Source organism: Peromyscus eremicus, chromosome 1 (assembly GCF_949786415.1).
Source record: "Peromyscus eremicus chromosome 1, PerEre_H2_v1, whole genome shotgun sequence".
In the NCBI taxonomy this organism is placed as follows: Eukaryota; Metazoa; Chordata; class Mammalia; order Rodentia; family Cricetidae; genus Peromyscus; species Peromyscus eremicus.
The window spans coordinates 160463670-160535758 of record NC_081416.1 but is presented as its reverse complement, the minus strand read 5'-3'; the positions used below and the strand labels follow the sequence as shown (position 1 = coordinate 160535758).

Genomic DNA, 72089 nt, shown 5'->3' with positions numbered 1-72089 from the left:
GTTATAGTTATGTTTAATATTGCAGTGATGAAATGCTATGACCAAAGCAACTAGGAGAGGAAACACTTTATTTGGCTTAAGCTTCCACATCTCTGTTCATCACTGAAGGAAGTCAGGGCAGGAACTCAAACGGGGCAGGAACCTGGAGGCAGGAGCTGATACAGATCCAGGGAGAAACAGTGCTTACTAGCTAGCTCACACGGCTTGCTCAGCATGCTTTCTTAACCCAGGACCACCAGAACAAAGAAGGTACCACCCGCAATAGGCATCAATCACTGATTAGGAAAATGCTCTAAAGGCTTGTCTACAGCCTGATCTTATGAAGGAAGTTTTCCAGTCACGGTTCCCTCCTGTCAGATGACTGTAGCTTGTATCAAATTGACATAAAAACCACCCAGCACATATAAATAATATAGTTTTAAATTTTTAAGAAAAGTTCTAATGTCAAAAAGTTTGCAGATTGACGTGTTAGTGAAGCAAAGGACCAAATCCTTCAAGAGGACACAATACAAAGCAAGTCCATGTGCATAAGCATTGTCAGGACCAAAGAGCCAGACTAGTTACCACAGAGCTCAGAAAGGCTTTCTGTAGCCTGTAGGTTCCCTGGTCAGCTCTCTTATATGAACCTCTGGCCACCAACGATTTCTCTCATCACTCAGCAGTACAAACTTCTTGGTAGAGGAAAGAAATCCTTTTGCTTTCTTCACAAACTCATTGTGGAAGCTCTCATGACTCTCTGAACTCTAGGGAGAAGTTCCCACACCTTTCTAGCTGCATGTACCCCTTCGCTGTCATCTCATGAATCAGGTCATCAACACCCTGGGCAGTTGGCCTGCACCACAGCTCTCAATCCCTGTGTTAAAAAGAAAGTCCTAACAAGGTGCAGGAGAGTGTGTCCTGCAAGGAAGCCCTGGCTGCAGGAGAATCCTCAATAGGGACATTTTCTACTTCCTATGTGCCATTTCACTTAGATTATTAGTAAAATATAGAAGGAATGAGAAGAATCCAGAAAGAGGATGTGAATAAAACCTATGCAGAAAATAAAAGAATAAAAATTTAAAAATTATATAAAATAACAAGATACTGCAACAAGGAAAGCATAATAGTGAAAACAATAAAGGAATAAGACATGAAGTTGGTCTATTTGTGTTTTTCCGAACAACACAACATTTTCTAAAACTCTATACTTAAACAATGTCTGTGGAAGTGACTGGATTAGTGATAGATTTCATACAAAAAAAAGTGCAGCCTCAACTAAAGCATGTTGTTCCAAAGTGCTGAAATACATTTGAGACTTTAAACTAAAGAATTAATACACAAAACACCAAGGGAAGACAGGGCAAATGTCAAAGGCTGGAGTTATAGGCTATTGTGAGCAGCCAGACATGGGTTGTAGTGGGTAGCTGTTCCAGCTTTGACCTGGAAGTACTACACCCATCGAGGCTTTGGTAACTGTCACGCATACAAGGCAGAGCCGAGACAGGAGCCCTTAAGACCTGAGATCCGGTTGTGCCAGCTTTCTTGGTTCCTAGATCCTGGACGCTTGAGGTAGACTGAGCAGTTTTCCAGAGAACACAGCTGGACGGCACTACACCTTTTCCAGACCCTGTAACCTATCTCTTTACTTGTAAGTTACCCCACAAATAAACCTCCCTATTTACTATGTGGAGTTTCCTTAATACTACAACCAATAATGAGTGTTGGCTATCAAATATGCATCTTCTGCAAAAAAAAGAGTAAAGTCTTAATCCCTCCCCTGCAGTCATTCCCAGAGATCAATTTTAAAGAATTGAATGGGAATATTTTTATGAGGATTGCATTCATTGATTATATTCCACACTCTGAAATGGCAGAAATCTTTCTCTCATCCCACTGTCCAATACAAATTACATGGTATGTGATTATGTCATGTACACACATTTGCCTAAAACAATACATGACGTGTGTACAAGCGTTAGTAAAAAGGTACCAACCTATTCCCTAGGCATTAGGGGAATCCTAAATATTGTTAAATGTCATTAATTTTATAGTATTCTTTTATTTAAAGTAACATAGATGAGTAATATACATAATTTGAGTTCATAAATATTCAGGGATTTTTTTTCTAGCAGGTATCAATTCATTATCTCTTAGTCATAAACCAACCATTTTTTTACTTGGTTTTCTGGCACAGTTGCTATGTCTTGCACAACATATACTTATAACTTACAAAATATTAAAGTCTAGCAGGAATATTGAAAATTGGAAGGACATTAAAAGTGAATCCTCCTGGCAGACAGCAGCATCCATTTACCCCAAGATGGCACTGAACATGACACAACACAAAATTACAAACTTACAACATTATGATTTTGTATTTGTGATTCTGCTTTGTAACTCAATTGTATGGCTTGCAAGTATGAGTGATAACATGGTGTTGCAATGTCAAAAGACTAGACAGGACTGGGAGCCTTTCTTAGGCTTCTAGACTTGTGATTTTTCAAAATTTCCCAAGGTGTGCAAACCCAGGCAGATTTTTTCTGATGTTCATCCCTCCTGGTCAATGCTGCTTATAGTCAACAGGAGAATAGATGAGATCCTGAGTAAATTTCTGTTGTTGGCATGAGCATGGGATGTCTAGGACATCAGAGTCTCAGACTCATGGAAATGGGAAAGCCTTCCCCAGGTCAGGCTAAGTAAAATGGCATGATCTTCCAGTGATCCAAGTATAGAGGCTAATAGAATGTGCACAAAATACCAACTGTAGCTTCCTCTTCTTACTGACTGCATCCTGAGACTGTTCCCCTACAGAGATGAGATGACCAACCTCCTTGTTCAGCTGTATTTAATAAACCCACCTTCTTTTTTTTTTTTTTTTGGTTTTTTGAGACAGGGTTTCTCTGTGTAGCTTTGCAACTTTCCTGGAACTCACTCTGTAGCCCAGGCTGGCCTCAAACTCACAGAGATCCACCTGCCTCTGCTTCCCAAGTGCTAGGATTAAAGGATTGCACCAGCACCCAGCTCCCACCTTTTCTTTTAACTTTATCTAATACACATGCTGAGTTCCCGGGCTATAGTTGCAAGTTTTCCTGGTCTTGCCCAGCATCAAGGTCCCACAGCCACTTATAAAATTCCTGTGTCCTGCAAGGTCCTGCAACTGCTCAGACCCAAGTAAATATATAGAGGCTTATATCAATTACAAATTGCATGACCATGGCCTATGGCTCAAACTTCTTGCTTTTGCAAGGCCCATGGATAACAGACAACCTTGAGTCTTAGAGGAGAATGGAATTTTCATGATGAGTGATATTGCTCTGTATGCTGTGAATGTGTTGCTCTGATTGATTGATAAATAAAATGCTGATTGGCCAGTAGCCAGGAAGGAAGTATAGGCAGGATAAGCACACAAGGAGAATTCTGGGAAGAGGAAGGCTGATGGGGAGATGCCAGCCTGCTGTCCAGGGTGCAGCATGTAATGACACACAGGTAAAGCCATGGAACACATGGCAACATATAGATTAACAAAAATGGTCTGAGTTAAGTGTAAGAGCTAGTCAATGGTAAGCCTGAGCTAATGGCCACGCAGTTTTAATTAATATAAGCCTCTGTGTTTACTTGCACCTGAGCGGCTGTGGACCAGGAGGACATAGGAAAACGTTCAGCTACATTTTCAAGTGTTGTTATGTGTAGGACTCCTTAGTTCCATTTGGATGCATTTTGTATTTTGCCATGGTCGTGATCATATAAAGGCCAGTAGTTAAATCATATGGATAAAAGAAATGAGTTTGGTTGCCAAACTGGCAGGGTATCAATGTTGACAGTCTACTAGAGTAGGCTTGCTCTTCAGCAGTAGAACCAACTCTCAAATGGTTGGTGATATGTTAATGACTCTGTTCTACTCTAATTAACATGTGGAGATATCTGTCACAGAGTCCATAGAGAGGAAGTATCTCTAGCTTAGCTTTTTAGCCTCTAGACAAGTACAGTATTAACTTGAATTAGAAATGAGTCACTCTTGAGTGCTCAACATGAAACTCAAAGGATCCTTAAATAATAAGATTAGTTTTTCCTTTGTAATGGAGAAAGGCCTTTTCCTTATCCAAAGCTAGCATAGTGAAACAAAGATCAATTATTGGTAAACACCTCAGGGTAAAATCAAAGTTAAAGTGGACTATTTTCCAGGGCCTTCAATTCCAATGGAGATTAGATATTACTTTGTAGAAAGCATAGCAAATAGAAGAGACTAAATCAGTTAAATTCAGTGCTAAAATCTCTGGGATGCTGTGATAATCATTACATGTTCACAATCCATGACCCAGAACAACTTCCCTCTACTATTCATTATTCTTTATCATTGTTTCATCATTAGATTTTTCATTAGTTTTCTCTATAAACACCCTTTCCCACATGCTTTTCCAATATAGCCTCAGCCCTCTGCAAAACACCTGGATGTGCTGTGTTCCTGACATATATAGAGACCAGGTCCTGGCATTGGGCATCACTAGGCTCCTTTAAATCTCACCTTTGTAATGTATCAGTTATGAGACATGGCAGACACTGTAATCTCTGATGTCACTTATTATTTATTATTCAATAAACCAAGGCAAAAATTGGAGAGAAATATTTTATTTGGCAAAGTATAGTGATTTGATCTTTAAAGAAATAGTCTTTAAAAAGAAAAATTATTGAAAAAATTTTATTTTTATATGAAAGTGTCATTAAACAAAGCCTATGAAATGTTGCTTAGTCTTATTTTTTGCAATATCCACTAAATCCTACCAAATACCATCTTTGACTTAAATGTTAAAAATAATACATAAAGAGAAATGGTCCCCAAAAGGACAAATAACTCATGGAGCTCAGCTAAATATATAATGGAGCATATATATACATATAGTTTTACTATAGCAAACAAGGAGAGTGGTATATTTCATCTGATATTTTCTTCAGAATCTTTTTAGCAAATATAAGGTCCGTTTCTATATCCTTACCTCAGCAATGCTGTGGGTCATGAACTCTTTATTCACATGCACACCTTGACCATTTTCATTCACAGAAGATCTTTGCTGTAATAATGGATCTGATATGAAGATAAATGACTATAATTAGCTTTCTCTTTAGGTTTAACTAAGATTATTTCTTTTGTCATGACTGATTTATCTGTTTGAGTCTTTGGTGGTCCATGTAATTTCCAGCCAGGCACCAAAGGGAGGAAAATGAAGGTAAGTTCAACATCTATAGCAACTTGTTTTCTGTTCTCCAGAATGATCTTTCTAGGCAAATCTACAAGCCTTTGCACAGGCCTGTGTGGGAATGCCCTGTGTTTTGAAAGAGAGCCTTTATAAAACACAGAAATCAGTCTTGAATTCCTATAATAAAGAAAAAAGATTTTATAGGAGTGTATCTAGAAAACTCTTTTAAACCCCATATGAAATTTTCTTTCCCTCCCCCTTCTCTCTCTTTCATTTTGAAAGAGAATGGGGACAGACAGTATATGGATAGGTGCAATTGTTGAACAACTTAAAAGTTTATTGAAGATATGAAGTTCCTCTTAGGTGGCCATGGGAGTGAAATGAGAATAAATATGAAAAAGCACATTTCAGGACTGAGGAAACCTGTGGTCTACACCTACATCAGCAGAGGGGAGACATTCCTTTCTTTTCTTCTTCTTTCCTTTCTTGTCATCATCCTCCTATTCCCTCTCTTTCTTCTCTCCTCTCTCCAAACCGCCACTGCCTTACTCACCCAATCTTGTCCTCTCCTTTCCTTGTTATATGAGCAAGCAGCTCTCTGTTTCCTAGGATGGCCTTGAACTTCTGGGCTCAAGAAGTTTGTCCTGAAAACTGGGACTACAGTGCATGTGTATTTCGCCAACAATGTGTGAATTTGCTTTCTTCAGACCTCAAATCCTCTGTTCAACCTCCAATATTTTTCAAATCCCTGCAAGCATTTTGTTTGTTTGTTTGTTTCCTGATAAACTCTGTGATTCCATACCCAAGTGTGGTCTCTGGAGAAATGCCCCAGTCTTCTACCTCACACATGCTTAGGTAACAGTCCTGTGAGATTGCTGTAGTGCAATACTCTCCACTCTATGCTGTGAACTAGGAAACTGAATCAGAGAAGTTCCCTTTGGTAGCTGAGTAACACAGTATCTGATAAAGTAAAAATTCAACACCTTTAGCAGTTCTTAATAGAGGAAACATGAAAATATGGGTGTGGAAAGCATAAAAGTCGTTAATGAGGAAAATTCTCTTCTTAAGAGTTAGCAATGGACAGCAGAAGTGAACATACAGACCTGGGATCCTTTGACATAGAATGGCTGGAAGAAGTAGACCTAAAATTGGCCCCTTCTCCATGTTATTCTTTGCTTTAGGAGACACTAAGAAAGAATGCTGCTGAATTGAAGTATTGATGCCTACTGGAATGATGTCAATTCTGAGCCATTTCAATAGAAAGAACACCTGAAAGTACATATTTAAATTGCTGAATTCAAGTGAACATTCTAATTCAATTTTAATACTAATAGATTTTAGCTTCAATTTCTTTGGTTGGTTGGCTTGTTTGTTTGTTTGTTTGTTTGTTTGATTTTGAGACAGGGTTTCTTTGTGTAACAGTTGTGGCTGTCCCGGAACTCCTTTTGTAGACTAGCCTGATCAGAACTCACAGAGATCCACCTGTCCCTGTCTCCCAAGTGCTGGGACGAAAGGTGCATGCGACCACCACCTGGTCGAGCTTTAATTTCTTTAACAAGGAGGATACCCTCTCTAGCAAAGGGAATGACTGAAAGTGAAAATCACTGATATCACTTTCTACTTGCTTTTATCTTCTATATAAAAATGACTCCAAAATAATGATGCTTATTACATACTTGATATAGTTGTGTAAATGCTACTTTTACCTTCCATTGTAGCAGACTTTTTTTCAAAAGAATTTCAAGTGCTCTCAGTAATAGTGTGTCAAAAAGAAATGAGAAATGAGAGAAAAAAACAGAAGGTAGACATGTGAGGAGTCTTTGAAAAACTTCAGCTCCTGATCTCTGTCTACAGAGGACCTCCTGGTGCAGGGTGGGTGACCTCAAGGATTAAGGCAGATGTATCCAAACTCAGCACTGCACAGGTGGGCAACTTATGTGTGTGGTAGAGGTGGAGACTCGGAACAGCAGAGTACTGAAGAAAAGCAGGTATTTGTGAACGATATCAGGGTGTTTTCCCTGGATATCGTCTTAGCCCTGAAGAGTGAGAAGAATCCACAAAATAAAATAATTGTGAAGACATTCTCAGATGGAAAGATGAATTTTAGAATCACACTACACTAAAGTAAGCAATCAGAAAGATGCATGAGATGGAACTGTATCCCTTTATCCTGGTGTTGGGAATGAATTAGATCAAATTGGCCTCATCTTCTCTGAACTGCGCATCCAGGTGGTGACTTTACCTAATGCCCCAAACCTGACATAAGAACAGGTATTTTGTTCAGAGAATACTTGGAAAAACAGTGTTTGACACTGGTGTGTGATTTTCTATTCATGTCACCATCTTTTATTAAACACTATCTCATGAATTATAAAATTCACACACGGACTTCTTAGAGCCTGTATCTTAAGATAGAAATCAAGATGTGCCTGGAAACCATTGAATTATAGACAGGGATGGGTACATACAGGGTATAAAGTTAAATTGCAAAATTATGAAGCAAGTCAATTGCTGAATAATGAAAAATAAAGTAAATCACTGATTGCTAACTCTCAGGAAATAATGCTTCACAGTAAGAATTATAATTTCATAAGACTCAAAGGCATATAGAAAACAGGGAACTCAGTGTGTGTAATTTGCTCCTTCAAGAAACACAAGATACATAAATGTGGGTCACCATGAGATTATAAATTACAATAGAAAGTATATCTTCAATGCATACCATGATTTTGGAAACTCTAGTTTTTATTCTTTGATACATATGCAGCTACCACAAAAGGAAATGGGTGACTCTTTATGGGAAATGACAGTGTTTCTGTTTTCTTACTCAAGCAGCAACATCTCCAATTTATCCTAAATTGCCTATGAGAAGCAGGTGTTCATAGTTGCCGTATTGAATTGTAGTGTGAAGCTAGGCAGTGCTGTAGTTTCTTTTCTGTGTATGAGTGATGATGATGCCAAGTACCTAGAAGATCACATCCACCATGAATTCCTTGTGCAACCACAGCTCTGTGCACAGAGGACCTGAGAGTGGAGTTACAGGCAGCTTCACCTGGTAAATCCTTGGGTCACTTTAGCTGGGCTGAGACAGAGATTCAGTCATTATTTTAGTCTGTTATATTCATTCCTTTTATCTCTATCATTATCAGTATCATGGATTATTCTTCTAAGTCATGTATTCTCTCTGACTGCTAAGCCTCCCATATTCCCAACCAAAGAAAAGGTGTTATATACACAGCAAATTGGAAGAAATATAATGAATATCACTGCCCTTTAAGGGAATCAGAATGGTCAGAATCTTCTAGAAGCTATAACTAGGCACCTACTATATGTGAATCTGAATGTTGATCACTCAAGTTGGATTAGGAATGAAAACCTCAACAGTACCTCCACTGGATATTCTTATTCACCTTGTTTATGCTTCCTTTTGCAGAAGTAAAACTTTTTTCTCTGCCAAAATACTTCAGAATGTATGGTCATTTTTCTGAACCCAGAGATCCATCTCTCACATCTGCTTCTACCATGAATGTTGTTAGGATACAACTCTGGTTATCAGGCTTTGGGGTAATCATCTTTGCCTATAGAGATAAATTTCTAGCCTTAAGATGGAGTTTTTCTTTTCTTTCTTTTGTGTATTTGCTTTGGAGTGTCAAGGATAACTCTCAGGGCCTAGACACACACTTTACCACTAAGCTATATTCCTAGTTTATATTTTTCATGTGTTTTGTTCTCAATAATAGAAACAACATATTCACAAATACGTATGATGAATGAACTTCTAACATATGATAAAGTGAGATCCTAAAAATTTAAAAGTTCTGGAATTTCATATCCATATTAAGAACAAAACCTAATCACAGACAAAGGGGAAATGTTCCGAGGCATAGATCTGTTAATGACTACACCTGTAATATAAGAGAAATCCAATTGCTTTTCTCATTTTCATGTTTTCAGACATTGTAGTGGATAACTTTTGCAATTCTTCTTTAGAAACAAGCAGTGGGTTTAGAGCAACACAGAGAACTTGGGCAACTGAGAAACCCAAGTTAATTTAGTCACTTAACAAACTTCACAGAACCATTCTTCAAGATCTGACTCAATTAATTCACTGGGCCTGCTACTCCTCCCGCTCCATCAGCTCCACAGGGAAGGAACTCCCATGAGCAAAAAACTAGCCACTTTAGTTGTGGATGTACAGTTTAGCTACACACAGGCTTCCTTTACATCAGACTTAAAATTCTAGGTATTGGGTTTATATTTTGTGAGTCTTTGGCCTCACTAAGAACCTTTCTCTGTATGCTTTGTACAGTACACTTGTCACCATATTGGATACAGCACTTTATGAAACATGGCTACCATGTTAGTCATATACACACTACAACAACACTAGCCTGTGGGCTTTTACATACACAATTTCTAAGGCTGTCTGACTTTCTAACCCTATGTAAGACTCAATTTGAAAGTCAAGCTAGAAATCCCTTCCAGTGAAGAATAGAATTCAGTTTCAAATAGGTTTCATGGTTCTATCCATTGTTTTTCTTTCCTATAAAGTACTGCCTTGTGCTTTATTTTCTTATAGGTAGAAGAAATGACTGTGTTGATCACTATGAAATACACCTGGCATATTCCTTCCTATTGACCTGTCGTATTGAACACTTAATAAAACCTATCCATGAGACAAGAGGTTTCAATGTAAATAGCAACAGTGACTCTGATTATATTCTACAGGTCAGATCTCTAGATGCTGCACATATGATGAAGAATTATGTGGTTGTTGACCAAAAATACAACCATACACATTTTTGGTGACTGAAAATATCAGAGAGAGTTTGGCTCAAAGAATTGGGTAAGAACAGAAATACAGTATTTGAATAACTAAAAGAAGATAAAACTAATGGGGTAGATAGAGTATGAAAAACATAGTTATCCTTGGTTTGTTTTCCAAACATAGAGAGCAGTCACCTAAAATTAAGAAAGGTTTCTTCTTGTATTCTGGTTCTACTTCACTGGTAATGGATGGGTTGTCTAGACATCCAAAATTTCATCTGTTACTCACAGATGCAAATTACAGGCAATCTTGTTAGAAAAAATCTAACACTCTCTATTCTATGCTCTTCTTTAAGTTTGCACTGTTATCCTCCTGCACTTTGTCTTTTCTAGCCTCTGTTTCTCTTCATCCTCTTTTCCTTTTTGTATGCTCTTTCATACACTTTTTTCTCTTCTGTACAACAGTGTGTTTGTCTATCTGTCATCTATTATCTGGCAATTATCTACTCATCATCAATCAACTTGTTTGTCTATTATTATATGCCATTGATCATCAATCTATATGTGAATCTGTGTATCAGTTCATCTGTTGGTCATCTTTCTTTCTATTACCTACAAATCTAAATGGAAAACTGCACTTGCAAATGCAAACACACTGTTCACTTTGAGATATTTTGATCTAAGTAAATGGAAAGTTAGCTTAGAACCAATCCCTTAGGTGTAAATGAAACATGTCAGAAAGTAATTGTTTCTATTTAATTTATTTTCTGCTTTAATATTGAAATTATTTTATAACAGTTAAGTAAAGAGAAGAGCTAGTGGTTTGTTCAAAACAGAAGCTAGAACTAGTTTTCATACTTTGCCTATTGACAGGATAGAAGCACCCAGTGAAATACACACCAAGCTGAATTATATTTGCACTTGAGTTTACTAAATGGGCTCTTTGAAATTTTGATGTTGAAAAATAAGTGATTAAAATTACTTTATTCTACTTTAAATATTAAATTTCCTTAAGTACAATACTGATAATGAACTGACATAGTCTCTTTGAGGAAGAAAAGCATGGAGGATAGCTCAGCAATCTTGGACTCCACTTGACTTGGGCTATGTACATATCCATCTTCTAATGATGTGCTCGCCAATCTAGGATCCTTTACCTTCATGTACTTTGCACAAATACCGCTCTTCTACCAGATCTCCTAGCAATCTGTTGGCAGTCGAGGATGCCATCTTCATGGAACTGCATGTACACACCACCACTCTGAACAATGGAACAAAATTCTCCAACCACTGACAGTCATCAAACAGTTTCAATTGAACACTAGTCTAGCTATGTCTGAGTAAAAGAGTAGAGAGGGAAATCTATCCTAAATTTGTTTTGGGTACATTTATATAAAGCAAACGGTGTGTTGTATGTAAATGAACTTTTAAAGAGAATCAATTATTTACCACTGTAAGTCTATGCATAATTGGGTGTGCAAAAGATTAAAACGGAAACCCATAACCACATTGAAAATATAAAAAGATTACACAATTTATATATGTCAGCCAAAATAGAGATCCACACAAGCTATGTCCTTATGAACCAAGCTCTTCTTTCTCTTGAGAGCTGTTAACAATATTCTGGGTGCTTGGGTGTCTTCACTAATGGGACATTGTCATTCTTGATAGTATTCCATTCTGATCCCTACTACTGCTTTGCTTTTGAATAAAGTTTCTTGCTTCTTTTCACATCTGTGTGAGCCTTTAGTTCCTTGAATAAAAAGCCAACCACCTGGAACCAGCCACCTGAGATGAGAACCACCAGTTGCATATTTACCATGGCCCTCTTGGGTGTCCTGAGGAGATTTGGGATAAGATCTCCAGCAGTAATACTGCATAAATGCTGTGCTTTCGCACACAATCATTGGCTTTATTTTATCGCACTGGATGTGTGTGTGTGTGTGTGTGTGTGTGTGTGTGTGTGTGTGTGTGCCTTCACTTGCCTAATACCAGGGACATACCCTGGCTAAATTATTATCTTCCAACTCTTGACATATCTGATTTCATGCTGTCAATAGAACTAATAATTTCTGAAAGAACAAATATTTTGATGGAGGAGGGAGAGAGAGAAACAAAGAGAGACAATATGAAGAAGAGACAGACAGGGATGTCTCCATCAGCTCCCTCCCCTCATTGCTCAGGGAACTCTGAAGAAGAGAAGGCAGAGTTTAAGTGCCAGAGGGGATGGAGGACACCAGAAGAATGAGGCCCTCTCAATCAACTGAGGAAAGCTGATAGGAACTCACAGAGACTGAAGGAGCAAGCAAAGAGCACAGACAAGTCTGCAGCAGGTCCTCTGTGAACTTATTCTAGCTTTTAGTTTAGCATTTTTTATGGGACGCCTGAGTCTGTGAACAAGTGTGTCTCTGATTCTTGTGATTTCTCTTGGCCTCTTTTCCTTCTATGGTTTGCTTCTCCAACTCACCTTCAATGTGATGACTTTTGTTTGGCAGCCTGTGTTTGATCTCAAATCCAATATAAAGATTGAAGGAGAGAACCTACTCCATGAAGTTGTCCTATGACCACCACATTTCACAGGTGTACTCCCCCATAACAAAAAACAATCACAAAACCTTTAAGTAACTTCCATGAGGGATGGAAAGATGGTTCAGTGATTAAGAGCATGTGTTGCTCTTGCATATGACAGTTCAGTTTCCAGCACCAGTATCAGTAGGCTCTCAACTGTTTGTAACTCCAGCTCCAAGGCCCTCTCTGAGCTCTACATTTGGGTGCACACATCCACATGACACACACACATACACATAATTTAAAGTACTTTGCTTGCAGAAGACATGAGTTCAATTCCCAACACCCACATGACAGCTCACAACTGGCTATAGTTCCAGTTCCAGGGAGTCTGACCCCCTCCCCGTTTCTGACTCCTTGGGGACAAGGTACACACATGATGCACATACTTGTATGCAGGCAAAATGATCATTTACAATATAAGCAGATAAATTTTTTAAAAATTTTAATTAATAAGTAACTATAGCTTCCACAAGAGCCCCCACCCCTACCCTTTATTTGAGATCAGGGTGCACCATTCAGGGAAAAGGCCTCAGAGAACCTCTTTAGCATCCAAGTTGTACCTACAGATGTGAGGCCAAGGAGCAGCTCTGGTGCACTGTTTGTAATGCACCTGTCCTGTTGCTGAAGTCGGCAGAGCTCCCTCCCCTCTAACCCTGCTGAACCGACACCTTCTAGGAAGGTGAGCACGTGAGGCAACCACTCCCATGGCCCTTAACTTGCAGGTGGAGTGTAATTGGGCCAAATCTTGCTAAGACAAAGTCACCTAGGAAGGAACCCAAGGAATGCACAAGTGTTGGGTGTTGAGTAATCCCTATCATGGCACTGGAAACAAGGTGGCCCTGGACCCTCACCTACTCCTGCTCTTTGGCTTTGCCCATGCTCATGTGGTCCAGCATCAGATGCTAATAGTCCCTTGTAGAGTAGCTCCCTGAGCTCAGAGCTTGATCCTACAGATTGTTGCCAGCCAGGGCAGGGACCCAGCTGTTCCTGCAGCAGATCATTCAGCACCACAGCTTTCTGGGAGGCCAGAAAGGGCTCTGAGGATGCAAGTGATATGGCCGTGGTGACATGTAAAGGCCTCGGGCAAACCAAATTCTTGCATCTGCTGTGTCCCAGGTTCCCCAAGCCTTGGAGGGCAGGACATGAAGAGGGTGTGAGGTGATGGTGGGGCTGGCACACAGAGACCCATGGCAAGGGCTTCTCCCAGTACACTTCACACCTGGGTGTGTACAGTGTGTCTCGGTTGAAGCAGAGCCTTTGATGGGTGGGGCTTGTAGACGGCCTGGGCCCTAGGAAGAGCACAAGGTAGAGAGAGGAGTGGCAAGCTCAGGTTACGGTCAAGAGGTTTTACACCTGTAACATCTCCTTAAGCTACAGAAAAATGGCCAGGGTGGACCTTCAGGGACAAAGCAGATGAAGAAGAGATCCTTGAAAGGCCGTGGTGAAGAGGTGTTGCACCCTGGTCCACAAGGCTCGATTGAAGGCAGGAAAGGGTGGATCTGGCATGTGGAAGTCTGCAATCAAACAAAGGACCTTATACACCTGAGTCTGGGAAGATGACTCCAAACTCCCTCCTTGGAGCCTACTTGGTAGTAGGAGAGAATTGACTCCAAAGCATTCTCTGCCCTCCACTCATGTGCTGTGGCACATGCACCCACACCCATAGGCAAAATAAACAAATGAAAGCAAAAGGCCTTGTACTCGCCATCCCTTGAGCTCTGGGTAAGTGTGTGGAAGAGCAAGGGTGACAGAGCACACGGAGGGCCATGGTCTATGGGCTCATGCCTGGTTCACTCAGGAGCAGGAGGCAGGGCTCAGGGAAAAGAGGGTTCATGAGGGGACATCTGGAGGTCTGGGCCTGTAAAGGGTGCCCTGGGTGGATCCTGCAGAGATTTCTGGTCTCTAGGCCTTACACCTGTGTGGAGGCAGGATGGGGCATCTGGAACCAGGTGAAGGGGTGTCATCATTCCTGCAGAGAGTGGTGAAGGACCATAACGTTCCCCACTTGGGTTGAACAAGGGCCAGGCAAGGACATGATAGGTGGAGCACTCACACAGAACTCTACCATCTGAGATTCTTACCACTTTAATACCTGGGGCACTGGACTCCAGGACAGGGAGAGCAGAAGGGTGGGACCATGTTGGTCCTTCAAAGGGTTTTGATTGACAGGTCCTACATTTTCTTCCCCTCCTCCACAGGCAGGATGAAAGGGAAGGATTAGAGGGCTACAGGGAGGAACACAGTAGAAGATCCTTTTGCCTAGCTCACCTCACAACTCCTGCAAGACAGGAGATGGTAGAAATGAGTGGAAACCATGGTCAAGAGACATTAACATGGACCCATTTCCTGAAGGAGTAGGAGGAGAAATAACACCTCATCACCTACTGTGGACCTCACCAGAGGACAGCCTCTAATACTGGCCAAGTGCTGATTGTGAACACTCGATCACAGCACCAGATCTCAGATTGGAATCACTGGAGAGTCTGGTTTTCTTTAACACATGCGTACTGAGGTGCTCTGATTTCATGGGCCTGAGTTCCTGGATGTGTGCAAATATATAGACACACATTTGTACAAATACAAGTTTACATTCTATGTACACATTTAAAAGGAAGCTGAAAAAAGGTAGCTCAGACATAGAATGCTTGGCCAGCACTGGTGAAGTCCTGGGTTTCATCCCGAGCCCAAACTACCAGACTGCAGATAAAGTTGCCTGAACATTAGCAAAGAGCCCTGAGCCCCAAGGAGAAATTCACCCTTTTCAGGCCACACACTTGATACTTTCTGAAACTTCTTTCTCTTCCTAACTTACCATCTTCACTATTTTCCCAAACTATTTTAACTATATGTCAAATTTTGTTTTCTTGCATTTATGACTTCTACCTGCACTGCCCAAAATAGGTCTGAATTTCTGGGCACAAGTCATCCTCCTGCCTGAGATTCCAGAATACTAGAGTCTCAGGCAGGTCAAGCCACACCTTACAGGTAAAGAAATATAACGTAAGATAAAATTAAGGAAGGTATTTGTTCACTCAGAGGGAGTTAGAAGGAATGCAGTAAAGAATCAACCTCTTCCTCTTCCTACATTTCCCCAGATGCAAGCTGGGGTAACTGTCTTGGCCACCAGCAGGCTTCACAGTGGTCAAAAGTGCTTGTCCAATCAAAACAGAGTAGTGGAGCAGAATGCAGAATCTAGGCTCACTTTCTCCCTAGGGAAAATCCAAAGATCATTCCTCACAAGGACCCTCAGGACAAACCCTTCTTGTTCTCCACTTGGGCCTTCAGAGCCACTGTTCACAAGGCAATGCCAGTGCAGAGCCCTGAGTGTGCTTTGGACACAGAGAAGTTGGGCATGACTGGAAGCCAGAGCAGACAGGGCCAGAGGAGTCTTGACGAAATTTTGTGTACGTTCTGAAGTTCTGAAGCATTGTCTCTCTATCTGCTGAGGGCCAGGTTAGAGAGAAGACTCCATGGAGCAAGAAGGGAGTCAGAAATCCTGTCTTCACCTCAGTGGGCACTGCACATGAAGGATCTATGTGGAAAACACAGTGAGCACTGCACAGGTGGATGACAGGATTTATGAGTCAAACTTGATTCTAAATTCACCCTCTATAGTTACTTGACTACACAGGATCTCAGAAAGTCCAGACTGGTCTTTAACTTGCTACCGTGGATGATGATTTTGAACTCCTGATCCTTGTGCCTCTACCTCCCAAGTGGGGAATCCCATGCATGTACCTCCAGGCCGAGTCTATGCAGTGGCTCCAATCCCCACATCAGCCCCAAGAGGGTCTTTTCTAGCTACTGCCATTTCACAGACACGGGAAGCTGGCCCCTCCAGCAGCAGAGCCTAAGGTGTGGCTGCACCCATCCACCTTGTCTGGCACAGCCCATGAGGTAAACTGGGGCTCTGATAGCATGGACAGTTCCTATACTAGAGAATATAGGAGCTCTGCTATTGTCTAGACAGATGGAGAGGGGCCAAAGTAAAGGTGGCCAGTGGAGGAGGCTTTCGGAACATGTGGAGGAATTGCTGGGAGTCATGACTCCATTCTGGTGACTTTTTCAGAGGTGTGATAAAAGGTGTATAAGGGCCAACCTGAGGAGATCCTAGACTCCCAGTCCTAGAATCTGTAAGGGATCTAAGGGAGAAGACTGTGAGAAAGGCAGGACTTTGGGGAGGCTCAGAAGGCTCTAGGGGTTTGGAGAGAAAGCTCAGTCAGTAAAGTGCTCAGCCTCAGGAGCTGGAAAACATGAATTTGAAACTCAGGTGGCCATTGAGAGAACTTGTCAAAGAATGTGGAAGGTACCTGAAAAGCAGAATCCAAGTTTGTCTCTTGACCTCTACACCTAATGCTACACACACACACACACACACACACACACACACACACACACACATGCTGACAACAATGCACACCTCCAAAATAGTAATGGGGTCCAGCGCCTTTAGGCATGCAGATGCAGTTGGAAGGTTTCGCAAGTCCCACCAAGCCCCTGCAGTCCAGCGGCCCACTTACAAAATAATCACTCGGAAGCTTATATTAATTATAACTGCTGAGCCATTAGCTCAGGCTTGTTACTGATTGGCTCTTACACTAAAATTAACCCATAATTCTTATCTATGTTTAGCCATGTGGCTTGGTACGTTTTCTCAGTTCTGCCTTGTCATCTTGCCTCCTCTGTGTCTGGCTGGCTACTTCTGACTCTGTCCTTCCTCCTCTCAGAATTCTTTTCATCTGCTCACCCCACCTATACTTCCTACCTGGCTACTGGCCAATTAGTGTTTTATTAAACCAGTGTACAAAAGCATTATCCCGTAGCATGCAGAGGAGTGAGGTAAGAAGCAGTTGGGAAATAGACCCTGCAGCTCACAGCCTCGTCCTGCAGAAGGAATCCACAGAAGCATCCCTCTTCTAAAGCTCATGGGCCTTCCCACCTCCCGAGTGCACCCTGCACTCTTCTCTCCTCTCTCTGACATTCGTGCCTTTTGAGCTGTGGTTAGTTTCCCAGGGCAGCAGTAGAGCTATTGATAACTGGCTCTTGGGCAGACTCCATAGGAGTGTCCATCTATTGGGTGTGGTGAGGGTACAGGGGCGCAGACTAACGGTCCTGGAAATGAATACAAGAATTGGTAAAGAAATGTAGCACTGAATTAGAGTATCGAGGATTGATGAGAAGACTGGTCAGAGGACGGAATATTTTACACTTTCCTCTAATCAGCCAATCCTCCCCATCTCTACATTGGTGTTCAGGTCCAGGAAATTTGTTAAGTATAGAGGCACTTGCTTTCCCAGCCTGAGGACATGAGATCAACTCCTGAGCCCATGTAAAGATGAATGAAGAGAACCAACTCCAATCATGTCCTCTGACCTGAAAAGAGGCACCTATAAGGCAAACACACACACACACACACACACACATACACACTCCCAAGCCCATAGACATCCATACACAAAAGCACACATGAATGTGAACACGCAGACACACATGCCCAAGCACACATGAATAATGCTCACAACTTCAAGTACATCCTCACACTCATGAAGATACACATTTACATGTCACACACAAATGTAAAAACCACCCATGGGGTTGAAGATGCACGTAGATATACACACATTTAAACACCCTTTTTTGTAATGGATATGAGCTATTCCTCCACTGTGTTCTCTTTTGCCTGAGAAACTGCCCCTTGTCCCCAGGGGGGGGAAAAAAAAAAAACAGGCCCGGTTGTCACTTCATGAAAACTGTGGGATCTATGGCTTCTTCCTTGTTTCAGGCTCCCATCACAATGTGTGGGACCCCAACACTTTTTCAGTCATGTTCTCCCTCTCAGAAATTTCTTGATGAGACGGCTTAGGGGCCCTGGAATGCCAACAGCACAACCCCTGTGGTGGCCCGTGTTACAGCCTGCTACTGCTTCTTAGCTATCCATATCACAGATTGAGGCAGATGCATGAAGTTACCTCAGGGTAGATAGGGACCAGTCATTAAAGAATTAATGATAGGCATGTTACTTCTCCCAGCTACCTGAGGACCTCTGTCTCCTCAGGTGGGTCCAGTCAGTCTGTGGAGAACTTCATACCATTGTTCCCTCTAAGGCTCTGTCAACCATTAAAGGAGAAGTGGCCAGAGAGACAAGAGCACTGACCCTGGGTTGCAAGCTGCAATGAGTTGTTCACAGTCACCTGAACCTTCCCCCACTTACCCAGTGTCTTTGGCTTTTGGTAGCCACAGTGATGTTTGTGGCTCCTTGCTACTCCAGAATGTCAGCAACCTAAATCTCTAGCTCTGACCTAAACAGATCATCAATATCACTGCTATTCAAAGCTAAGGGAAGCTGAGGCAGGAGAATCATCAAGTATCTGTGGCTAGACTGCCTAATATAGAGATTCTACCTCAAAACATAAGCTTGACTAAGTGTCTATTTAGAAATATCAGTACCTTCCACCTCTCAGGGACTACTAATGTCACTTACCATGCTAACAAGAAAATGTCAGCAGCAGCAGGGAGGAGAAACAGCTCCATGGTCACCTGTGTTAAGGACAGCACCTGAGCAGTTCTTTGCACTTTTTGATGGACAAGCAACAGCATCTCAGGAGGTGTCCCCCCTTCTCTCTATAATGACCTTATTTGAGATAAGTTCCCACTATGGATTCCAAACAGGCTAAAAGTCATAGTACATTACTGCCTTTCTTCTCCAGTACAGGGAACTCGTGTGTGAACCAGCAAACCCAGCAAGCTTTTTCTTTTTGTCTTCTGGATGAATTACCTAAATTGCATTGGACCTCAGTGAAAACAAAGGAGAAGACATTAGCCACCATCCAGTCCTAAAACTTCAGGAAACCCAGGACATTTGTCCCTCCCTTATCGCTAAATTTCCTCATCCCATGATGAGCTTAGAGCCTTCAAATACTGCTTAAATTCTTCATTTACCTAGGCCAAGGTCATGTGTTTATAAATACAGTTCCTCCTTAGCCTAATAAGCTCCCAGTGCTAAGCCTGAGAGGGCTGTGCTTCAGGACAATAAACTATAGCAGGAATGGCAGTGACTTCCTGTCTCCCATTTTCTTCATCAGACCCTCTGTTTGCCACCCCAGGGTCTACCTGGAAGCCTCATGCAAAAAGAGTGTCACTGTGGTTTGTCTGGTGAAAATCGGGGAGAGCTGATGGCTGAGGAGAAAGTCCATATGCACTTGGTTAAAAAATTCCATGTTCCGTTCCTCACTCTCTTGCTGCCTTGTGGTCAGCAATTGCCTTAAGCTTCAACTAGAACTGTAACTCTACAGCTTGTCATCCTGGACTTGCTCTGCCAGTCCCTACTTGCTGGAAAATGCAGAATGATGGACCTGCCTCAAGACTGAGCACAATTAGCAAGACCCGTGAGCACCAGTACAAATTTCAAGAGTCCTGTGCTTACAGGTTTCTTTTTTTTTTTTTTTTGCTTTTTTTTATGAGTGTGAGTGTTTGTCCTTCATTTAGGTATGCGCATTTCTAGTGACAGCTGAGGTCACCAGAGGGAGTTAGATCCCCTAGAACTAGGGTACAGAGTATTGTGACCTACCGTGTGGGTGCTTGAGATGCAAACTGTGAACCTCATGATTGAGCTCAATTCTCTTCAGCACTGAGCCTTATCAAACCCTGTGTACACTCATTAAAGTGAGTGGTGCTCTAGGAAGCGCTGGAAATCAGAATGCTTTCTTTCCTCCTGGTCTGTTTATCTAGGAGCATGTACAAGGGATGGCCTGGGACACTCAGGCCAGTCCTGTACAAATAGAGCAACCTCTCTTAAAACTATGCACTGGCCTGCAGCATGTTGACTGTGGGGGATAGGTGGGGTCTTGGATGTGGGGTGTCTGTGTCTCCAGGGCCAGCTCTGATGTGAAAAGATATAACCCCTGTCTTCACTTAGGCCAGACCAGCAAGCAGTGGGGGAGAACACAATAGGGAAGGACAGAAATGGAGAAGTTTAAAGAAACGGTTTCTGGAGCAGGGGTGGGATGGAATGGGAGCATATACAAAGAGGACACCTACAGACAATTTCCTGCACTGATCTAGCCACAGATATCCGTGGGACCAGTGGTAAAAAAGCCATGCACTGTAGTGATGGAATGGTCATCAGTATGGCTTCCATGTAAGATCCATTTGTTGAGTGTTGACTTATGGAAATGGGTGAGGACTCACTACTCTCATGCAGGAATGGCTAGGGCAATACTTACCACCCCTGGCTGCACTTGAGGATCCCAGCAGGAATCATTCTCTACACAAGGTATTCACTCCTGTCATGTTTCACTAATTTCTAGACTTCATAAAGAAATGTTCAGTATTGGCTGCAGGTTTACAGACCATCCTAGGTCTGGTCCTGGAGGAGTCAACAAGCAAATGCAGCAGGGTGGGTGTCTAGGTAACTGAACCATTAAGTTGAATGTAGTCTGGAATTCTGGAAAGGTTTCAATGCCCAAGATGAAGATCCTGAGCCTTAAGAAGAAAGCAAACAGGAACACCTGTATGTTCTTCTCATGCTGCTTCCACATTCATGGGTTATCATAGAAACATTCAAGTCCCTGCTGTGAGATACTTCCTAAGCATCTTTAGTCAGGGAGGCCCCAGGCTTCTAAAACAACACAGGCTAGTACTATTTCTCTTGGTTACACACCAGAAGTAGATGGTAAGACCCTACTGTTGAAGACACCACCTTTAGTTCTTAGCACACAGAGAAATCAGCTGAAACTGATGAGCAAACTTCCTCTAATGCTGCCTAGCTTTCTTTGTGCAGGGTGGTGCTATGCATAGTACTGGGAGAAAGTAGGCATCAGTGTTCCAATTAATTAAGCATTCTACATACTTTACTGCTGACCTGCTGCAGATGATGTGCCCACAGATATGATCACGGCACTATTGCTATGACAGTAACCAAGCATGTTCTAGTTGGGTATTTGGCCTCTTCCCAGGATGTAATTCATGTGGGTGCCATACTTCTAGTGCTAAGCCCACACACTGGGGCATAAAGAGGACAATGGGGAAACATGCTACTGTCATTTTTCTAAATGGACATGTTGTCAAAATGCCTCCCAAATACTTATGTGTCCAAAGATTAGTACTGCTTTCCCATTGGTCAGAGAAGCTTCTTGGCATGGAGAGTGGTTAATACATTGAATCATTTACTTGTCAAACTGTTGAGAAAAAGTGTTGAGTGTTTGATTCCAAATGAGACATCACACATACACACACACACACACACCGTCACCATTCAGAGGCATGGTGTAAAATGACGCTGAAACAATTTAAGAGGTGGAAGCTGGAGAGGAGTGCTGTGAAAACCTCTTTTCTGGACAGGACAAGGGCTTTGCACTCAGGAAAACCCAACAGCTGTGTTTATCTCCACTAAAGCTTCTCAAGGGGGAGCGCTTCAGTATTCCAGAATGCATGGTGTAGGGGTTAGTGCTCTAACCCTAGCTAAGGAGTGATTCATACTTCTTTAGGGGGAAGGAGGAGTCATTTTTCTTTAGGGGTGTAAAAAATGGGAAGTTGCCCATGATTCAGTAGAACCCCACAAGCATGCACATGCAAGAAACCCTGATTAAACTCAGTGGGTTGTTCAAAATAGAAAACGGGGCAGGCAACTTGGCTTCATACAACAAGACCCTTGACACCAAGCCTGACAAGTTTAGAATAGGGGTTTCAGATGGGGTTGGAGGAGCGTGGGTGAGGGAGGTGAGGACTAAGTATGATCAAGATCAATTATAGACATACAGAACAATGTCAGATGCTTAAAATTTAAAACCACAGCAATGAAATGTTTAATCCCAACCCTTGGGAAGCAGAAGTAGGTGAGTTTTTGTAAGTTCCAGGTCAGCCTGGACTATAAAGTGAATTTCAGAGTAGACATTGCTTCACACTGAGATCCAGTCACAATAAATAAGAAAGACAGAAAAATGAAAAAGGAAATAAAGGAGAAATAGGCAACTAGGACAAGGTTGCCCACCAGTACCTACTAATCCTATTAGCTGGCAATCACACCTCTCACTTAACATGGTCATGTGACTCCTGATCAGAAGGAAGACTCAAGAGCTTGACACAAAACTCAACTTTAATTATAGAACTAAATAGAATTTTTAAGAAACTACAAATCTGTTTCAAAACACACTTATATAAAGAAAATACAAGTTTCTGTGAAATTTATGGAAAATTTCTAGACAGGGCCAACATGAGGAGAGAGTGTGTGCCCGAGCACAGTTCATAGTGAGCCGCTTTGGCCAGACTATCACTGGCAGTGAATTTGTCCCAGCATCCCTTGCGCAGGACAGCATTTTTATTTGCAGTTTGCTGTAAGCATTAGCCTCAGTGGTGAGTTCATCACAGCTAGGGAACTTTACATACTTCAAAACAAGCTTTTTAGGTAAGTAGACTTCTCTCTCTTGGCCAAACATCCTTTAGAGTTGTGTTGTAGCCAGAGTGGTCACTCAGGAGGACTGTCTTCAGGACAACATGGTCGTCAGACTGGATCATCTATGAGGAGGAGAGGAAGGCTACCTCGTGCTGTGATACATTAAACAACTATGACACAGTCCACAGAGCTGCACTCATCTTCTCTTGCCTTTCTAGGCTTGTGAGGTGGTCCACTTTGTTCCAGAGCTCCTTATTCTATACGAGATGCCCTGGAGCTTCAAAATCACTCATCAAAAGCCAAAAGATCAATGAATAAAGAGTTTAAGCCTCACATGTGATGCCCAAAGGTTCTTCTTGTAACCCAGCAGAGAATCCCCATTAATAGAATATTCTCTTTTAAACTCTGGCATTTTTCCCCAGTTTCCATGTGCCAGACTATAGTGCAACATTTCACCGAGGGAGACACCATGTAGTCTGCATCAGGAACTCCAAATTCTATGTGAAATTGTACATTGTTGGCAAGCCTCATCAGGGCATACAGCCACTCAAAAAGCAATAAGACTCATCTGAGTCAGAAATTTCTCTTTAAATTATGTCATTATCAGTTAGTTTCAAGTTCTGTGCCTAATCTCTTCAAAAAGTCATTTGTCTGTCAAAGAAGCCTCCAGGCAAAGTGAGACATGTAGGCTGATGTCTGGGATCAATGGAGACCAGTAGATGTAACCAACCATCTTATTAAATAAGAAACACAGAGCCGATTCAGATAAGAAAGCCAAGAGGTCAGAACTAAGAGCCTTACCCTTCCTGCTTCAGCTATCCTGCTTCAGCCAAGAGAGCTCTCCGAAAAAGAGGGCCTACTTCCTGTGTGTATGTCTTTAAATAGTCTAGATGTTCTGCCTTCTCATTGGTTGTAAACTAAACACGTGACTGCCTGTATGTACCACCCTCCAGGTCCTTAAAGGAGTACGCCACCACCGCCACGCACTTGCTATGGCTCTAAAACTCTGACCCCCAGGCAACTTTATTTATTAACATACAATTAAAATCACATTTCAGTACAAGTAAAATACCACCACATTTCCCCTTTTCTATTTTAATAAAAAGGAAAAAAAGAAAAAGGTTATAACTAACAAAAGAAAAACTATATACAAAAGTACAATAACTATATACAGTATATACAAATAATAAATGTCTAAACAACGTCTAGTCCATTTGTATTTGACAAATTCAGAGATAATAATTTCATTATCCTATTTTGTTAAGTCCAAAATGTATCTAATTCACTTTCTATCCTAATTAATGTTCAACTATAACTAACTAACCTTCAACTATAACTAACTAATCTTCAACTCCCTCAGAGACCCAAGAAGGAAATAATATTAGCTAACAAAAATAAAAACATAAAGTGCATGCAAGCAACTTCCAAAAAATTTGTGAGTTGACAGAAACAGCCAGCTGCCTGGACATTCCCCTGAGGTTTCTCCGCAATGCTGGGGCATCATCTTCAGCCTATATAGGCTTAGCATATCTGACAGACTCATTTGTGAAGTAGGATGTACACAAGGTCAACAGTTCAACCTCACATTGGGTGAGAGCAGTCCATGCACCAGAAACACCTGAATTCCACTAATGTCATGTCATGATTCAGGATTTTAAATTCTGGAAAATGTTGATGGTTTTTTAGTTCAGCTCTCCATTCTTCTTGGCTGTGTACATATGGCTTCATCTCAGCATCCCGTTCTTCTCCACATCTCTCTATCAAATGCCAGTCTACTATTGAGAGGCGTGAGCTTAGTTACTCTTCAAGAATAACTGTTTCAGCTGCTGTTCCATAGCACATCAGAAGCCATCGGCCCACTGCCTGTTCAGCTGCCTTCGAAGAAAAGGGCACTGTACCTTTGCGAAGGCCACGTCAGGGATGGTGCCATATTATCCTGGCCTCAGAAGATGCCTTTTGATAAAGCCATAACCACGCTTGTTTAGGCAAGAATCAGTAGTCCTTTGTTTCATGTCCTGTCTGTCCATTTTGTCATCAGTTGATTCGAGGATACTTAGTTGTCCAGTGGCTAACTTTTGCCACAATGAAAGCTAACTCCATACGCAGTTTCTTCAATGCCCATATTTTCTCTGAAGTAGATTGGTACTGCCAGGAGCAGACATGTCTCATAGTCATAACAAAAAAGAAAAATTTTCTAAGTTATTAAAACATTTTAAATGCCATATTCTATACATCGCTGAAGGGTTTGAAGATGACCTATCTAAAATATATCTGCTCAATTTTTAAAACATATCTAATATGACTACAAGTTCTATTGTAATGTCTAACTACTAACTATCATTTCTTTATATCCTAATGGTAATAATAACATTCAAGGATCAGAAAATTGCATTGTTAAATGAACGATATAAGTACAATTAGAAATATACATATAGCATTTTCTAACAATATCAATTTCAATATATATAATTTGTATACAATATAAAACAATCCAATCCAATGTAAAGTATTTAAAACTAGTAATTGTCTTTTTCTTCTTCTTTCTTTCTCTCTCTTTTTTTTTAAAATAAGAACCTTAAATCTAATCTGCTTAGTCTTTTTCCTAACCCTTGACAACAACTTGTAACCAACCACCCTAAACAATGAAAATTATCCCAGACCCAAAACCCATTAAAAAGACCAAAAAACCACCCACCCCACACCACCTCTTTGGGAATGTGGGCGTCGTATTCTTAAAATTGCTTCCTGCTGGGTATGGGCGAAGTTATCTTTATCCTGAAAGAAAAATTTTAGGTTAATTGTCAAATTCTAGGAAAGGTAACTATATCCTTCATTATCCATTCTGTGTATAATGCCAAAGTTCAGGGTTTACCTCAAGTCCTTATTCAAGTAGTCTTTGAGACTGGATCATCTCAGCTAGTCATCTCAAAATTGCTCTGAGCACCTTGTAGTTCAAAGCTGATCTGTAGATGATGTTTGTCAGCTTAGTGCTGTTATTATTGTCCACATGGAATTGTTGTTGTTGTGGGGCCCCAACTTCTTCCTGGAGACTTCAGTTGATGTTAGGCCTGGCCGTGAATTCCTGCAGAAAACTGATAAGAGACTCGAACACAAAGACACATATATGCAGCTAATTGAAGCCTTTTTTTTAGAATTAATTAGTACTCTATATGACCATTCATATCTTAGCAAAGTTTAAAATGTATATATATATATATATATATTAATCTTGTAAGTTTTGATATAAAATTTATACTTTAAGAAAAGTTTAAAGAATCAGAATAGAATCAAAGAGTTGAGATTAGTAATAGAATAGTCCCTTAATTAATTTGGCTTTTCTCCTGTCTCATAGCAGAAGATGGCTCTTTTATTCTGGCATGATACAGGGAGTTTGCATTTTCCTTTTAACAACATGCTTGAGTTTAAAGAAGGAGAGAGCCATTCTCCAACTCCAAAGTCAGCTTTAAATTTTAATTGGACTGGGACTATTTATTAGAAGACCAATAGTGTTAAATCTTTAGAGAAAAGCAGAAACAAACATTTAGGAAGACATAAAATTTTTTAGATAATATATATCCATACGCCATTTCACTCTGCTTCCTGGGATAGATGATTTGTCCCTTTTCTTCAGTTGTCTTATTTGTCCAGTGTTCTTCAGATTCCTTAACCTTCATTCTCCTAAAAGACAAAAACAAAAACCTTTCCCCAAGACTAATTTTGGGGATGTTCCTTTTTGGCAAGTTATTATCTGATTAAATGAAAAGACATGTGTTACTGGTATAAGTTAGTTTAAATTGGATGTTCATGTTGGTTGATGAGCTATCACCTCCTCTAATTAAGAGGTTTCTCTTGTTCAAATCGAAGCTTTATCAATTTTGATGGTACCCACAACTTATCTTCTCCTGTAGAAACAAAAGCAAAACCTCGTCCCCAATGTAACACATACCCTGGTTTCCATTCTGAGGTCAGCACATCCTTAAAATATATAGGCTGATTTAATTCTGTAGTTTTTTCTATTATCCAATGTCTCTCTGCAGCTGTTGTTCCTTTCTCATTGGCATTAAGAAAATTCAAAGTTAATAGAGCATTATGCAGTCTATTTCTGGGGGTTTTTGTTGCCCCTTTCTGTTTATTTAGCATATCCTTTAGAGTTCTGTTTGATCTTTCTATAACTGCTTGACCTGTAGGATTATGTGGTATGCCTGTAATATGCTTTATACTGTAATAAGCAAAAAAACTGTTTCATTTTAACAGAGACATATGATGGAGCATTGTCAGTTTTGATTTGTGCAGGTATACCTATGATGGCCATAACTTCTAGCAAATGAGTGATTACAGAATCAGCTTTTTCAGAACTCAAAGCAGTTGCCCACTGAAATCCTGAATAAGTATCGATAGTGTGGTGTACATATTTCAGTTTTCCAAATTCTGCAAAGTGAAACACGTCCATCTGCCAGATTTCATTCCTTTGAGTACCCTTTGGGTTACATCCTGCTGGTAATGGCGCTTGATTGTAGAAGGAACAAGTAGGACATTTCTTTACTATTTCTTTGGCTTGTTGCCAGGTTATGGAAAAATCCTTTTTTAAACCTTTACTATTGACATGATGTTTTTTATGATATTCTGAGGCCTCCAGCACATTTCCTATTAATAACTTATCAATCTCATCATTGCCTTGTGCTAGAGGGCCTGGCAGACCAGTATGGGATCGAATGTGAGTTATATATAAAGGATGACTCCTTTTCCTGATTGTATCTTGTAATTGAATAAATAATGAAGTTAATTCTGAAGCATCAGGGATAAATTCTGCAGTCTCAATATGTAATACTACTCTTTCAGCATACTGAGAGTCAGTTACTATGTTGAGAGGTTCTGAAAAATCCATTAATACCAACAGAATAGCATATAATTCTGATTTTTGAACTGAATTATAAGGACTTTGAACCACTTTACTTAAATTTTCTGATTTGTAACCTGCCTTTCCTTGTTTGTTGGCATTATATAAAATGTACGAACTCCAGATATGGGCTTTTCCCGTACAATTCGAGGCAAGATCCAATCAGCTCTCTTTATAAGATCAATTCTATCGCTTTTGGGATATTTGCTGTTAATTTCTCCCAAAAAATTACTGCAAGCTCTTTGCCAAGGTTCACTTTCTGTCCATAATTTTTCAATGTCCTCCTTAGTTAAAGGTACGACAATTTCTGCTGGGTCTATTCCTGCTAATTGACGAAGTCTCAATTTTCCTTTCCAAATCAAGTCAGAGATTTTTTCCACATAAGTTTTTAATTTTTTGTTTGGTTTATTTGGTAAAAATATCCATTCTAATATAGTATCTTCCTCTGCATTAATATTCCTGTAGGAGAATGCCTAGAAGGTAAAATAACCAAAATGCAATCCAGCTTTGGATCAATACGATCCATGTGCCCTTCATGTACTTTCTTTTCTACCAAGGCCAATTCTTTCTCAGCTTCAGGTGATAACTCTCTTGGACTATTTAGGTCCTTGTCACCTTCTAAGGTTTTGAACAAATTATGCAGTTCATCATTTTTTACCCCAACAATAGTTCGTAGATGAGAAATATCTCCAAATAATCTTTGAAAGTCATTAAGAGTCTGTAGTCTATCTCTCCTAATTTGCACCTTTTGGGGTCTAATTTTTTGTAGCTCTATTTTATATCCTAAATAATTAATAGAATCTCCTCTTTGTATCTTTTCAGGAGCAATTTGTAATCCCCAGCAAGGCAAAATTTTCTTTACGTCTTCAAACATTCTTTCTAAAGTATCTGCATTTGAGTCAGCTAGTAAAATATCATCCATATAATGATAAATTATAGATTTAGGAAATTTTTTACGTATCACTTCCAATGGCTGTTGTACAAAATATTGGCACAGAGTTGGGCTATTCAACATTCCTTGTGGGAGGACCCTCCATTGAAATCTTTTAACCGGTTGAGAATTATTATAAGTAGGCACTGTGAAAGCAAATCTTTCTCTGTCTTTTTCTTGTAACGGTATTGAAAAGAAACAGTCTTTTAAATCAATAACTATGAGAGGCCATCCTTTTGGTAACAGAGTAGGCAGAGGAATTCCAGATTGTAGAGAGCCCATTGGCTGAATTACTTTGTTAATTGCTCTAAGGTCTGTTACCATTCTCCATTTACCAGATTTCTTTTTAATAACAAATACAGGAGAATTCCAAGGGCTGGTTGATTCCTCAATATGCTGAGCATTTAACTGTTCTTCTACCAGCTCTTCTAAAGCCTGGAGTTTCTCTGTTGTTAAAGGCCATTGCTGGACCCATACAGGCTTGTCTGTTCACCATTTTAAAGGTAGAGGTGTTGGTGTCTTTTGAAGATCATCAGTTGTTGTGCCCTGTTCTTGTATAATATGGATGGCTGGTGACCACTCAGAATAATGCCTTCTAATATTTCTCTCAGAAACATGTGCTAATTTATGATTTGTTTCTGAGATTGGAGGGATGTTAATCTGAATATTCCATTGTTGCAACAAGTGTCGACCCCACAAGTTCATAGCTATGTTAGCTACATATGGTTTCAATTTTCCTCTCTGTCCTTCTGGACCTATACACTCGAGCCATCTTGCACTCTGTTTCACCTGAGATAATGTCCCAATTCCTAACAGTTGAACATTTACCTCCTGAAGAGGCCAAGTTGGATGCCAAAATTCTGGTGCAATTATGGTAATGTCCGCACCTGTGTCTACCAGACCAGACAACAAAACACCATTTATTTTTATCGATAATTTTGGTCTTTGTTCATTAATAAAAGTTTGCCAAAAATTTTTCTTTATATTTACTCCTGAATTTTCTATTCTCTCTGTTTCATCATCCTGACCAGCATGACTTATTCCAATAGGCATTTGGTTATTTAATTGCTCTGGGTAGGGGTTTCCTCTACGACTGCAGGAAAGGTTTGAACTGGATTTGCTATTGGGGCCTGCCTGAGGCCCCTCTGGGAGTTTCCCAAAGACTGAGGCAAAGGATTACCCTGTCTGTCCCTTGTTGATCTCCATTCGTTGGTCCAGTGTTTTCCCTTACCACACCTTCTGCATACTCCAGAAGGAAGGGGCATTCTGTTGCCATTGTTCCTTGAAGAAACATTGTTTCTAGGAATGACCTGTTTACAGTCCCTTTTCAAATGTCCTTGTTTTCCACATCCAAAACATCTAACATTCCTCAAACCTTTTGAAATTGCTTCTCCTACCCACGTATCATCATGCTCATGAGCTTCAACATTAACCGTATCTCTAATCCAATCTTCCAAAGGTGCAGATCTTGCCTTTAACAGCCTGATTATTGTTTTGCATGCTGCATTCGCATTCTCAAAGGCCAAAGATTCAATTATTATCTTACTAGCTTCTGAATCCGGGACCATTCTCTTTACTGCTGAAGCCAGTCTTTGTAAAAAATCTGTGAAAGATTCTTTTGGGCCTTGTACAACCTTTGTAAATGACTCAGTTTTTTTTCCTGGTTCCTCAACTCTGTCCCATGCATTCAAGGCTGCTGTTCGACATAAAATTAGGGTTTGGACATCATATAAACATTGTGTTTGTGCTGAAGCATATTGACCTTCTCCAATAAGCTGATCCTGGCAGACTTGTATTCCTTTATCCCTCCACTGCTTTTCTATTTTTAGCTTCGTCCTTGAACCAAGTTAGCCACTGAAGCCTTTGACTGGGTTCAAGAACAGCCAGTCCTGTGGTACAATCCTATTATATGTTGACCAAGAGTTTAACATTTGATTTACATATGGGGAATGCATACCATAAGATACTATTGCCTCCTTAAACCTTCGTAAATCTATCATTTCAATTGGAGCCCAAATATTTTGTGTAGTCATTTGATCAGGCGACTGCTGTACGGTTACTGGACAAACTAAGGGTGACTGTGTGAAAACAGGCTTTCTTTCTGTAACCCTATGATCCAATCTTGAAGCAGCTTCACTGTTAGTTTCTTCTGTCTGAGTTTTTACAGGTTTAATAGGTTTTTCTAAAGCTGTCATCCTGGCACTTAAATTGACTATCTTTTTAAATAGTAAAATGAGGATAAACATAGTAATAAAATGCATAATTCGATCAACATTAATCTTCTCATATAGCTGTTCCATTGTCAGACTGTCTAAAATTGCAAACAAAGCCCAATTTTCTTCCAATGTACACAGAAAACCCATTTTTTTTAATGTGGAAAAAAATTTTTTCTTTTAAATAGTTTCCTTTAAAATATCTGATATGTTAAGTGACTTACCAAGTCCTTGTAGAACAGTACCAATCCGAGGGAATTTCAAACAGCCACCTAGTGTCCGAGGTGTGAGTCCAGGGAGAGAGAGAGAGAGAGAGAGAGAGAGAGAGAGAGAGAGAGAGCAAGCAAGCGTAGCCACACGTTCTGCCTAAGAGCTTGAATCCAGCCACGTGTTCCCGCTTGAGCCTAGTCAAGCCTTGGCTCTGGCTACCTTAAGCTCCAACCACGTGCATTGGTTTTACAGGCAGGGGCCCTGTTCGGCAGGGCAGGCCTGAGTTGTTTGTAGCACTGGCTTTAAGCAAGTAGCTCAAGGTTAGTCCAGCCTGAGGCCAAGCCGACCTGGGCCCGGGCTAGGGAGCCGGCCGCCCTGGCGGGAAACCAGACCTGCCGGCCGCCCTGGCAGGAACCCGGACCTGCAGCCAAGCCAAGTTAAGCGGTTTTAATGGATTCTTGTCACGTTGGGCGCCAAATGTAGATGTAACCAACCGTCTTATTAAATAAGAAACACAGAGCCGATTCAGAGAAGAAAGCCAAGAGGTCAGAACTAAGAGCCTTACCCTTCCTGCTTCAGCTATCCTGCTTCAGCCAAGAGAGCTCTCCAAAAAAAGGAGCCTACTTCCTGTGTGTATGTCTTTAAACAGTCTAGATGTTCTGCCTTCTCATTGGTTGTAAACTAAACACGTGACTGCCTTGTCACTGCCTGTATGTACCACCCTCCAGGTCCTTAAAGGAGTACGCCACCACCGCCACGCACTTGCTATGGCTCTAAAACTCTGACCCCCAGGCAACTTTATTTATTAACATACAATTAAAATCACATTTCAGTACAAGTAAAATACCACCACAGAGACCTTCATTTTTCTTCAGTTGGTTAGTGAGCATTGGTATTACAACCTGTCCTCTAGGCTCCCTGTGGCAGGTGAGGCAAGCCAGCAAGTGCGTGCATTGGGCCCTTATTCCTATACTGGATCCTGGCCAGAAAATATCATCTAAAACTAATAACAAGTAAACTATATAATAAAATCAATTTCTAGTCATTATGAATGACTGATATACTATTCTAATTCATTAATAGAGCACACATCAGTGTCTTCCTCTGGGCTCTGTGAATGAGTACAGTGTGCCATTCATACACACCAGTGAACATAAATGACAAAGATGTAACATACATGAAACAGATGTAACATACACAACATAGGTTGAACACATATACATATACACATACACCATCCTACATTCACTCACATATACACAAAATACACATGCACAATACACACACACACACACACACACACACACACACACACACACACACACGCTCCCACTGATGTAGGTGTGTGGGATCTAACTCATCGCAAATCTGTGACAGTCAGCAGGCTGTTTTGGATGGTGACGTGACTGCAGTCCTGCAATTGGAGAAAAGGAAATGTGGTTAAGGCATGGACAACTCCTGTTTTGAAACAGCTTATACCTTTTATATTATACCAAAAGAGAGCTTCATGTGACCCAGTCTAGAACATGTAACCTAGGTATGCCAGAGGGATCCTGAAATTACTCTCTTGCCACTAGCTCCAAAGTGCTGGATTATAGGCAAACACCACCATGGCAGATTTCAGTAGTTCTGGGAAATGAGTCCAGGGCCTGGTGCTTGAAACAGGAGCACTCTCCCAACTGAGCCACATCCCAAGCAATAAGCCTCTGATTGGAGAAGCTCACTGAAGTTACATAGTTCTCATCCTAGCACTGAAATCCTGATGTCAATAGAAGCAATGTCAAAAGATCTGGCACCCAACACTCCTACCAAGTTCTCCACATGGTCGGATTCAGTGTCTCCCCGTGTATCTTTGCATCTATTTTCCAGAGTCACTTGTGAAACATTCCTTTATTAAAAGGGACCAGGAAGTTCAGTGCAGTATTGGAATCATGATGTCAATCAGATGGTAAAGGGGACCTAATAGTCCTTGAGGAGATACTCACACTTGGCATACAAAGTCATAAGGATTTACCAATCTGAAAGCCTGGCTATGTAGCCTCAGCTGGCCTCAAACTTGTGATCTCCTGCGGCAGCTGTCTAAGTGCTGGCGCTACAGGTGTGCTTCACCATGGTCGGGTTTGGAGGAGGTCTTGCCAATTGGGAACTTGAGAACTGGTGTTTTAGACATTTTTTGTTTTTACTTGTGCAACATCTTTCAAAATTCTAGCACCTAATCATTTTGTATTCCAAGATAGAGCTATCTATTTTTTAACAGATCTTTTTTAGAAAGATCTTCCCCACATTCAACTGAAAACCTGGTTTGATCCATGAGACTAGAAAACAGGGACTGGAGTATATGGTACAGTGTTTAACAACACCCACTGCTCTTGCAGGGAAGTGGGCAGTGAGCAATGGCTTGACTCCAGATCTAGGGCATCTGCCAACTTCTTCTAACCACACAGGCACTAAACTCATGTGAAAATGCAAATAGAAAGAGAATTAAACTCAAAACTCAAAACAGGGTCTACTTTTAAAAGACTACACAATGAAGTTAAAGAAATAAAAATAATGAAATAAAAGTATATATATATATATATATATATATATATATATATATATATATATATACTTTTTAAAGAAAGCTGAAGTTTCATTAGGTCTTATTTTACTGTTAGGATCAGGAGTATGATGCAAACTATATATAAATACACACACGCGTTCAGTATGATACATAGAAAACACATACAGAGTTCTACCACTTGGAATTAGCACTCTGATCTCAGTATCTTAGCCTTCCTTCAATCTCTGTGCTGTATCCCTCAATCTTATATATTTTATAGGACTGGGTTCTGGTCTTTTCACTATGTTGTTGCATTCCTTCTGAATCAAAGTGGATGAAAAAGTCCAGGTTAATGTAAAGTAAAGTGCCAGAATCTCATTGATCTGAGGCTGATCTGAGGCCCTGAGGCCTGATCACACTAAGTGTGTTGTTATCACAGATACAAACTGGGAGAAAAAAACCACCTCCCTAGGCAGGTGAGCACAAAACTTCAGAATGAAATATGCTTAATTTATCTATCTTACATGGCTTTTTCTTTGGCATTCTGATCACCCTCTGAAACCTAGTAACTGACATTGATGAAGAACAAATGAATAAGTAATAAGCCTTGAATAAGCTAATGGATTCCATACTTTGTGGGTTATTTCTTTTCCCCATGTTACTGGGGATGGAATCCAAGGTATCAAGCATGCTGAGGACACACTCTGCCCCTAAGTCCACCCCAGTCCCTCTTCCTTTATCCTCTCAGCAGCCTGTAAAGTACATAGTATTAGTATCCCCAGTTATCAGGAAAAATGGTCCAGATGGCCAGCACCCTCAAAGACAGTAAATGACCAGGTTGCAAATATAAGAAACTGATATCCACAGCCCACTGCTTCCTAGATACATGGTTATTATGGATTTCTAGGAAGGTGAGTGATGAGGTTGATCTTCCATGAGGATCAAAAAGATGTTCAATCACATCAGCTCTATGTCCTGGCTGGGAATATGGCCTTGATTTCTTGTACACAGATACATACACAGAAGAGAGCTGAGTCCTGATTATGAGAATGAAATCCTCTCTGGGGACAGAATGCTATTTCTTTTAATCCATAAGATGTTAAAGTAAAAATTCCAACTCTGAAATGAGAAAAAGTAAAATTACAGTCGAGCAGATATCCCCCGTCTCTTTCTTCTCTCTCCTCTCCATCTTTCCTCTTGTCCCCCTTCTTTTCCTTTCTTTTCCTCCTCTTCCTCCTCCCCTTTCTCTTCACCTTTCTACCCTTCTCCCCTCCTCTCTTCCTGTCTCTCCTCTTCTCTGCACAACTCTTCCTCCCTCATAGACCATGTGGAACTCCTTCTCCTATTCCTAGTCATCATTGTCATTGTCCTGTTAGACCTTGTCTTCTTTGTCATAGTCTCAACCACCCTCCCTCCCCCTCTCTTTCTTCTCCTCCTCATCCTTTTCTTGTCCTCCTCCTCCTTCCTCCCCTTCTTTTTACCCCTGTACGTGTACCGCCCTCTCTGTCTCACTCTCTCTGGATCCCTTTCTTGGCCTAATGATGCAAAGGAACTCAACAGTAGAAATGAGAAGGAAGAAGAATCAAACAAAAAGTTAGGTCTGTTAGGGCAATCATTTTGAGTAGCAAGTTGGGGGTGTGCTGAAACCAGGGTCCAATAGCCCCTGTGAGACAATATCCAGTGTACAAAAATTTATTACAAAACAAAACAAGATGATTCATTGCTTTCTCAACATTAGCTCTGCCGAGAAACTCAGATTAACATGACATTGGGAATGATAAGAGATGACACTCGTATGCAGTGTCCAGTGTGGAATTTCTTTAACCTCTGGCTCTTGAAGTCACTTCTTGAAGATGGAGCCCAGCAATGGTGTCAGCACATCTTTTAAGAGCAGCTGGTTTTAATTAGAATATGCACCTTAAAGGGAGGCTTTCATAGCAATCACTTAAGACACTCTGGATATTCATTTTCACAGTGTTCTGAGCCATGGAGCATTTTGATCTTGTACCATCCAGACCTGAATCCTACATACTCACTGTTTATATTTGGGTGCACACACCACTGCAATGGATTCTGGGAGCATCTTCTGGTAGCAAAAATGAGTGTGTAAATCCACACTCGACAAGAAGGCTGTCTGGGTTGGATGGGTCTGAGAAGACAAAAGAAGCCAAGAATTCCCAGTGAGCCCCATGCCTGATCCACAAAGGAAAGCAGTCCTGAGGAGCTTCAACAACTGGTTCCCACCATGAATCCCGAAATCACGCCAGGAAAACACTCTGGTCTACTAGGTGGAGAAGGAAGAAGGAATTATCTCTTTTGTCTTCCTGATCCATAAAGGTCCTAAGCTGGTCATTCACTGAGGACAAGATCCCTTTATTCATCCAAGCCTAGTTATACTGACTGCCTAAAGAGTAACCAAGTTTTGTCCTTCAGCATCTAACTTACCTCTGCTTCCCTCCTGCTAACAGCAGACTCTGATTCCATCTCCCTCAGAGTTCCCATGACTACTTCAAACATCAGTTCAACAGACTCTCAGGGTCTTCAGCTCCAAGCCTTCAAACCTGCCTCTGAGACCTCCCTATGTGATTTCTCCCTGTTAAGAGGAGACCCTTCTGCCCTTCGGGTGTGGTGCTGTAAACACTACTGCCACATTATCTTACCCCTCTTTCCTTCCCTTCCCTCCCCTCCTTCACTTGCTCACCAGGTGTAAACACACATCAAACAACTGCATGCCAGAATGGGGAGGAACCTTGCAGATGTTAAGCCAAGAAAGCCAGATGTGAAAGTCATGTATCTATCCATTGCATTTCAGGACATAAGCAAATATGAAGTACTGATAGCAGGGAGGGGGCACACTTAGGAGATTAACTCTATAGAGATCAAAGTAGAGACAGTTAGAGCAAGAGGGGGATCAGTCTCAGAGGAAGGAATTTGGAAAGATGGACCAGGCTCTCAGCAAATTCCTCTTTCCTCAAGGAGTCATTAAACTCTGCTGTTCATATATGTACACTACAAGTAAGCTATATTTTAAAATGTCAAGCACTTGTAAAACTAAAAGTCAAAGAAAAAACTAAAGTGAAGGAAACAAAAAATAACTAGACAAAATCATGATGAAACCATTTCCCAATTCTTGTACATGTCCGTACTCTGTTAACCCAACTCTGCAAAAAGCAGCCTCATCTCTCTCCCTTTCGCCTAGAATCTTGGCCTAGATAGATGTGATCCTCAATATGGCAGTCCTGACAAGCTCCACAATAGCAGTAATTTCATCAGATGACTTTGTTTTCAAGCTATGGTCTGCCTGTGTAGCACAGGTTGGTGCCAAAGTCACCATCCAGCAGGCCCACCTTCCTGAAGGCTAGGCTTCCAGGACTGTGCCGTACAACAAGCTTTCCATGGCTTCTTTAAACCTTGCAGTCTCTACCAACCAAGGCGTAAAAGTCATTAGCCACCATTCTCAATGAGCTGATCCTCTTCTGTTGGAGCCTGTCCCTGGGTCACATACTGAACTCATTCCCCCACTGTCCCTGCTGTGCATCTTCTGTGAACCCCATAACCATTTCTCCTGCAGCCTGTATCTCTGTCATCCCGCACTGTGTTCCCGCTCTCCTCATTAGATCTCCTCCTCAGCTGTCAGCCAATCACTTCTCTTGCTGTCAACACTCCTTATTTACCAGGTTTTCTGGACCACCTCCATTCAGAAGCCACACAGATTCCTCTCCTACCTTCACTGGGCTTCCCCAAACCTCCATCCAACTGCCAGCAAAGGCTCCATAGATGTGATATCTCACAAGTGCCTTAAATTCCACAAGGTAGGACTGAACCCCACTTCCAAAGTCCATCTTCCTCTAGATGCCCTACTAATGCTTATGATAACTGCCATCCCCATGGGTCCCACTCCAAGCCTGCCCTGTCACAGACTGGACAACCTCTATTCCTCAGCCCCTGGATCCCTGAAATCCCACATTCCTGTGCACATGACCATCACCCTCTCATCGTCATTGGAAGTCACCAGCTCCCAAACGTTAACTGACCTCCCCACTGTTACCAGCCTTGCAATTCCTTCATTTTACCTTCTGTATCTGGCTTTGATCACATCATTGTTCTGCCCAGAACACCCAAAGAGTTCTCCCTTTACTCAAAAACAGGTCTGTTCTTTCTGCCCTCACCCGACAATGGAGAGCATGGCTCTGAAGGGTCATGTCAACACAAATCTGCCATCCTTTCCTAATATCAACCACAAATCCCAACGGACAAGACTGCTCACTGATGCAGGACCACTTCCCCAGGAAGCTCTCCTTGGGCTTCTTTGTAAGTCATTATAAGTCACCTCAAGTGGGACTCCTCTTTCCATGAAACCCACAGTGCCCTATATTTATCTCCTGAAAAGTAGAATGGACTCTGCCTCATCAAAACTGGTGCTCATTTTCTGTGTGATCTCCAGGCACAAAAGGACAAATTTCCATCTGCCATGCTATATTATTGTTAGGCAAAGCAGTAAGAATTTATGTAACTGGAGCATAAAGATACAGGAAACTGCCTCACATATCAGCAATTCCCAAGCTGTGAGTACAAAAGTACTTGTGATCTCGCAAAACCTAGAAATAACCAACTGATTGTGGCTTACACCTGTCCCATTCTAAGAGAAACTGCATGTTCTGTGAGTTTGAAGCCATGAAAATGAGAGAATCATTCAGAAGAACTCTCTAGGGAAGGAACTCTATTTCCTTCAAGATCACCACAAGCCTGCACAGCATGGCCAACTACCTGAAAATCTTGCATGAAGGTGCTCTTTTGGTGTGCACAAAGCAAGTGCTTCTCCATAAAGACAAAATGCAATCATTAGAATGAATTATCTTGACGTTAAAATACGTCCAGTCATACAGCTTTTAGGGACATGGTCTCTACACCATGTTCTCATACATCCTAGGAAAGCTACCATTATTCATCTATTCACAAAGTATTGGAACTTTGAAGAATTACTTTGAGTAAGAGATAAAATTAGAAGAGCTGGAAATACACCAGGAAACGTGCCTTTGACTCAACGCTGAAACACTAGTGACTGCATGTGCTCAGAGACAGATGATCTGGAATGGATTGACTTTGTGATGAGAAAGAAATAGGCAGTGTGTTTAGAAGAGGAGCTGCCACAGGGAGGTCAGTTTGCTTACATGAATCCAACCTAAGGTGAGAAGCCCCAGCTCTTCTTGAACAAAAAGGAGTTCCTCCTCGTTCTCCATACAACAGTAATTAGACGTTCCCTTCTGCACAGGGATTATAACATGACTGATGTGGTATTCTTCCTTTTCCTGCCAAGAGAAAACAACTTGTTACAATTCCCTGGCACTGTCAACCCACTCTCTCATAACACAAGTAAGTGAAGCCCCCACCCCAGTGAACGACTCTCATCCTTCTCCCTCACCTCAGTGTTTCTCCACCTTAACTGCTCCAGTGCTTTGCTGGGAACTGTATGAAGGCACAGAGGATAAGATGAACCTGACATGTCCCTCCTAGCACATCCTGAGACTAGAGTCTTCCCTGCAGCAGGCAATAGGTCTGATTGAGGGTCTTGAAGTGTTTAATTTATATTCCAAGGCTTACCACAGAGTAGGTGGTCAGACCAGGCTACAAAAGGAACTGAGTCCTCCTCCTTTTAGAAGTAGTCAATGTGCCTGTCTCCATGTCTCATACCTGACATTCTGCCTGACAACCTGCCTGCTTTTACTTCAATGTCTCACTCTGTATGTGAGCCAGGTTTGAACTTGTAGGAAGCCTCCAGCCTCAGTTTGCCAATGACTGGGGTTACAGGCACTAGGCACCACTAGAGTGAAAATTTCTAGCTATAGCACTGAAGCAAATTATTCAATTCAAGGGACTCTGAAAAGCAACCAATTGCAAAATCATCAAATTCAAGGTGGCCAGGCCTTGTCATCCATGGTTCCTTCTGTGGAGTGATAAGTATAGACACAGCCCCTGGATATGTTTTCTGGGAGTCATAGGAAGCCAAGGGCGAAGAAACAGTCTCAGAACAAGGAGCTTTCCTATCTTTACCAGGGTACCACATAAGACTCCGCATGTTTCCACTCCTTTTTTTGTGTTGTTCTTCGCAGAAAGCAGGAACCTATCCCATAAGTCTTTTGGAAGGATCACAGGGCGGAGGCCTTTGGAATTCGGAACTGCAATGGAAAAGAGAAAGAAATCTGAGGTTACAGGGCCTGGTGTCCCTGAGCAGAACTCAGTCTGGTAGCCTGGAGGAAAAACACAAAGTCATTGGTATTCTCTACAGCAGCCCCTCTCTCCATGATGGAACCACAAAATAGGCAGGGAGTTTTTTCTCCAAGCTCTGGCCACAGCTGAGTGGTAGCTGTGAGCATGGTCTTTACTGTCAGCTTAAGTGGATGGAACAACATATTTCTGGGTGTGACCATGAGTTGGTTGCAAAGAAATTTCTGTGTGGGTTCACAGACTCAGTGAGCAAAGGGCCCTCTCAACTCTGGTGGGTAACATGAAGACTAAACAGGACAAACAGGCAGAGAAAATATAAACTTCTGCTGAGTCCCTCCTGGGACAGACATGTCTTCTTTATCTGTGGTTCAGATCTCCAGGTCTGCTGGCCACTGGACTCTCAGGTCTGGACTTAGTTTTCCCTGGGTCCTCATGGGTTTTGAGACTGAGTTTCACAAAATTGGCTTCCATTGTCTGTACCTTTCAGACTTAGACTGAGCCAAACTACAAGTATTCCAGAACTTCCACTTGAGGAAAGCCTGTTGTGAGCATGCTCAGTCATGCAGACCATTTTCCCCAAGAGTTTTGAGGCCACAATAAACCCCACCAGATTTCAAGAGGTTGCAGTTGCATGAAAGCATACAAAGATTTTCTCAAGGTCATACTATCACAGACTGTCCCTAATAGGGTATGTCGTAGGGATGGAGGAAACCCTTGAGACCCTGGAACTACAGGGTCACCCATGGCACACACCGCCTAGAGAAGTCGCAGCCTCAAATCCAAATGTGAGTGAAAATGGTGCACTTAGCTCAGCAAAGTTCCAAGGACAGATGGCTCCACTTAGCTGGAACCAGTCATCCCTTTCCTGATTATTCTCCAGTCCAATAGGTTCCTATTGAGCAGCTTACTCTTGCTTTTTCATTACATTACACAGATGTGTAGATTGCTGAGTGCACAGGCTCACAGCTGGGAAAGGCTAACTCTTACATCTGGAAATGTGTGGATTGCTTAGTGCACAGGCTCAATTCTGGCAAAGGCCGACTCTCTCACCTGTGCCTAACTGAGACAGAGTACTAAAAATTGGCTTACAGCTCCTCCTCACTCAAGAAGAGATTTTTGACTCTTGCAAGGCAAGACAAGAATCAACCAATACTTTAGAAACATCTGAAAAGTCAGCTTTGGTGATGCACACTTGGAATTTCACCATTTGCCTGCTGAGGTGGCAGGATCTCAAGTCAAGTCTATTCAGGCTGTAAAAATAGATGTTACAAATGAAACAAACAACATAAACCAAATGAGATGAGATACTTGAGAACTTTTTTTCAGAAATATTTGTGTATTTTCCCTTTAAAATCCTTTCTGTATGAACTGTGAGTGTGTTTGCACATGTCCGTGATCTGTGTTTGTTTTTCAGAATGTCCATGCTGATGTGTGAGCAAGGATGCACAGGTGCTTCAGCATATCTGCAGATGTGAACTGACTGCCTGGAGTGCTGATCTTCCCTGGCCCCTTTGGTCCAACAGAATCTCTTCTGTGCTTCTGTGTCTGCCCAGCTAGCTGTGCTGTAAGAAACCAGGTCTTCTCCTGTCTCCCTGTCCCATCTCACCTGAAAAGAACCTTGAATGTAGAGGTGGCCAACCACACCTCACTGTCACGTGCTTTCTGGAGATTCCATCTCAAGTTTGGACACTGTCACTGCTAGCGCTTCACCCACAGAGTCAACATCTCTGGCCCTACTTGAGGATTTTTTGTGAGAGTCTACCAAATGCTGAAAACATAATCTCATGCACCTGAAATTCTGTTGCCTTTACATCTCTCCATTATGTCCTAAAATTATCTGAGAGTCCAAGTTTCATAAAGTAACCATTTCTTATGATGGAAAATGATTTAGTATTTTCTTAATGTGCTTCTTCAAATCTCTACAGAGCTCAGAAAAGATGAGGATCTGAACTCAAGCAAGTTTTGAGGAAACTTATCTGAGTAAACTAAGTTAAAGGTTATTTTGACAAGACAGTTAGATGGCAGGAAGGAACGAGACAACACTCATCACAGGAGGTTCTGTTACCACAGCAAAGTGGATCCATGGAAGCAAACGGCTGAGGACATGGACAAGGGGAAGGGACGTTCTCTGTGTTGCTCAGTGCTCTAGACCTCGGACACCTGTGCACCAGTACTGCCTTACTTTACTGGAGAGCTGCAGTCTCAGTTTTGTGTGGCTGACCCAGATGCAATGGGAAACACTTATACACAAGTCATTTCCAAGTCATGGACCTGTGGTGACTCACCTGGGCTTTTCACCACCTTAGTCTCCCCAGGAGTGTCTGCTGAAGGGGTGGGGGTTATCTCCTCGATGGCTTCCTGTGGGCCACACACCACTGTTTGTTTCACAGGTGTGCTTCCTCCTGAAGGCTCTTCAGACTTTGTAGATGTTGGTGTCAGGCTGGGGCCCACCTTTCCACGACTCATAAGTCTTTGTAGAAGAGAGCTGAATTTGGGGACGTCTCGGGAGTTTTGTCCATGATATTTTCTATGCTTCCGGAACGCCTTGTTTTTTGCCTCTTCCTCTTTTCTTTTCATCTACAGAAAGAAAAACAGATTTAGGTTACATCTTCAAATCCCAGAAGAAAAAGCCTTACCAGCAAAAAAGATTTTCAAAGTATAGGTCTGTTTAGGTCTGACATCTCAGCTTAGGGCTCATGGAGTAGCAGTTCTATGGAGAACAGCCACCACCACCTTAGTCAGTTCCTGTATAGCCTTCTTCAGTAACAACCAAGTCTCAATATTCTCAGAGTCCTACTGCACTTTGTGTGTGTGTGTGTGTGTGTGTGTGTGTGTGTGTGTGTGTGTGTGTTGGTTCACCTGGATAAAGTGCATGTGTGTTCAATTGAGTGTGGAGCCTATCCATTGCATCACAGACTCACTGAAACAACAACACAACACAACCCCAGGACACAGGCTGAGCAGGTGACACACAATCCTCCTTCCTCCATGCTCACACACTGACCTTATCTAGGTAGCCTTCATACTCCTTAGTATGATTTCTTCGGAGTGTGAATTTAAGGCTCTCAAATTTTTCAAAAATGTTATTTATAGTCTGCAATACAAAACAGAAATGAAGAATTACAACAGTTCTAATGTCAGAAAAGAGAATAAGAAAACAAGTGGGGAGAGGCATCAGTATCTCATACATGACTTGAACCCCATTTCCTGCCATCCCTCTCCTCTGTACTGCTATGCTGAGGCAGCATCAGCTCCCATCATACCCAGGGTCATGATCTGTTGCTTTTTTCTAAGTAGTTCACTGCTGTTCTGGAGATTTTAGATCAGTCACATAGACAATGAAGACTCACCTTGTTGATTTTGGATCTTATTCGAGCTGAAAGACACTTATTCGGGCCTTTTCTGAGTTTCTCCATAAAGAGTCTAAAGGAATAGAGCAGAGTGACTAAGATGGACAAAAAGTTACAAGTATCAAAATGAGGCCCTGAAGAAATTCAGGGTTTGAGAAGTTCATGGAGTGAGTAAAGGCACACCCTGAAATCCCACATCCCCTTATCTCCCAGTGCCTGGAGAGAGAAAAGTCTTCACTCTTCTATCTACTGGTACATTCAGCAAACATCAGCTATCAAGAAGTATAAAACAACCTCTAGAGGCATCACAATCCCTCACTTCAAGCTCTACTATACAGCTAAAATAATAAAAACAGCTTGATACTGTCATAAAAACATGTGGACCATGGAACTGAACTGAAGACCCTGACATTAATCCACACTCCTATGAACATATGATTTTCAATAAAGAAGCCAAAACAGTACAGTGGAAAAAAAGAAACCATCTTCAACAAATCGTACTGGCATAACTAGATGTCAACATGTAGAAGACTGCAAATAGATCCATATCTGTCAACGTGCACAAAACTTAAGTCCAAGTGGATCAAAGACCTCAACATATATCCAGTTACTCTGAAACTGAAAGAAGAAAGTAGGTAGTCTCAAACGCATTGGCACTGGAGATCACTTCCTAAATATAACACCAGTAGCACAGACACTGAGAGAAACAATTAATCAATGGGACCTCTTGAAACTGAGAAGCTTTTGTAGGGCAAAGGACATGGTCAACAAGACAAAACAACAGCCTACAGAATGGGAAAAGGTCTTCACCAACCCCACATCTGACAGAGGGCTGATATCCAGAACATATAAAGAACTCAAGAAATTAGATATCAAAATAACCAACAGTCCAATTAAAAAATGGGCTATAGAGCTAAACAGAGAATTCTCAATAGAAGAAGCTCAAATGGCTGAAAGACATTTAAGGAACTGCTCAACATTCTTAATCATCAGGGAAATGCAAATCAAAATGCCTCTGAGATATCCATCTTACACCCGTCAGAATGGCTAAGATCAAAAACACTAAAGACAGCTTATGTTGGAGAGGATGTGGAGAAAAGGGAACACTCCTACACTGTTGGTGGGAATGCAAACTGGTACAGCCACTTTGGAAATCGTTATGGCGCTTTCTTTAAAATTGGCAATCAACCTCCCTCAAGACCCAGCTATAGCACTCCTGGGCATATACCCAAGGAATGCTCCATCATACCACAAGGACACATGCTCATCTATGTTCAAAGCAGCATGATTTGTAATAGCCAGAATGTGGAAACAACCTAGATGCCCTTCAACTGAAGAATGGATAAATAAAATGTGGTACATATACACAATGGAGTACTACTCAGAAGAGAAAAACAATGACATCATGAGACTTGCAGGCAAATGGATGGAACTAGAAAACATCATACTGAGTGAGGTAACCCAGACTCAGAAAGACAAACCTGGTATGTACTCATAAGTGGATACTAGATGTAAAGCAAAGGATAACCAGACTGCAACTGACAACTCCAGGGAGGCTACCTAGTAAAGAGGACCCGAAGAAAGACACAGGGATCACCCAACGACAGAGAAATGGATGAGATCTACATGAGCAAACTGGGGATGGGGGGGGCGGTAATGGAGATCAAGGGTCAGGGGAAAGAGAGCTTAAGGGAGCAGGAGGTCCCAGCTGGATCAGAAACACAGTGGGAGAAGAAGGAAAAAGATACCATGATAAATAAAGACCCCGTGGGAATAGGAAGAAGCAGAGTGCTAGAGAGTTCCCAGAAATCCACAAAGATGCCTCCACTATAGACTACTGGAAATGGTCGAGAGAGTGCCTGAGCTGACCTACTCTGGTGATCTCAGGGCTAAATATGACTGGTGAGACCTTTACCATCATTCCCTTCCTCAAACACACAATGTTCTTGTCATTAAGACTATAGGAGTCATTCCCTGGGGACAGCTCTGCAATCTTATTCTGCCTACCCAAGTATGGTGAACAGCTCAGGGACTGTGCTGAGCCACTCCAACACTAGGTGGTCCACAGCCCAGTCCTCTGGTGGCTGTGTAGCTACAGGAAAGGCTAACCTCTTTGCTATACCAATCAATAGGCTACAGGATGTAGAGAAGAGGAATCTGGCTCTGCCACACACAGCAATAAGCCTACGACTGGCTGCCTGGGTAGAGATAGAGCACTCAAAACACTCACCAGTGCAGACACATCCTGTTCATCTGTCAACTCTTTTGTCTAAAAGCTGGGCCCTGTGGACACAAGCTCAAGAACTCTCCTACTCATGCAGTCCCTTATATGGGATACCACCAACTTTGGTCCTCATGTCTTTGAACAGTAAGGAAAAGCATGTGTCAGATCTGCCAGAGAAATCTGTCATCTGATTAAAAGATGACTTTTTCAAGTTCCATATGGTCAGCAAGGGTAAGAAGCATGAAGAGGAGGATAGGATGAGTGAGGGATCAGTCATGGGAAAGGAGGTGGAAAACTGCAGGTTCTCACGTTGAAAATTTGTGATACATCACAAGTGCTTCCTCTGTGAGGCCTTGATTTAGCAGGACTTCTGCTTTTATCTGATAGGTCTTCAGTTCAAGGTAAGATTTCCAGGGAATGTTATTATTGATGTAAATATTCTCCAGAGAGCTTAAAAGTTGGAACTGCTCTTGGGTCAGAAGAGTGGCATTGTTATGTCTGCGAATGGTGCTCCTGATCTAAGAAAAAGAGAAGATGGGGAACATCAAAATGCATCTCCTGCCATCCTGCCATTCTAGCAGTCTAGAACACACAAACATGCACACGCACACGTGCACACGCACACACGCACACATACATCTCCCTAATGAAATTAGAGTAAATAAAACACCACATTGGTGATTCAGCTCAATAAATGTATGAACAAACCCAGCCTGGGATCCTCTTACTACAGTAGTAAAGAGGTAGAGTTGGGAATAGGGATGTCTGTGTCCTTTGAAAACAATATGAAGGAGCTCTTGATTAGCATTTAACCTAAGGAACAGACCTTACACACATTCAGTGAGATTCGCACTAGAAGACATATGTAGCTATGAGTGGTTGTGCACACATCAGAGGATTGTGCTTAAGCATAAACCCAACAGTTACCACACGGGCTTCTCCTGATGTTACCAAGGCAATCAGAGAGCACCCAAGCTTGGAGGAAACCCTATTCATGCCTTCCACAATGCAATCCCAGCTGGAAGCAAAAGGATTTGTGATGGGGTGCCCAAAGTGATTTAATTAGCATTTAGGATACTCAAGTCTCCAAGAGCCTTTGTGAGACAATGAGCAAGGAAAACTCAGTTCCTGCTATTTAAAGATTCCAGGAACTAAGGCTCAGAAGCAGCAGAAAAACAAAAAAACCTTTGGGAACTGTGAGCTCCGTGGACCACAGCATTGCACAAGCCTTTCTTGAACCTTTCTTGGCTGTCAGTGTCTTTGAGAGCAGAAGTGTAATGAATTCTAGAGACAAACTGCTCACACTATTGACCTGCTTTCTGTGATCACACTTCTGATGAAAGACAAAGTAAGACATGTCCACCAGGGAGAAAAAAAAGTGAGGTTCACTAATTTAAACATAGAAAAGGGCACCAGGCTTTTACATTTGCTCCATAGGATTACATACAAATGACCAATCTTTTCAGCAGCAATGAGACTTACCTTCTTTGGAGCTCCAGCAATGAAAGGTCCTTTAATATCTGGACAGCTCTGATGGTCTGTGAGCCAAGGTGTGAGAATATCACCTGTTACCAGATACAAGTAGTTAGGAAAGGAGCTACTTTGCTTCTCCAATGATCAATATTAGTTTATGCTAATTTACGTATTCCTAACTCACTGACCACGATGGCCATGGAGATACAGGCTTTAATCCTGCAATTTCATGGCTGAGATAGTAGTTACAACCTGAATTCTATTTTAATTTAAAAACTGGGATTAAATAAATTTTTTCAAGAGTTTACAAAGGAGATCAATTCAAGATGGCAGTGGCTGTTGGCATCCACAGGCCCATGGAGCAGCTCTAAGGAGCCTGAGAGACCCAAGGAGGGTAAGATTGGAGATAGGGCAGCAGAGGATGAATCTGAGAGAGCACAGAATCTCAAAAACAACTAAAATATGGTAGGTCATATGGGAAGATGCTTTTAAGAAGTGGTCTCATGAAACTGAAAAAAAAAGAAGAATAGCAGAGCAGATTCCATACATGGGCCAGAGATAAGTGAACCTACAGCTCCTGAAGCTCACACTAATGGAGATGGAGAATGGTTCATTTTCTGGATTGGGTTAGCTCAAAAAGCCCCCAGAGACTGTGCTGTAGCTGGAGGCCATGTTGGTGTCCATAAACCATGCTGCCACCAGAAACCATATGGAAGTCAATGAGCTGTGCTGCCACTGGCTGTTCCGGGTAAGGAAGCTTCTTTTGCAGTGGTAACAATGACTGTAGACTCATAGTTGAGAATGAGAAACCTATCACAGAAGCCTTTTCCCACCTTCAAATAAAAAGGGAAGCAGTCTAGACAGTAAACCACTGAAGAGAGTCCTTAAATTGTGATAAAGATGCTGAAATGTAGCTCTTTTCAGTTGATGTCTTCCAGCAGGAGATGTGGCTGTTGAGTGTGGGGAAGGACTCAGTTATTTTAAAGGGGCTGGCCAATGAGACTTTCACCATGCTCCAATGACTACGTGGAAAACACAAATTAGAATTTATGTATTTTTTTTCTTCTTTTGGGCAGGCACAGGGTGGGAGAATGCCTTTGGAAGGAATGGGAAGCTATTTTGATCAGGTGCATTATATAACATTGCCAAATAATCAGTAAAAATATGTTAGAAAAAATGTACAATGAATAGAAAAGATTCCCTTAAAACTCTACAGGGATTTATTTTTATGGCATGCTCTCCAGGAACTCGTTATGCAACAGAGGGTGCTAGCCATGAATTAGTGGTTACTCAGCTATCTCAGCTCCCAAGTGCTCAGGGGACACTCCTGAATAAGCAGTCCTGTCCCTGAACTACTTTTAGAGAGTTTCTTTGGGGACCACAGCAGGAGACACAGTTGCTCATGTGCCCTAGACAGTCCCAATTCTCTACCCTGAAGGTCCTGTCCTGAGGGTTGCTCACTGATCTCTAGGTAGGACACAGCTGCCTATCCAGCCAGCTCCTCCAAGGCAACCCTACTCATGCATGAGTGGCAGATGTGGCCACCAGTTCCTCTCACATCCCAACACTACTGCTCAACAGCACTAACATGGAAATGCTAACGTGGAAAATTGAGTGGAGGGTTGATGCTGCTGCAGTGGAACATCTTGGCTCTGAGTGTGCCTATCTACACACCTGGCTCTTTCCCTACTTCTGTGGAAATGCTCTCAGGAACTACTTGAGTATTTTGTCTACACTGAGCTCATAAACACTTAACACCTCAGTGAGCCCAGAGCCCAGTCTGTCAGATATTCCACTGTGGAATGTAAAGAACCATTTAGTGAGAGAGGAAATGTTCTGTCCAAAATCATAACCCCACATATATCAGGGATAAGATTCTAGTTAGGACAACAGCTTCTAGTTCAGTATTCTACCCATAATTCCACACTTTCTGGACTTCTCAAAGTGTGTGGGAAAATTGAATGAAAGAAATGTTTCAATTTCTTTACTTACCAGACATTGTTGGGAAGATAATAAAAACACAGTTATAAGAATCAGATAAAGAGACAAAAACACTGTCTGGATTCTGAAACAAAAAACCCACATGTCCAGGGTCAGAGATACTGGACACTGAGGAAAATTAAGTTTGTCAGCATCATAAAGACCAAAAGACCATTCAGGTACTGGTGGGCTAAGAGGTAGAGTGATGTCATAAAACTACACTGGTACCCTAGTCAAAGACTTCTTGAAAAAAAGAGCAAATAAATTAGAGATGCAGACCTGAGTTTTGTTGGGTTCCTATCTTTTCTTTGTACTTCTATGATTCCTTATGATCTGCAAGTCTGTACTCTAGTGAAGACAATGACTGTGAAGATGAAGAAGCAGCTTCAGTTTGAAAGCTGATCCGAAAGGCTCATAGGCTCTGCCACACATTCGACAATTCATGTGTTCTCCAGAGGTCAGAGAAATAAAGGACCCAGCACTTTCTCTCAGTCCTTTCTAACTGAGCTAGCAGTGTGTGCAGAAAGAATTCTATTTTCTTATTTTTTTCAGGAATAAGTTTGTCTTTGTGACTGAAGCTGGCTTGAGATTCACCATTTATCCTACATTTGCCAACAACCAGCATCAGTCCTCCAGCTTCAGCCTCCTGGGTGCTGAGATTTCACCTATGAGCCCAGACACTCAAATCAGAATTGTTTTGATATATCTATAGCATGCTTATTTTCATATTTTTTCTTTTTTTTTAGAGACATGGTTTCTCTGTGTAGTTTTGGTGCCTGTACTGAATCTCGCTCTGTAGAGCAGGCTGGACTCGAACTCACAGAGATCCACCTGCCTCTACCTCCCAAGTGCTGGGATTAAAAGCAGGCACCACCACCCAGTTCATTTTCATAATTGTTAAGCATCACCAATATTCAAGAAAACAGCAGAGAAAAAACAAACACAAAAGGTTTCTTTCCTGACAAGTTTGCTGTCCTAGTTACACATTTTTCCAGCCTCAGTTTACTTCCTGGTCTACTAACCTACATGTTCACTAAATCCATCTCTGTTTGCCCTGTGCTGAGCAAATTACTCAATCACCAGAGAAATTTATTATTCAATGAAGTCTTTTGGCTCCCTTCAGCACTCAGTCCCATAAATCCTATGTTACCATGGTTAACACCTCCAAGTTCCATGTTCTCCCTTTCCTCCATTCTATTTTATCCCCCACCACTGCATTTTTCTGTTTTCTTGACTATCTCCAGGTCCAGGTGGCCGGTTCCTTTTTGTAAAAAGCCCCAAAGTGCTCTTCCAATAGCTTCAGCCTCCCTGCCCTGTGTTTCTTCCTCCTCTCTAGTTCTCTTTTAACTAGACAGAAGACTCCAAATATTGGGAATGCTGATTTTTAAAACTCCATTGGTTTTATTTTATTTCTTCAAGAATGGTCTTTAACACCCGGGCTATCACCAAAGTCACTGTGCAGCTAGAGACTGGCATGGTCTCCTTGATTCTTCTGCCTCTGTCTCCCAAGGGCCAAGATTGCAGGGGTATGGCACCATGCTCTGACTAATCACATTAGGAGTTTGTGTTGAGTCTGAGCCAGGGTTGTACAGCTATCTGAAACTGCACAAAACATGGGTGAGGACCTTTATTATCAGGAAGGTGCCTGTCATTGTCCCAGTGTGCAGGTGCCAGAGAGAGCACAGCTGCTCCTGTTGTTCACTGTATCAAACAGTCCTGCTTTAGCAGGGACAGCAGACTTTCCTCGCCCCCACTGCTTTAGGATACATGTGAGGACACAGAAGAGGGAGGGACATCTGCCTAGCCAGAAAAGGTCAGCTCATCTCAGCTGCGAATGGAACACTGCCAGACACACTCTCGAGTTCCCTTGTATTTCACCACTAATGTTGACCAGCACCAACTGTGAAGTATCATTGTGGGAAACTGTGTGGAGGGAAGTGTCTTGGCCCTCAGTTCTCCTCATTACATACCCAGCTCTCTCTCTCTGCTTCAGCTGAAACAGTCCCAGAAACTTTGATTTTCTTCTCTATGTCTTGCTCCTAAACACTCAATACCTCAGAGAACCCTGAGCCCTGCCAGCCTGTTATCTCACCAAGGAAGGTGAAGGAACATTCACTGAGAGGATGAGGAAATACTCTGTCCAAACCTCAACCCTAGGGAATGTCAAAGATGAGACCACGTTAGGGCACCAACCTCTTGTTCACCACTTTCCCCTCTATCCCACATTGTTTTGATGCTTCCCAATTTAGTGAGCTGTCCAATTAAACAAACATTAAAGTTTCTTTTCCTACCTGACATCTTCAAGTCAGGAACAGAACAGGAGTAGGATCTGGATAGAGGGATGGGGACAAAATAGGAGTAGGATCTGGGTAAAGGGATGGGGACAAAACAGGAGTAGGATCTAGGTAAAGGGATGGGGACAAAACAGGAGTAGGATCTGGATAAAGGAATGGGGACAAAACAGGAGTAGGATCTGGATAAAGGGATGAGAGAGTGGGTTGTTAGGTTTCGCAGCAAAAAAAATCACGTCTGTGCAGGATCAAAGATGCTCAGTACTGAGGCACATTTGGTCACACACGGCAACCTCAAGACTCAATCTGGTGCTGATTGGTTGAGGGAGGAATGATGTCATAAAGCAGATGAAAGAAAGCCAATAGGATTCCCAGAAGCCATGTTTAAAAAGGGACAGTTGAAAAAAAAAAAAGCGACAGTTGGACACCTGCAGGAAGACTAGAGCAGCTTTACATGGCTGCAATCTGAGAATCTGAAAGCACATAACCCAGATATGACAATTTCTAGTCCCAGACCCTTAGTTCAGGAAGAGTGTCAAGTGTTTCACACAAGTGATCATTAATAAAGTAATTTATTATTGACACATGATTTTCACATTTCAACAGATAAAAATGTATTTAAATGCACAGATGATGTCCTTGGTGAGCATCTTAGATACTGTTTTATTGCTGTGAAGAGTCACCACAGCCAAGACTACTCCAGGTAGGGCTCCAGGAGTCCAGTTGGTGAAAGAAAGGAGGGATTATATGAGTAAGAGATATCAAGACTATGATTGGATAAAGCACAGGGACAAATATCCAAACTAGTGGAAACACATAAACTGTGAACCAATAGCTGAGGAGCCCCCATGAAACTGGACCAGGTCCTCTGGATAAGTGAGACAGTTGATGAACTTGAACTGTTTAGGAGGCCCCCAGGCAGTGGGACCAGGACCTGTCCTCAGTGAAGGAGCTGGCTTTTTGGAACCTAGAGCCTATGCTGAGACATTTTGCTCAGCCTTGGTGCAGGGAGGAGGAGACTGGACTTGCCTCAACTGAATCTACCAGGCTGAGCTGACTCCCCAGTGGAGACATTGCCTTGGAGGAGGTGGGAATGGGAGGTGGATTGGAGGGGGTAAGGTTGGGGCGTGAGAGGAGGGAGGACAGGGGAATCATGGCTGATAAATAAAGTTAAATTATAAAATAAAAATATTTATTTAAAAATACCTCATCTTTAGTGAAGTATACCACACCTAGAAAGACAAATAAGGTATATACTAGCTTATACGTAAATATTAGCTGTTAAGGCAATCATAATCATAACCAAGCAAAAATCCATATAACCACAAGGTTTGTTATAGAGTAAAGAACTGAGCACAGGTAGATCTCTCTAGGAAAGGAAAATAGAACAATTATGGATAGATAAGGGGGAGCTGGAAGTGGAGGATCATGGAGAGGAGAAGGGAAGAAGACAAGGAAGGAAATACATGGAGAGACAGCTAAAACTAAGAGCCATCTGAATGGGTAGTATAGAAATCTGACAGAGAAAAAGATTCCTAAAATATACACATATATGCAGATGATGTACATGAAATCACCAAATACTGGGGAGACAGAGCTCCAACAGGACATCTCTTGTCACCAAATGAAGCATTCATTAGCAGGATTGGGTTACATCTAATTGAGCTGCTGGCCAAAGGGGTTTTTGTGAATCTCCAAATAACTGAGGTTGTTGCCAGGACTATAGGTTGTTATCTACAAAATGACAGCAAGACATCAACTGTTGAATAGAACACCAACAACTCATTGAACATGAACACAGAGAAGTCAAACTAGTGCCTACATACAGCCTTCACACCTATAGTCTAGCATCTTTGGTACAAGGAGGTACTCTACCGAAGGAGAAACATAAACAGTAACACAGCCATGAACCCCTTGATCTACAATGGTGTTGTGCCAACAAAATATACTTAGTGCAATGGTGCTACAAATCTTTTGCGAGTAAACAACCAATATCTTATTGGATTTAAGGCCCACACCATGATATAGAACATATACTGGACACTGGTTGGATAAGCAAGAACCTGTGACTAGATAGGTCGGGGATCTAGTATGAAACCAAATAACACCTTTCCAAATGAAACAAAACATAAGAAGAAAAACCGCCTAATGATATTCCACATACTCAGAGTATGGCATACTCAAATATATCTACGGCATATCTATGACATACTCATAGTTAACTGCTCAGTCATCAAGAGGACTTTCTCCAGTGGATAATAGGTTAAGGTGCAGAGACCTACAGTCAGACACTATGCAGAGTGAAAGAATTTAGATTGCTTAGCTTAGAACAGATGTCTCTATCAAATCTTTCCCCTCAGGCCTCAGGGGGTGTTTTGAAAGAGGAGGCAGATAGAGTGTGGGACCCAGAATAGATGGAGAAAACCAAGAGTACAGGTTCTCTAAATCAAGAAGATTGACGTACAATTGAATTTCACAAGGACTGTGGCAGCATGCACAGGGCCTGCATGAGTCTACACCAAACTGGGTCCTAGACCTGAAAAGAAATTTGGACACATAACCCTATCCATAACCCAGAAGCTATTTCCAGTTGATAACTACTTGCAAGTGATAATTTAGTTTTCTCCAGGTGTAGTTGGGGGCTTCCCTGTGTCCCACCTGGTCTGCAGCCACTCAGACCAAAATAAATACACAGAGACATATTAATTATCAACTCTATGACCATTAGCTCAGACTTATTACTGACAAGCTCTTACACTTAAATCAACCCATAATTCTTTTAGTTTTGTTTTGCCATGTGGCTTGGTACCTTTTCTCAGTTCTGCCTTCTCATCTTGCTTCCTCTGTGTCTGGCTGGTGACTCCTGACTCAACCCTTTCTTCTCCCAGAATTCTCCTCATCTGCTTGCCCCACCTATACTTTCTGCCTTGCTATTGACCAATCAGCATTTTATTAAACCAGTGTACAAAAGTAATATCTCACAGCATTTCCCCTTCTCTGTGTAATCAAAAAGAAACATTTTAATGTTAACATAGTAAAATTACATATAATAGAACTGTTATCAAGCAAGAATTACAGTTACAATATCTAGTCTATTTGTATTTGGCAAAATTAAAGAAAATATTCTATCATTTATCCTATATTTGTGAGTCTAAAGTTTCATATCCAATTTATCTTTTATCATAGCCAAGGAAAATTATAACTATCTAGTCTTCAACTACATCAAAGACCTCAGAAAGATATAATATTACCTAAGTAAATAGGAAGTACCATTTTAAGCAACTTCTAAAAATTCTGGAAATGACAGAGACAGCTGCTTGCCTGTATAGTCATTCAAAGTTCCTCTGAAATGTTGGGCATCTTTCTTCAGCCTATAGGCCTAGAGTTTCTTAGTTGCTTCTCTCTGTGTCCTGTAGAATATCTGGCAGTTTCTTCTGCAAAGCAGGAACCAGAGCCTAAATGGGGAATGGGGCAGTCATCAGAGCTATCTCTCTATGTGACTTCTGAGAACATCAGTCCTAAGCCTAAATATTCTATTCCCCACTGTGTTTAGTATTGACCCTTTATACCAAACAGCTCCACCCACTAAAACACAATGACAGGAAACTTCATCTCTTACAAATTTATTATTTGTGCACTGTATGTCCTCCACACCCACAGTAGACATAAAAGTGAAGAACCCCATGTCCTGACCCCAGAGCCCGCAGCACAGCCTCCTTAGGCAGTAAGGAGGATGCTCAGTATTTGTCAGGCAGTCCTGCAGGTCTGTAGTGATTGGGGTCCTTGCCACTGCGGCCCCATCTGTTCGCTTCCTGGTCAGCCATAGTATCCTCATGTCCACAGCCCATGAGACTCTGAATGCCTTCTCTTGCATCACTAGGAGAAGCAGACATGGAGGAGATCTATCACTAAGCTTCATTGCCACAGCTGACACCCCCAATTCTCTCATTTGCATGGAATGGCTTTAGGAGGAAACTAGGAAGGGCCAGGAAAGAGGCCCTGAAACAGTGACCCTGCCAAGCCCAGCAATGCTTAGTCACTGTATTCTCTCAATTTTTTCATTAAAAAGAAAAGAAAAATGTCACAGTTTTCTGAGGAAATGAACTAGCAGTGCTAATGCCAAAGATTCGAGGCAGACTGATTCGTCAGGAGATCAATGACAGCCATTCTGAATCTACAATCAATAGTTTTTCAGTTATTTCACATCAACTTCAAATTAATCTGAGTGATTAAATTACCACTTCTCTCAGTTCCTAATCCAAAGGAGGTTTGGTCTTCTCAATAGGAGTTCTATGAACGACACACACACACACACACACACACACACACACACACACACACACACACTTATTTTTCAGCTGAAAAGTAAATTGTCAGTTCCCATAATTTTCTAGATGGTTGCTTTATTAAACATGGACATGAGAAAGTAAAACTTATGTAACAAATTCATTCTTACAATAATTACAACTAAATGTTAATCACACTGTGCCAAATATTTAGCTACAATTTTGTGCTTTTACTTGTTTAATTAACATAAAAAATATATTTGCTAAATATTTTTCTCACTTTGCTAAATGAATTTAGTTTCACCATTTGATGCTAGAATATGTTCTTAAACATTACTACTGTGTCCAAAAACAGTCAAAAGAATGACCCATGGTGAACAATGCCTTGAGGAACTGGGAGAGAGTCTCCAGGAAAAGAGGCAGAGGGCCTTTTACCTCAGGTGCATTTTGTTCACTGGATTGGTCATGGGTGTGATTTCATGTCTCCTGTGTTAAACATTTATATTCAATTTACAAGACATGTCTATTCTTGCTGGATGTCAGAGCATAGCTATTGAACCCAATCTGGTGAAAGGATGTGTGGAGTGCCGTCCTCAGTTTACCTGAATCTGGATATGGCCTTCTGCCTTGCTTTCCTGCTTTCCTAGATATAATCTATAGTATATTCCAGGCAATTGTGTTTAAATTGATCTGACCTGAGAAAGTTCTGGGAAAGGTTAACTCTATTAATATTTAGTATGAGGTTATTGACATTTATTTACATTTATTTTCTGATCATGCTTTGCTGAACTCAAACAGCCATCCTTGGATCATTGCTTTTTTTGTTACTTCTATGTATAAAGTATACTGAAACTGAAGCAAGGCTCTCTGTAGTGGTACTTATTCCGCCAATGACCTTTGGCTATAGGGCCCAAAGGAGGTGATGCTTTCTGCTGCTGTACATGACCTCTTAAAAGGAGAGGGAGAAGGGTCCCATTCCTCTTTTCCCTGCTCCTGCCTGAGAGGTGGATTCGCTCCTGGTCAGATCAGAGGATGACTTCAGCTGTCTACCGTGGTCTGTATTCATGATGTATTTTCTCAATTCACCTTAATAAATTTCCCTAATACTTCTTAAACAGACTCCCGTGGATTTATCGCTTTAGTTGTCTACAGCATTAGACTGTAGTCTGCCCCATCCTTTCAGGTCCTCAGATCATGGGTCCAGAAGACAAGATCTGCACAGGTTGGTCAAAAAGTTGACACTGCTACATATATAACAGAATCTATAGAAAATGTTCACTATAAACACAGCCCTAAAAAGTAATTGAATTTGATCTTTTGTATTGAAGATTCAATTTCTCATAAGAAGGTAACTATTACAGTTCATGAAGTATATTAAGCATAGACTCCATCAAGTAGCATTTGCCGAAGCTGCACTGAGTAAGTACCTTCTGCATGCAAGTAATGCTATAGCAGGAACTGCTGCACACAACTGCTAAGGACAGAGTCCCCCGGTCCTGAAGATCTCCCACACATAGGCTGCACCATGGGCATTCCCTCCATGAAAATGTCTGAATGAGGTGTTGGGGTCAAAATGCCTTTTTCTAAGGGAAGAGTTCACAACTTCCTTACACTGTCAGAAGATCAGTGACACTAAAGATCAGTCAACCCTCATCTGGAAGCAACAGGTGAAGATTATTTGTGGAGCAGGCCCTTTAAGCTGACCAGCATAGGCAAAAAAAAAAGGCTGTGTAAAAACCATCTGAAATAAATGATAAAAGCCATATTTCATGTGAGTGGAGCTTTGTTTTCTATTTTCTTGGAATGTATCCCAAAGTCCTTGTAAATGCTGTTATTCTAAAAGTTGGGCACAGGCTCCTGTCTAACTTCCCCTTACTTGGAAATCCCAAACTCTCTACAGATAGTAACTAAACAGTGGGATTTCCTTGCTTTCAATGGTCAAGACACAATTAGTGCATGAAATGTTAACAGAAAATGTGGTTGATCTTCACATGTTTCAGTTCATTCATTGAGTCTCCCCTCTCTGCTATTTTCTTTGTACAGAGATTGACATGGGGGGGAGGGGGTTGGTCCAGCCTCAACTGAATGTACCAAGCTTTGTTGACTCGCTATGGGCAGCCTTAACTTTTTGGAGAAGTAGATGGGGGGAGGGCTGAGAGGGGGGACTGGTTGGTATATAAATGAAAAACAAATTTTAAATAAATAAATAAATGAAAGACACAGTAAAGTTGGTTAATTGGTACTTTTTCCTCATTAAAGTGTAAACAATTGAGGCATTATAAGCCACATGGTCTCCTGGTATGAGCTAGTGTGGGGAAGAGCTATCCTTTCACTGCACATTGGAAAGAACAGTTGGAAAATCTGTTTGAACCAGAGCATCTTAGATCCTCTTTCCAGTTTAAGCCAGTTCAGTTCCTCTCATGTTGGCCTCTTGCTTTTCTTAACTAAATGAACAAATATTTCAGGGTCAGTGTGACCTGAGGCTCAGCACAGAGATCTGTTAGTCTTATTTCATCAAAGGTGATTGTTCCCAATCCTGGGGGAGTCTCTTTAGAAGACTGAATTTGTGAAACCCTGTAGTGGGTAGCTGTTCCAGGTTTGACCTGAAAGTACCATCCCCAGCGAGGCTTCTGGCAACTGTCATGCCTACCTCTGACCTGCCCTTGAGGCAGGGCCGAGAAGGGAGTGCTTAAGACCTGAGATCTGGATATGTAGGCTCTCTTGGTTCCTTGTGATCCTGGATGCTGGATGGTAGACCAAGCAGAGTTCTCCAGAGAACACTGCTGGACTGCACTTCACCTCTCCCAGACCCTGTAATCAACCCCTTTACTGGCTGTAAATTACCCCAAAATAAACTTACTTTTAACTATGTGGAGTTGCCTTAATAAATCCCACAATAAAGCCCTGTGTTAATTTATCTTCTTGAACTGCATGGTGCAATTTACAGCTGGTCAATGCTTCTGTACACTTTATTTAGCTGTTTACTGACTGTAATGGTAGCTGTAAGCCATACTTCATTTTTTCTTTTTTTCTTCAACATTTATCAAGCAGTACTTTAATAAATGAAGGTTATTTATTTTTAAGATAATGTCTCTCAATGTAGCCCTTGGCTGCTCAAGAGATTTTCTACATAGATCAATCTGGCTTTGAACTCATGGAGATAGACCTGCCTCTGCCTCCTAAGCACTGGAATTAAAGGTGTGTGCCACACTATACAAGACATAAATGAAGGGTTTTTTTTTGTTTTTGTTTTTGTTTTTTAAGAAAGTTGACATGTAAGTACTATGTTGCATCCTCAGGCAAGGAAAATTATTCCTATTATGCCTTACACTAATTCATGACTGACATATTCAGTAACTGACAGTATTTTGCATGAAGTTCTCTAGGTTTTTATAGTAAACATGAAAGGCTGACATCATACACTGAAGAGCATCACTCTGCTTCTCTTCTGCCCATTTTCTTTCCCAAAGATGAGAACAACATAGTACCCAATTGTATGTTGATGCCTCTCTGGTGGGGGAAAAGCTGTACTGTCCAAGATGTCAAAGGCATAAGCAACACATACTACTCTTTGTAGTGTAGGAGAGAACCAAAAGTGGGCAAGGAAGAGGAACAAATAAGGACCAACTCTCCCCTCACCAGCATTCTGATAAGAAGGCCAAGTTGAGGCTCTCAGGGTTGGGACCTTTTCCATTAGAGTACTCTGAAGCTGAACACCATTGACTTAATGACAGAGTCCCACTTCTTTCCCTGAATTTTCCTCAAGTTTAGGTTTTCCCATTGTAATGTTGATTGGAAATGGGAATTATTAAACATAGCTCTGCTTCATGCCTCTCTGTTAGAAAGTTTGTTCTTGTGTATGGTCTCCTCCTTACATAATGCATCTGGGAATTTCATGAAAGTTTGTGCACAGCTAAGTCATTTCTCAGGAGACAGCTGAGATACCATCACTTGGTGAACTCTCTACTAATCATCTTCCTCTCATTTTCATCACCTCAGTGACAGATCTCACACAAGCTATATTCCCATGCATGTGACTCGGTTCTTGCCTCCAGTGTTCTGAGTTATTTTATTACACATTAATCTCTTTTTTCATTACATGCCTCGGTTGATGAGTAATCCAGGTTTATTTTAAAAATACTAATCCTGCATATGAGTTACTACTAGGACCCAAAGAATTCAAAAACTTGGGTACACAATGAGAAGAGAATAGTAATGGACAAAATAGATAATTACTGTCAAAGAAAAAAATCAGTACTCCTGGCTGCATTTATTTCAGCTGTGTTACCAGGACATTGAAAATTCCCTTAAACTAATGCAAGGGATAAAGCACAAAGCAAAGTGTCCAAACGGGACTTGAGTTAGGACCAAGTGGCCCCTGTGTCAGAGTAGTATTGATTTCATGGCTATTGAAAATCTGTATGGTGGTTCCTCCAAAACCTAAAGTTAGATCTACCATAAGACAGAGTGATAGCTTACCTAGTGTGTGAATATATACATGAAGAACTCTAAGGCGGTGTGCCACAGAGACAACTGTATCTCTATGCTCATGGTCAAACCATCTGCAGCAGTTAAATTCAAGAGTCAGCTTTGATGTCAATCAACAGAAGAATAGATACCCAAAATGTGTTATACGCTTCTTAGCTATGAAAATACCATCATGAGAGGTCTCTGTAATTGAAGGTTTAACAACAACAATTTTCAAACATTGAATCAAAATGATTAAAAATTGCACATTTTGTCCAGATGAGCCAGCGTGAAGCACCCCCAGTACATAAGCATACAACCTCATCACATTTCTGCAGAATTGTAATTCCCACACACATTGAGTACTATTACCCCCATTAGAATGAGAGAAGGGTAGCCTGGTTCTCAACAAGGTCTATGAATGAAACTCCAATGAAGGCAGCTACAGTGTGGGGTTATGGAGAAGGAGGAGCTACATATTAAGTGCAATTTTACTTGTTTCTCTGCCTTCCTCCCTCTCACATGCCCTCCCTCTCCTTTACTCACCCTTTTCCCTTTTACACATATGCACAGATAGACAGATACAGATACACACAAACATATTTTGCTGATTTCATGTATCCATCTCAAACTAATAATGTTGAAGTTTTTTGTTTTGTTTAATAATGAATCGTTCTTCCAAGGATACTTTACACTGATGTGCATCTTCTTGGTACAATCGTGACCTAGACTTGGTAATACACACTTGTGCTTGGCTTCATCTTTCTCTATGGAATAATCAATCATTCAATATTATTGCAATTAAAATGTCATGTTTCACCCTTTCTCTAGAAATCATAGAAATATAGATGTTGATGCAATCTATTTTTCTTTTATATACTTTTTGTGGAATTAATAAAGAACGTGGAGAATTTTCTCCATTCACACCATCTGGCTGCATCTAGCATCAATTGTTAAGGAGCCTGAAAACTATTCATATCCATAAACTCTTTACTCAAGATGCTGTCATTAATTGGCTCCCTCAGCACTTCATAAAGCTTAGCCATTCCCAGCAGCTGTAAATGAAATTCCCAGTCCTGCTTCTTATAGACACAAGAAATTCATTTGTTTCCTGGTACAGACTCATGACTAAGTAGGTAGAATTATCTTTCTTCTACAGCCATCCTTCAAAATGTGTGTGTGTGTGTGTGTGTGTGTGTGTGTGTGTGTGTGTGTGTTTTCCCCATCAAAAATATATTCCTCCCTTAGGTAAGGAAAGCTACATCATGACATCATGAAGCACTAAATTGAAGCTTGTTGTCCTTTACATTTTTGGTGAGAAAATCTCCATTCTTATTCCTTACTCTGCCTACTGGACCTAGCATTATCCAATTAATGTGGGGACTACAGTGCAATACTTAGATAGTAGGCAAAAAAAACCATGTAATATATTTAAGAAAACTAGGTGGCCACATTAATAAACATCTGCATCACATTTGCCAATGTGCCTCAGATCCAATAAAATGTACACATTTCAAACGTGTTTTCACTAAGTTTTAAAAATTGCATACAGCCAAGAACTGCTGTCTCAACAAAGATTGATAATTCTTAAAACACTTCAAACGGTTTCCTCACATACTTCTGCTGCATATTCCACAGGCTGCATCAGAAAGCTCTTATTTTGATTTTTATCTTTAGTTTCCCTAGTTCTAAAGCCTGGTAGAAACAAAACAAAAACAAAAACAATATACACACAGTGCACATGCCATGTCCACTTTATGTTGCCCAGAGCATTACTTAATTCAACATTATGCTTTTGTGATATAGTTATGAATTTATTAGACAATTACTGCATCACGTGGCCATTGTACACTAAGTTAAAACTTCCACAATGATTCCCAAACACGGTATCCACTTCACACTCTGAATTGATGTGGGATCCCAGTTACTCTATGGCTCTGGGATGTTTCGAATTATGGTTTCCTTAAATTGTAACTTTTATTTACATTCTCTTAATGGCTACTAATCTAATTATTTACTTTCATATATTCTTTTGTAAAATATCTGAGCAAGCCTCCTTGTCATCTTTAGTTTCTGATGAATATGTTTACCTGTTTTGATTCATTGACAAGTAAATTTTCTTTATGTACCCTAAACACAAATAATGTTTAAAATATGCAGGGTATAACCATTGTATATCAGTTTTAATTTTTTCTCACTGGCTGTTTTTGTATATAAATTTCTAGGGAAAGTCTGTGACACTCTTACAGGTTATTTTGATTTCTTACTACAAAGTCTTAAGCAAGTCTCCTGTATTTATCTGGAAGTACTGAATTTTTACCTTGGTATGATTTTTTTTATATATGTAATTGAAAGTATCTTGTAGACACTACGTAGGAATTGAGTTTGATTTCTCCCCCAGGGTCATCTAGCTATCCCAACATTATTGGTTTAAAAGTACTTTTTTTCCTGCCTTTACAATAGCATTTTTAAAAACTTAAAGGAATAAAAATTTTCCTTGCCTAGATCAGTTTATTGAACTGCAAGATATGGAGTGTACCACCTGTAGACAATGCCTCTACCTACTTGGAGACCTTGGACAAAGCCAGCATTATCTACTTACAGTGTGGTACACTGTACAAAACTTAGGCCACACTGTATATTTGAAATTTATTGGAGGAACTAGTCAAGAGTAACTTAGTCTTGAGGAGTGTGAAGAAGCAGAGAGAACGACCCCCAGACGGACCAAACCCGAGCACCACTGCATCCCCACCTTCAGCACGGACGTCCCTGGCCGCCGCCATGCTCAAAAGAAAGGCTGAAGGGGATACTAAAGGAGATAAAGCCAAGGTGAAGGACGAGTCACAGAGAAGATCTGCAAGGTTGTCTGCTAAACCTGCTCCTCCAAAGCCAGAGCCCAAGCCTAAAAAGGCCCCTGCAAAGAAGGAAGAGAAGGTCCGCAAGTACAAGAAGGGGAAAGTCGATGCTGGTAAGGATGAGAATAATCCTGCAGAAAATGGAGATGCCAAAACAGACCAGGCACAGAAAGCTGAAGGTGCTGGACATGCCAAGTGAAATGTGTGCATTTTTGATAACTGTGTACTTCTGGTGACTGTACAGTTTGAAATACTATTTTTTATCAGATTTTATAAAAATGCAGAAGTGCCAAGTGAAATGTGTGCCCTTTTGATAACTGTGTACTTCTGGTGACTGTACAGTTTGAAATACTATTTTTTATCAGATTTTATAAAAATGCAGAAGTGCCAAGTGAAATGTGTGCATTTTTGATAACTGTGTACTTCTGGTGACTGTACAGTTTGAAATACTATTTTTTATCAGATTTTATAAAAATGCAGAAGTGTTGCTTTACTGTAAACAGCTTTTCTGACCCTCCAAGAATTATTAAACATAAATATGAAAAAGATGAAGAAAAACAGAGGTAAAAAGGGAAAGAGGTAAGAAAACAAAGAAATGAAGTAATGGAGTGAAATATCAAACAAGATTTTTTCCCTGTCAAATGGTAATAAATTTCTATGATAATTATCATTTGCTATCAATTTGACTACATCTGGAACTCACTAAAAACCCAAGCAACTTGGTACAACTGTGAGGGATTTTTAGTTAACTGGATTATTTGATGTGGGAAGACCCATCCTAAGACTGGGCCACATCTTGTGGAACATATAAAAGATATGGGAGAAATAAGATTTTGCTTTTTGCATGCTTGCCCTCATTCTCACTTGTAAATTCATATATCCTGCTGCCAAGGCATTCCTTCACTGACATTAGAGCCTACTTCTTCAGGATTCTGACATATACTGAGAACCAGCTGAGACACCCAGCCTTATTTGCTGAACAACTGTTACATTCTGGACTTTCCATCAGAAGATGGCCATTGTTGGACTAGCTGGACCACAGCCTGGAAGTCACTCTAATAAGTCCCATACAAACAAACATGCATGCATATACACATACATGTCCATTCTATCAGTTCTGTTCACGTAGACAACCCTGACTAACACAACTAATACAACTTCTAAAGCACAAATGCTTTGTACATTACTATGGTTTCATGTACAGTGCCAAATATATGGCATAAGAACTCAAGAGAAATTAAATAAAACTAAAATTAAACCACAATCATATCTGACCTTTATCTGTCTTTTATTTTTCACACCATGGATTTGAGGAAAATGTGCTACATATAAGTTATAAAAAAGAATCCTGAATTACCATCCTTAATTTATGCAACAATTTGACATTAGCTATAGCAACTTTTATGACTTCAGAATTATCAACCTATGAAACTGAAACAAACAGCCTCCCACATGACCTACAGATCCGTTTAACACTAAAGACCTTTATAGATTTTACTGAAGGCTGAGAAACATTTCTATTGGAAATGGCAACTTATATTAACATTGCTCAAAGAAAGCTTGCCAGTTTCGTACTTACAATTGAATTTTGAAAGTGAAAATTTTTTATATTTTAAAATAATGTGTAATTTCATTTTATCTGCTTAAAGCACTTTCCTTTATATGGATTATACCAAATATTATTAACTTTTGGGGTTTTATTTAATAGATAAAGGCAAGTCCTACTGCCTATAAATTATCAGCCTAGTGATATAGAGCACTAAGCTAGGGCCCCTTAAGGATCTTTGATAATCTTAAAGTTTTAGAAAACAAGTAAAGTCTTGATGGCTCTTATGAAGTGAGTTTCAGTTTATCACAGAGCAACCCTGTCTCAAGGGCAAACAAATATGCAAACAACACTGCCTCAGAGAAAGGGAAGTGCCTTGTCCAAGAACAAATCTCAGCAGGGAGGAAGCACCCAAAGTATGCTAATACATGTTCTGGTTCTGTTTCCCAACGCAGGACATACCTGAGACTCATCTCCACTCTGTCTCCTCCCCATCCTCAAGTGTTGACCAGGAGGGCACTATGCTAATTCTCAAGCAACTCCCAAGTTACATCACCATCACATAGACACTGAGAAGCTAATTTAAGATGAGTACAAAAGCGTACTTTATTCAATAAATTACATGTGCGCTCCAGTGAAAGTTATCATAAATACGATCAGAGATGCATTTAAGGGCTTCATTGGGGGCTAGAAAGATGCTTCAGCACTTATGAGCCCTTGCTGTCTATGGAGAAGACCTGAGTTCAGTTCCCAGCACCCATATTGGACGGCTGACAGACCACTTACTCTGGATTCAAGGAACCTGACCCCATGTCTGGCTTCTCCTTCTGCAGCCACCTGTACTCACAAGTGCACATACACACACACACACACACACACACACACACACACACACAGCACACACACACACACACACACACACACACACACACACGCAAACACACACACACACACACACACACACACACACTCCTGTACATAAATGAAATTAATTGGAAAATAAGTCTTATAAAGACTTAGTTAAATGAATCCCACAATATCTGATTAGGAATACATTGTCCTATAGCTATATGAGATGTAAATTTAGTGTAAAATAAACTTAATAATATTGGCTACTTCATTCATTTATTAGCCTTTCCAATGACATAAGCAGTTTAATGATAATGATATATATTATTGTATAAAAGCTATCAAGAATAGAATCTCATGCAGTTTTTCATTCCTCTTGTCTCGCTACATTGTTTTATAATTTTCAGTTGTGACATACATCAATCACATAGAAAATAATAAAGCGAGCATTACAAACAACACTGCAGGTCTATTTCATCCACTTCTCTCCAGATACAGTTGGAAAATCTAAGATAGTGTTGTTGAATCCCACAACATGCTATGAGACAGCCCTCGAGAAAATATCATTTATATTCTTCAAACTCACGACCTACAGGGAAACATTGGCTTCACAGAATTCTTTAGGTCAAGTTCCCAGGGGCTTGTGATGGGTCTTTTAAATGAACACAGTTACTGAAGCTGTAAGGTTGGAATGGAAGAGTTTCAAAGATTAATACAAGAACCTGAGTGTTTAAAATGGACCTTGGGAAGTTGTTTAACAAGTGAGCAGTTTGTCGGGATAAATAGATATGGAGGAATTTTTCTTTTTAGCCAAACAATGGTTTTTATTTATGAGTTTAGTCTTAATTGTTCTCGGGAAAATGCCTTCTGAAACAAGCAGCAAACGTATCATGGGCAGCTCAACTGCACTGGATCAGGACAATGTTAGTTCTTGCTACTGCGTGTGTGTGTGTCTCTGTGTGTGTGCGTGCGTGTGTGTGTGTGTGTGTGTGTGCATGTGCGTGTGCATGTGTGTGTGTCTGTGTGTGTGCCTGTGTGTGTGCCTGTGTGTGTGCATATGTGTGTATGTGTGTGTGCATGTGTGTGTATGTGCGTGTGTGTCTGTGTGTGTTCATGTGTGTGCACGTGTATGTTCGTGTGTGTGTGTGTGTGTGTGTGTGTGTGAATGCATGTGTGTGTGTGTGGTGTGTATATTATGATGCATGCTCTAAAGCAGTAACACTGTATGTAAGAATAGAAAATATTCTGAGCAAACTGAAATAAGGAATACATGAAAATATATGAAGGACATTTTGAAAACTGAAAGATTTGGGAAATGTTCATAGTTGTATACTGCTAAATATAAAAGAAAGGGAACACATAAAGAGGAAGTGGTTTTTTCTCTTATATCAAAAACATGTAAATTTATTAGGAAAAGCAAAATCAAGACAACTAGTGTTCATCCCTCCAGCTGGGGTGGGGATTCTCAGTTATACAGCTGTCTGAGACACTCATACTGGTATAAGGAACAAGATAAACCCACTGGGTCTGCCATCTCTGCCTTGAGGGGGGTGAATAATCCAAACTAGACACACTGAGAGGAGTGCTTTACTGTCCTGCAGGGTATTTCTCAGTGCATCCAATTAGACAAACAAGTTAACCAGTAAGCTTTTCCTATTACCTTCTTTTCTATTAATTATAATGTCATTATTTTGAAATCAATGTACAATTCATGAATATGTTTAGTGTCATTCTTTTTTTTTTTAATAAAAACCCATATGTGGTCCCAAAATCTTAAAATACTTACTAGTTCACTAATAATAATTTACATTTGGTAGTATTTAATTAACTTTTCAAAAATCCTGAGATGTCTCATGTCTTTTCACCACCAATGAAACACTTTATTCTGGGCTGGAGAGATGGCTCAGAGGTTAAGAGCACAGGCTGCTCTTCCAGAGGTCCAGAGTTCAATTCCCAGCAACCACATGATGGCTCACAACCATCTATAATGAGATCTGGTGCCCTCTTCTGGCATGCAGGCATACATGCAAGCAGAACACTCTATATATAATAAATAAATCTTTTTTTTTAAAAAAAAGAACACTTCATTCTTATTCCTGGGACAGAGTTATATTACACTTATCCTATGTATCCAATATCAGTATCCTATTGATTTTGGCTCTGTATTACATCCCAATGAATAGACCATGAGGATATTTATTGACTGCTTCACTTCCAGCCCTGATTTGTCAAAACTTTTCAAGTTCTGGTACTCATTATTGTTAACCATTGATTAATACAATATCTGTACCAAAGTTCAGGTCAGTTAGAAACGGAGATGGGAAGACCTGGGGAAGACAACCAAGGGGATGGTGATCCTTTGGCTCACACGGCAAAAGCCAAACATCTGTTTTATCTGGGACATTGTATTTAGGTGGTTATTTGTACAGTAATTAGCATTACCTTGTTTGATATTACACTAGTATATCAAGTTAAAAAAATTATCTGACCTTGAAAATAAGCAAAATTACTAAGGAAATGATTACCTTCAAGTTTTGTGATGTACTGAAGGCATCACTGAGTTTACTCCTTTATCACTCAAAACTGAACACTTCTGTGATTCCTGACTTCATAAAATCCTGGGTACAATTTACTCAAAGAAGTCTGCCATTGCACTTGTAATAAATATTTATCATGTATTTATCTACAAATGAGTATCTTCATAAAATATCTTCTAAGAATTAAATGTGATAGTTTTCAAGCACCTAACTTATTTAGAAGGTTTTACTTCAAGAAAACTTCTGTTTCATGTATCCATACATTGTATATGTGCATATTTTCTGTATTATACATAATGTGTATATATAAATATATATATATATATATATTTATTATATATATTTATATATATATATATTTCTTCAGCATATAGTTACAGCACACAAGTGCTTATGCATAAATTTTTAAAAGATTTATTTAATTTTAATTATGTGTATGCTTATGTGTCTGTGTTGTTACCTGCCCTTGAGTGCAGTGCCCATAGAGGCCAGAAGAGGGCATCAGATCTCCTGGAGCTAGAGTGGCAAGAAGCTGTGAGTTCCTAAGAAGGAAACTGAACTCAGGTCTTCTGTGTATGCTCTTGTCCATTCAGACATCTCCCTGGCCCAGGAGAATATTTTTCAAGAAACAAAATGCTAACAAAAAGAATAAGAAAGACATAAAGAAAAAATATCAAAATATTGAGAAAATGTATTTCTACTACAAATAGGTACCAGACAGGGTGAGAAGAATTAGTGATATTTTAGGCCTGCTATTAGGTGCTTGAATACTATCATATTTAATTCTCAGAAGACATTTTGTGAAGATACACAATTGTAAAAAAAATACACGATAAATATTTATCACGAGTGCATTGGCAGACTTCTTTGAGTAAATTGTATCTAAGATTTTATGAAGTCAGGAATCACAGAGGTATTTTACAGTCTCCTGTAACTCCAGCTCCAGAGGACACCATATCACTGGCTTCCATGGACACACGTAGTATTCACTAGTATGTAGAGCATATACACACCTACAGGCAAATACACATAAAATAAATCTTTTTTAAAGACTAGCTTGCTCCTTTTTAAAGGATCTTCAAGTACAAACTGTGGGGATATGGGGGCTCTGTCTAACACACTTGCACTGGATATAGCAGTCAGATTGTTTGGGATTGCTGCTGTTCTTACTGTTATAATAACGAAATGCCTAAGGCAACCTGACTCTGTATAGTAAAGAGGGTAATTTTTTCACCAAAGTTTGCAGGCTGAAGTTCCAAGACTGGGGATTCCTATTTGTTTTGGCCTCTGGTGAAGTTTAAGATCACACAGCAGGGAAACATATAAGAAGAAGACATCTCATGAGAAATAGGAAGCCAGCAAGTGGCTGAGGGTAGGGGTTGACTTGTAACAACAGCTCATTCTGACCATCTCTTCTGACTGTAGCTCCTGAGGACTGCAGGAGTTTATGGTTGCTTTTGCCTTTTAAACATCTTCTCCCTTCAGTGTTTCCACAGGATCGCCACATTCAACCCATATACAAACTATCACATCAATAAATGGATAAAATAAGTTTCTAGCCCAATGGAATATATTTACACATGAACTGGAACAAGCTGGTTAAAAATATATAAGGAAAATAGGCTTAATGCCAGTTGAATATGTTTCTGATTGACACAGAGAATGTGATAATTGTAAGAAGTAATGCATGAAATGTGATCAACACAGTTGTCATTACAGTGAAGACCTGAACAAAGTGAGGGTAGAACTCAGAGAAATATCTCAGACATGAACATCCAAGAGAAATATACAGTTAGCATGGATGTTGGCACGTTCAGGAAATAAAATAGTAAAGCCTAAGGGTGAGGAATATAGCTCAACAGTAGAGTATTTAGAACGCATGAGATATATGAGGTCTATCAGTACATCATCAGTACAGCAAATATGTATATACTAATATATGTGTACATTAGTATATATGCACATGTATTAGTGGCCTTTATAAACTGGATCAGGAAAGGAAATAGATATCCTGGTTGCAGCTCAGTGAAGCCCACTTTGACTTCTGACCTACAGATATGTAAGATGAAAACAAGATGTGTGATGCCACCAAGAGTGTGGACATCTGTTATAAAGTCATAGAGAACAATATAGGAAGATAAATATATAGAAAGTCGGTATGGTTATGTCCATGTAAACTGGTATGTCATTTTTCTCGTATTCTACTTGACAACATCAAAACGACAGTGGCAATATAAAGCTACTTACTATATATGATACAACTTATACACACACATGCACACACACATGCATTCATGCACCTTTCTATAGGTGAGTACATATGATGTATATTACAAAAATTGCATGAATTACAGACATCTAATGGGATACTTACATAATAATAATACTTGAAAGTAATAACTAGACTAACACTATAAAACATTATTCAGTGTAATTGCTGCTCAGATAGAATCACTGTCGATTATCTAAGTGATGTTGGCAAGGGATTCACCCAACTGCAACTACATTTAAAAATTGATTTAGCCGGGCAGTGGTGGCACACGCCTTTAATCCCAGAACTCAGGAGGTAGAGCCAGGCAGATCTCTGTGAGTTCGAGGCCAGCCTGGGCTGCCAAGTGAGTTCCAGGAAAGGCGCAAAGCTACACAGAGAAACCCTGTCTCAAAAAAAACAAAAAAAAAAAGATTTTTAAAAAAAGCATGGACTCCAGTGAAAGTCTAGAGTGATAGTTTAGTTCAGTAGATCTCTATGATGGAAACATTGTCTCCACCACTACCCTCCAGCAAGCCTCGTATAGTAAACAAGGCAGCCTCAACAACTAAGGCTGCTCCATAATGACTGGCTTTGGAGAGGCTTGCAGCCCCTCTTTCACAGGGTACTATTCTTCAGCCACTCAGCTCAGTGCTCCTGTGCCTCTTGCTGTAAGCACACTCCCACAGAAAGTGACTGTGAGATTGTTGCTTTATCAGCTCATCTGATGCTCTCTTACCAAGTATTAACACTCTAAAATTAAATTAGTTAGGCTCCAGTTTTTTGTTGTAATTTTTGCTAACTCTAGTTGGCTCACTGCTGCTTTGGTTTGTACTGATTACTCTGAGTCTAGAGTCCAAACAGAGCACCTCTTCACTGACTCTGTCTTCCTGTTAAGAGGACACTCCTCCATCCTAGGAAGCAAATCTGCATCTTCCCTGGGCTTGAGTATGGTGTCAATGTGGTTATTGGTAATTACCAGTGTGTGGATGCATGCCAGGTGTGCTCTGCTTATATCTTAATTCTGTCTCTACTGTGGCTGCTTACTCTGCTCTGATGTGCAGATTTATATCAATTTCATCTAGGGTTAGAGCAAAGAGATTCCCAAGGAAGACTGAAGGAAAGAGAGGAATATGTGAGTACATTTGCTTTCCCAGATCCTTGGTGTTTAACTAATGAATGAATGAATGAATGAATGAATGAACAAATGAATAAGTGATGTTTTCAGCTATGGTAAGTTGATAGGATGTTTTACTATGTTTCTAGGTTGGTGTCAAGTATTTGAATACTTAATACGTCTTACTTAATCCCTATACAAATAACATCCATATATACCTACCTAAATATATATATATATATATATACACACACACACATATATACGCATACATACAAACACATGCACATATACATATATACCAACTCCATGGTTCCCTGCATATATATATGTATGTATGTATATGTATATGTGTGTATGTATGTATATTATTTGTATGTAGGGAACCATGAAGTGGGCGTGGCCTAGCTGCCTTGAGAGGCATGTGTCATAGGATTTTCAGGTTAGAGTCTGTGGCTCTTAGGGCACAACCTGCTTTTCAGTTCTTGAGAGACTGATGCACTCCCTCAGGCAGTGAAGCATTCAGCCCAGTTTGTGTTTCTCTGTATCTTCCCTTAATAGTCAAGGAAGCATGAGGACTTGACAGGACAATAGGCCATAGACAATAATCTATGTACCCTATATGACTTGCAAATTTCACTGTATCCTGGCAATTGCCATTATATTCTGTCTCTGACCAAAGTATAAAAAATCTGATCGCTGTCAATAAAATTGTCACAGCCTCAGGTGTACTGTGGCCCCTCCAACCCGAGACTGGTTTCATTCCTTGTGGCCATATGAAGTGACCTTGGCACCAGGTAAGTAAGCACAGGTGGTTACACACATACATACATACATATGTATACACACATATATATATTATACACACACACACACACACACACACAAATTACTGTGTGGTCAACTACCCTCAGATTTACATTTTATAGAAAAAGAAAAGGTATTCCCT

The 72089-nt window shown here is 40.8% G+C and overlaps 2 protein-coding genes across 5 annotated transcripts; one reads left to right on the top strand and one right to left on the bottom strand.

Moving 5' to 3' along the window:
• Positions 1 to 26139: 26139 nt before the first annotated feature.
• On the bottom strand, positions 26140 to 54688 carry LOC131922375 (STAM-binding protein-like). 4 transcript variants are annotated; one of them, XM_059277183.1, is made up of 11 exons: positions 51236 to 51487; positions 48957 to 49029; positions 46974 to 47056; positions 45801 to 46009; positions 43268 to 43340; positions 42922 to 43011; positions 42203 to 42494; positions 39744 to 39868; positions 38864 to 39001; positions 35729 to 35841; positions 26142 to 26577 (listed from the first exon to the last, which is right to left on the bottom strand). In XM_059277183.1, exons 2-11 carry the CDS (start codon positions 48961 to 48963, stop codon positions 26409 to 26411), a joined length of 1299 nt encoding a protein of 432 aa, XP_059133166.1. In that variant the 5' UTR covers positions 48964 to 49029; positions 51236 to 51487; the 3' UTR covers positions 26142 to 26408. The 4 variants fall into 4 exon arrangements, with proteins under 4 accessions (XP_059133147.1, XP_059133166.1, XP_059133160.1 ...); XM_059277172.1 differs by lacking the exons at positions 26142 to 26577; positions 48957 to 49029; positions 51236 to 51487 and adding exons at positions 31675 to 32564; positions 34712 to 34811; positions 54487 to 54688; XM_059277164.1 differs by lacking the exons at positions 48957 to 49029; positions 51236 to 51487 and adding an exon at positions 54487 to 54687 and having other exon boundaries at positions 26140 to 26577.
• Positions 54689 to 62769: 8081 nt separating this feature from the next.
• On the top strand, positions 62770 to 63042 carry LOC131922739 (non-histone chromosomal protein HMG-17-like). The gene has a single exon (XM_059277585.1). The coding sequence runs from the start codon at positions 62770 to 62772 to the stop codon at positions 63040 to 63042; it is 273 nt and encodes a 90-aa protein (XP_059133568.1).
• Positions 63043 to 72089: the final 9047 nt, after the last annotated feature.

Coding starts and splice junctions, on each gene's coding strand:
- LOC131922375 (XM_059277164.1), bottom strand. CDS start 54,508: ATGGTACTTCCTATTTACTTAG. Junction 43,012..43,267: donor TAAGATCCAAAATCAACAAG/GTGAGTCTTCAT, acceptor TTTGTATTGCAG/ACTATAAATAACATTTTTGA. Junction 26,578..35,728: donor TGTGCACCCAAATATAAACA/GTGAGTATGTAG, acceptor TTTGTCTTTTAG/GAGAATGAAGGTTAAGGAAT.
- LOC131922739 (XM_059277585.1), top strand. CDS start 62,770: ATGCTCAAAAGAAAGGCTGAAGGGGATACTAAAGGAGATAAAGCCAAG.